The sequence below is a fragment of the Solanum lycopersicum genome, chromosome 11 (genome assembly GCF_036512215.1).
Source record: "Solanum lycopersicum chromosome 11, SLM_r2.1".
NCBI classification, from domain to species: domain Eukaryota; kingdom Viridiplantae; phylum Streptophyta; class Magnoliopsida; order Solanales; family Solanaceae; genus Solanum; species Solanum lycopersicum.
In genome coordinates, this window is record NC_090810.1 from 16,459,459 (window position 1) to 16,531,547 (window position 72,089).

Sequence of the window (72,089 nt, forward strand, 5' to 3'; positions counted from 1 at the left end):
CAAACTTTTACACACACACACACACATTATATATACAGCAGAGCACTTGGAGTCAGTAGTAAGCCTCCTTACATTTTGGAGGACACATATTTACTGCTTTTCAGCTTTCATTCATAGGATGTTTTGTGGTTTGTCCCAACATCCATCTAAGTATTATAGAGGCTTCATAGATAAATTGTCAGTCAGATATTTTAGTTTTTGAGTTTCTCTTTCTACGCAATCTCAGATATTCTATTGTGAGACTTTAGTGCCATTTTGGCCAAGATATCTATTTGAAGTTATTTTTATGAGAATGATTCTTATATTGAGTTAAGTCTTCTGTTGAGTTAAGTAAGTCAGGTCAAGGGTTCGCTCAAGGCCAGCATTGGTCATTTGGTGTCGGCCTCGTCCAAGGTGTAGGCTCGAGGCGTGAGATATAACCCCTTAAATAATTATTAGTCATAGTCATGATATTTTTTGTACTTCATATATTCATATTTAAAGTTTACTTGAATAATAAAATAAAGACTATTGAATGGTGACTTACTTGTGTCTATGGATGTTGACAAAAACCCAAAAAATTATGAAATGGTTTTGTATTTTTTCTTCAAATTTTCAATGCATAAGGTTGTAGAAAATTTCTCTTTCTTTGTAAACTTTGTAGAAATTATCACATCAGCCTTTTAATTTTTTATATTTTTCATATGTATTTATTATATTAATTAATTTGACTTGAATAATAAAATAAAATCTTTTGAATGGTTATCGGACTTGTGTGTATGAATGTTGATAGGAGCTCAAATTTTTGGCATTGATTTCATATTTTAATTTTAATATTTTGAATGATTAAGATTGTAGAAAATTTCTCTTTATTTTTTACTTTATATGAATCTTATTGTTAGTAAGTTTTTAATTTATTTTGGTTAAAAATAATAACTTATGACTTTGTTGAGAGTCATGAAACTACTAATTGAAGATTTTCCTCTCCTCTCTCTATATATACACACACACAAAAGGTGACGTGAGACCTCCCTATAGCCTAAAAGACTATTTATCCTTTTTCTCTCTTTTTTTTTTGAAATTTCTTTTTTTTTAATAACTATTTTCTTAATAATTTAAAATATATCATATTTATTATATTCAATTATAATTCATGGGTTATAAAAAAAACCTCCATCTTTTTGCATTCTCCATCTAAATAACATACCTTCTCAACTTTCTTCTATCTAATTCTTAGGACTCAGGCAATCCATAAATCACAATCTTATATGGAATTGTTTGATATTGATTTTCATGTTTTCCTTCTTCTTTTTATTCTTATATATTTTTTTTCATTTTTCTTCATTCTCTTCATCGATCATGTATATAATAAGTAAAAGAGAGAATACAGAAAAAGTGATGCAAAAATGTATATGGCCACCATGTTCATGAAGATCATAGTTGTGTTTTACATTTTCTTTTTGTGTCATAGTATCCATACACGAGGACAAGGTGACTACATTTTTTTATGACAGTGTAGATTAGATTTGTACAAATTTGACAAAATGAAAAAGAAAGTTAGTGGTGGTGGAAGTTTCATCAAGAGACATGATAAGATTAGTTTGATAGAATTGAAATTTGAAAGATTTAGAATATATAAACATACACTTATTGTTGATAATTTTTAAGAATTTGAATTAGTTATTGTATGTATTATCCAAGAACAATATTATTTATAAAGTTTGGAGTGTTACATATATAATTCTTTTTTATACCGGATAAATGATAACTTCTTCTAAAATAATAAAAATTGGTGATTCTTAAACGTCTATCTATCTATCTATATAATAATTGTTGGACTAAAATAGTGTGGTATTTTTCTCTTTACGCTGGTAATTATATTTTCTTTTTCTTCCTACTTATTATTAAACTTATTACAAAATAAATATCTCAATAACTTTATTTCGAATTGTCTTATCATATGCTATGTTAATAATCATTATTTTGTTACATTATGTACAAATGTCAAAATATAAAAGTCACATCTTTAATCCTCACAATTACAATGACTCTTCATTCTTAGGAATTTGTATATTAAATGTAGTATTTATTTGAGATATGAAATATACTCTTTAAAATTTTGTATATAAGCTAAGAAAACTAGAAGAATTAGGGGTTTGTGTATGGCATTTTTTTCAATTTTTTTTGCATTGCTAATTTCTTTTTTAGCTCCTTTTTTTTAACCTTATTTTGTTTTTTAAATTTAATTTTTTTAGTGATTTGATATGGTAATTCTTTAGGCTGTTGAACAGACAAATACAAGAAAGTAAGTTGTGATGAAGTTATAACAAAGAGGAGAATGAAATCCGAATTAACAAAAATATTGATGTAAAAATTAATAATTTCAATTAAAGAGTATGTACTTTATAGATGACCTGGAATAACAATTGTTACAAAATATAGACATATTTAATTGATTTTTTATAGCTTAACCTTTATGATTTAGTATAAATTTATTTTAATTCTTTACATAACCGCGCAAAGCGCAGCCAAGTACACTAGTACAATAAATAAACGTAGAAAATCAAGCAATTATTATATTTTTTACAAGAATTGCAATAGTTGTTGCAACAACTATGGTAATATTAATAACTATATGTGTTGCAATAACGATAGTAATATTAATTACGACAGTTGTTGCAATAACTATACCAATTGATATAACAACAAAATCACTTAATTCTATTGTTTTAGCAACTTTTACAATTGTTAAAATATTGTAGCAACTTCTGCATGGTTGCTGCAGCAACTTCATCAATTGTTTGAAATATTTGGCAGAAAATTAGTTGGAGAAGGAGCTGGCTAAGGAGATAGTGGTTGTGACATAGGAGAAGGTCGTTGGTGTTGATTGTGATGGTGGAAGAAGGGGTGATAATTGTTGTGGCAGTGATGAAGAATGAGGAGGTGGTTCTGTGGTGATAAATGATAAAAATATTGTGGTGGGTCAATTCTTCATGAGCCTATGACTTGATCATCAAGATGAATGTAATTGCGAAAAAACTACCAATAATATCGAAGTTGGAATAAATGGGCAATAAATCCTTTAGAAAACAAGAGTAGGCTCTATAAAATAGTATGTAAACCTGTTTTCAAAAATTGCTTCTTGTCATAAATGTTGCAAATTGAGATCCAGATAAGCCAAGTTGTTTTAATATCTTAATTTTGGATTTGAGGTTTTCATAAAAACGGAAAAATAACAACTGAGGAGAAGAAGAAACAAGGGTTTTGATCTTTGATTTGTTCATACCCATTACATCAAGGAGATGAAGTAACAAATGCGGGTCATAGTGTCTGTATCTAGAACGATTTAACTTGTCTGTTGTGGAAATGGCTAATTTTATTGAGAAGTTGAGTGAATTTACTAGGAACTCCATCAATACATCCACTGGTGACGCTGCCGCCACTGCAACTATGGATAAAGACAGGAAAAGAGATGATTTTGTGCGTCATTCCAACTATTTTGAACATCACTACAAGCAATTTTTGTATTTGTCGGCGGTATTCTTACAACTCCTCCGCTGCTTCTCATGCCTCACCAGGTAGAAATAGACGGTAGAATGACTGATTAGGGTCGGGCATTTTGGTAGGATAATTTTTTTAAAAGGTTTTTATGGTGAGTCAAAGTGTGTCGCTTGAGGAAAAACAACGAATTTGAGTTGAGGGTGGTGATGTACCATGGTTTCACGATATTTTCAATACTTTTTCCTTATGTTTAGTGTGTGTCGAAGGCCTCTTTGAATTAGTTTTAATGTATTTTTATTTGTGTTTGCAGGAAAAACTGTCCAGAATGAAAACGTTGAAGATCTGCTAAAAATTGCAGAAAAGAGGACCTACAAAGCCATCGACGGTTCGTAGGTGGCAACCGTCGCCATGAAGATGTTATATTGCCAAGGAAAGATGGGGGAATTCATACTAAGAGTGAGGATACTAAAGGGATGACGGTCCATCGTCTCATCGATGGGCCGTCCTGGTGATCTGTTAGTGTTAACGGAATGTAGCCTCAGTACCCGATTTGAAAAGATTATGAGTGTGGAGAAATGAAGGCCATCGGCGGATCCTCGTCATATCGACGGACTGTCGTCTTAGTCTGTCGACGGTAACAGAGAGTTGGAGAAGAAAGCAACTTAAATTAGAGTTGAAGTATGGACCGACTGAGGTGTTGACGATCCGTCGTTACCTTGACGGTCCGTCGGTCAGGTCGTCAACACGAGATGCGTTTTTGGATAAATTGTCCTTCTTTAGGTTTCCCTTTATGTTTTAGATTCTTTTATTATAAATAGGATCAAAAATCTCGTTTTTGGGGTTAGCCTCTTGGTTATTTCTTTGATTTGTAATATTGGTTGTTGAATATTAGGTTTTGGAAAATAATTCATTTTTCCGGAATCCTTTTTTGCATTATTTCTCGAATTCTAGTGATTTTTTGAATTTTGTTCAATCTCATCAAATTAATTACATGAATTCTTGTCCAATTAATATGAATTGTGTAATTATGAACATGTGTAACTAAATCCATAACTAGGGTTGTAGGAACCATGGGTAATTATCATAGTAAAACTAGCTAAAATAACAATTCTCGAATAGTTTCTTGTATGTATTGATAATTATTTCATTTAGAAGTCTTTTTAACGAGTGCACGCGTTAGAACTCGCCTTATTGATACTTGTCGCATCTACGAGGTAGATAATAAGAAAAGAATTATCAACGTAAATTTAGTATATACTATCTAATAGGCTAGTGTCAATTGGTGTGATGTAATAACTAAGTCATACATCGAGTATGATATTCAATATGAGGTAAAAGGTAAGGTTTAGTAAATTACACACACATAACCAGACCAAGGTGCGGAGTGAAATTCAGTAGTTGCCGGACCAAGAAATGAGAGGTACATAACTTACCATTTTGCATGCAAGATACTAGGACAAAGTTGTTATAGCTAGGGTTATTGCGTTACGAACCTATGGGGAACACTTACACCCTAGTTTCTCTCATCGTTTTATAAATGTCAAAAATTTGAACTAGCTACTTCATTACTTAGACTTAATTAATTACTTTTGTTACACAAAATCCCCTCTTTAATTGTTTATTTCCGAAAGGACTTGACTAAATAGATTTTATCATATATTAAAGTTAAGTCTAAACCATTTTCCTCGTGGGATTGACCCCAACCTAACATTTGGATTGTTTACTTGATATGACCGCTTATACTATTTTAGGGAAGTATAGTTTGAGGATATAAAATTTTGGTGTCGCTGCTTACGTAAATGGAAAGTGAGTGCTAGGTGAAGCCTGAATAGCCCAACTCACTATCCTCTCTTTGGGTTTTCTTGCCTGTGTTCCTTTTCACCAAGAGATTGTTTACTTTACTGTTGAACCGGCACGTTAGTATCTTGTACATTGTATTGATATTAAATCTGAAGCATGATGGCTAAATAAAATGATATCTTCATTTAAAGAAAATGCTTGCATGATTAGGCATAGTGAATGATGAATGTGTGGCTCTAAGCATGACATTGAGATACAACCCTGCATGAATCTCAATCTTAAGCTCGAACAATGTGTCCAATAATCGGGTAGGGTATTGAGGTGTTAAGTGAGTGTGAGAAAGTTGAATAGACCACCGTTGGTACTGAGCTAGAACTTGCCCGGTTAATCCTACTAAAAGTAAACTGTAATACACAATTAGGAAAGGATCATACGCCCTTGTTCAAGATAGTCAACCTTTATCCTAGAAAAATTAAAAACTAATGAAATTAATCCCTTCTAGATCAAAATGATTTGAGCTTAAAATGAACCTTTCTTTTCTACCCCAACTTATATTCTAGGAACAATGTGTTGGCCCTGGTCCCTCCTTGGACATATGCACCTCAACTTATGCCAAAAGCATAAGTTGAGGGTGTCTATTACCAAAAATAACCTTGTTGGGCCCTGACCCAACCTTGGGTAGTGTGTACCTTGACTCATGGCAAAGACATGAGTTGAAGGTGGCTATTATGTGGAATGCTCCGAAAAGTGGGGCTGAATGAATAAAGAAAGAGAAAGAAGAAAACAAAAGTGACTCAAGCAAAGTTGAAATCAAGTAAAAAATTGCAAAAATTTAAAGTAAAAGAAAATAAAAAAAGAAGAGTCACTTACACAAAAGGAGAAAGAAAGGAGAAAAGCAAGGCAAAAAAAATATAAGAAAATAAATAGTGCGAAATAAACGATGAAAAGGTAGGATGATTAATTGTTATGTAAAGGCGGACAATAAGTCACTATGATACATCAAAATGTACCCTACCTGACCCTGAGCCTACGTTACAAGCTAAGAAACTCCTATCGTGATCCTAAGAGTCTAATACGTTGAACTTAAAGAAGTTAAAATAAGGGAAAGCCTATGGTGATAAGTACCAATGAGGTGAGAATTTGTTCAGAGAGTGAGTGTTGAGAAAAATAATCCTTACACTCAAACTAAAATCACTGTGTGAAAAAATGAGGATATTATTTATAAAGAAATGACACTAGTTACGATATTGGAAAGTTGGCACCTTTGTGATAAGTAAAAGAGGAGAGGAGCCGGTGCGTAGTGAGTCTGTGCCATGGTCTGATCCACATGAGCGAACCTAATAGTGATATCATTCATGAACAAAATGAAAATAATCGGGATTGATAGCTAGATGATTGTTAAAGCTAAAATAAGGATACTTTTGAATAAAGGTTTTTGTGGTGAGTCATAGTGTGTCGCTTGAGGACAAACAACGAATTTAAGTTGATAGTGCTGATGTAGCCTGGTTTAACGATATTTTAAATGCTTTTTCCTTAACTTTAGAGTGTGCCGAAGGTCTCTCTGAAGTACTTTTAAAGTATTTTTCTTTATGTTTGCAGGAAAAACTGTACAAAATAAAAACGTTGAAGATGTATTGAAAATTGCAGAAAAGTTCACCTATGGAGCCATCGACAGTCCGTCTACCCATCTATGGTCCATAGGTGGAATCATCGCATGAAGATATTATGCTTCCAAGGAAAGATCGGGGAATTCTGACTAACTGTGAGTCTATGAAAGGGATGGCAGTCCGTCGTCTCATCGATGGACCATCCTCGTGATCCATTGGTGTTAATAGAATGTAGCCTCAGTGCCTGATTTGAAAAGATTCTGAGTGTGGAGAAACGAAGGCCATCGACGGACCTTCTTCTTAGTCCGTCGATGATAACAGAGGGTTGGAGAAGAAAGCAGATAAAAAAGAGATGAAGTATGGATCGATGGAGGTGTCAATGATCGTCATTACCTCGACGGTCCATCGGTCAGGTCATCGACGTGAGACACATTTCTGGACAGATTTCCTTATTTAGGTTTTCTTTTATGTTTAGGATTCTTTTGTTATAAATAGGATCAAAAACCTCGTTTTTGGAGTTAGGTTCTTGGTTTTTTTTAAATTTGTAATATTGGTTGTTGAATATTAGGTTTTGGAAAATACTTCATTTTTTTCGGAATCGTTTTTTGCATTATTTCTCGAATTCAAGTGTTTTTTTAAATTTTCTTCAATCTCATCAAATTAATTACATGAATTCTTGTCCAATTAATATAAATTGTGTAACTATGAACATGGATAACTAAATCCATAACTAGGGTTGTAGGAACCATGGGTAATAAACAAAGTAAAACTAGTTAAAATAACAATTCTCGAATAGTTTCTTGCATGTATTGATAATTATTTCATTTAGAAGTCATTTTAACGAGTGCACGCGTTCACACTCGCCTTATTAATACTTGTCGCATCTAGGAGGTAGATAATAAGAAAAGAATTATCAACATAAATTTAGTATATACTATCTAATAGGCAAGTGTCAATTGGTGCGAAGTAATAACTAAGTCATACAACGATTATGATATTCAATATGAGGTAAAAGGTAAGGTTTAGTAAAGTACACACACATAACTGGACCAAGGTGCGGAGTGAAATTCACTAGTTGCCGGACCAAGGAATTAGAGGTATATAACTTACCATTTTGAATGCAAGATACTAGGACCTAGAGTTATTGTGTTACGAACCTATGGGGAAGACTTACACCCTAGTTTCTCTCATCGTTTGATAAAATATCAAATATTTGAACTAGCTACTTCATTACTTAAGACTTAATTACTTTTGTTACACAAAATCCCCTCTTTAATTGTTTGTTTCCGGAAGGACTTGACTAAATAGAGTTAATCGTAGACTAAAGTTAAGTCTAAACCATTTTCCTCATGGGATTGACCCCAACCTAACATTTGGGTTCTTTACTTTATACGACCGCTTATACTTTTTTAGGGAATTATAGTTTGAGCATATCAGATTTTGGCGCCGCTGCTGAGGTAGAAGGAAAGTTAGTTCTAGGTGAAGTCTGAATAGCCCAACTCACTATCCTCTCTTTGGGTTTTCTTGTCTGTGTTCCTTTTCCCCAAGAGATTGGTTACTTTACTGTTGAACCAACACGTTAGTATCTTGTACATTGTATTGATCTTAAATCTGAAGCATGATGGCTAAACAAAATGATATCTTGATTTAAAGAAAATGCTTGCATGATTAGGCATAGTGAATGATGAATGTGTAGCTCTAAGCATTACATTGAGATACACCACTGCATCAATCTCAAACTTAAGCTCGAACTAAGTGTCTAATAATCGGGTAGGGTAATGAGGTGTTAAGTTAGTGTGACAAAATTGAATAGACCACCGTTGGTACTGAGCTAGAACTTGCCCGACTAGTCCTACTAAAAGTAATCTGTAATACACAATTGGGAAAGGATCATACGCCCTTGTTCGAGATAGTCAACCTTTATCCTAGAAAAAATAAAAACTGATGAAATTAATCCCTTCTAGATCCAAATGATTTGAGCTTAAAATGAACCTTTCTTTTCTACCTCAACTTATCTTCTAGGAACAATGTGGTGGCCCTGGTCCCTCCTTGGACATGTGCACCTCAGCTTATGCCAAAAGCATAAGTTGAGGGTGGATATTATCCAAAATACCCTTGTTGGGCCGTTACCCAACCTTGGGTAGTGTGTACCTTGACTCATGGCAAAGACATGAGTTGAAGGTGGGTATTATGTGAAATGCTTCTGAAAGTGGTGCTGAAAGAATAAAGAAAGAGAAAGAACAAAAGAAAAGTGACTCTAGCAAAGTTAAAATCAAGTAAAAAATTGCAAATATTGAAAGTAAAAGAAAATAAAAAAAGAAGAGTCACTTACACAAAAGGAGAAAGAAAGGAGAAAAGCAAGGCAAAAAAATATAAGAAAATTAAGAAATAGTGCAAAATAAACGTTGAAAAGGTAGGATTATTAGTTGTTATGTAGAGGCGGGCAACAAGTCACTAAAATACATCAAAATGTTCCCTACCTGACCCTGATCCTATGTTACAAGCTAAGAAACTCCTATCGTGATCCTTAGAGTCTAATACGTTGAACTTAAAGAAGTGAAAATAAGGGCAAGCCTATGGTGATAACTACCAATGAGGTGAGAATTTGTTCAGAGAGTGAGTGTTGAGAAAAATAATCCTTACACTCAAACTAAAATCACTGTGTAAAAAATGAGGATATTATTTTTAAAGAAAGGACACTAGTTACGATACTGGAAAGTTGGCACCTTGGTGATAAGTAAAAGAGGAGAGGTGCCAGTGCGTAGTGAGTCTGTGTCATTGTCTCATTCACATGAGCTAGCCTAATAGTGATATCATGCATGAACATAATGAAAATAATTTGGATTGATAGCCAGATAATTGTGTAAGCTAAAACAAGGATACTTTTGAACAAAGGTTTTTGTGGTGAGTCATAGTGTGTCGCTTTAGGGCAAACAACGAATTTAAGTTGATAGTGCTGATGTAACATGGTTTCACGCTATTTTCAATGTTTTATCCTTAAGTTTAGAGTGTGTCGAAGGTCTCTTTGAAGTAGTTTTAATGTATTTTTTTTGTGTTTGCACGAAAAACTATCCTGAATGAAAACGCTGAAAATGTGCTAGGACAAAGTTGTTACACCCTAGTTTCTCTCATCGTTTGTTAAACATCAAAATATTTGAACTAGCTAGTTGTTTACTTAGATTTAATGAATTACAATTGTTACACAAAATTCCCTCTTTAATTGTTTGTCTTCGGAAGGACTTGACTAAATAAAAGTAATCATAGATTAGAGTTAAGTCTAAGCCATTTTCCTCGTAGGATCGACCTCAACCTAACATTTGGGTTCTTTACTTTATACGCCCACTTATATTTCATTAGGGAAGTATAGTTTGAGCGTATCCAATTTTGGCGCTGCTGCCGGAGAAAATAACTTTTAGATTAACTTTAAGCACATTACCGAATTTTAGTCAACAATTTCATGATTTTACTTTTTCTTTTTTTTGTTTTTGTCTTTGTCTCTCGGTGGTCTAGCTTTAGTGTATGCCAAGTACACGGAGTCGATGAGAACCAATACTTCCACTTGCTCCAGAACTAAACCGCACACTTGGTAGAATGAATATTCAAAACAATCCTGCTTATATAGATGATGAGATCAACCCCTAATTTCCGTCGTCGGTTAATGCTCATAATCGAGTGGTTGTAACTAAACCTAGTGAAGGTAATCCGACGAGGCAACCTACCGCCCCACGCCCTCAAGAATACTATAGGGGAAATACTAACATCACTAACTCTGATGGGCCACTTGTCCTACCTCCTCTACACATGGTCATACTTTTGTGGTAACTAGTAGCTTGATGCAGATGCTCACCGCTAGAGGTTTGTTTTCGGGGCTACCATGTGAGGATCCAAATGCTCACATCTCCAAACTAAGGTCGGTCTGTAAGAGTTGTGTAGGGAGGCCAGACATAGACATGGATGTAATTGGATTAAGGGTGTTCCCTCTCTCACTGATGGGGGAGGTCGCAATTTGGTTTACAGAGTTTCCCTACAATTTAATCTATACTTGAGAGCATTTGAGGGATGTGTTCCTAGCAAGGTAGTACCCGGTTTCTAAAAAGCTAACCACAAAGATAGGGTGAACAACTTTGTGGCATTACAAGGGGAGTCAGTAAGCAGTTCTTGGGATATGTTAACTTAATTCTTAAGAAGTGTCCCTAACCACCACATTGATGATGAGTCACTGAAAGAGTAATTCTATCGGGGGCAAGATGATAATAATAAATTAGTGCTTGATACGATTATGGGTGTTTCTTATGCGGAGTGTACTTATGAAGAGATCGTTGAGAAGTAGAGAAAATCTCCCGAAATAATAAAGCTTGGAGCACTATAAAGTCGGATACAGGGATAAAACTTTTGCAATGCAAGCTTCACGTAAAGCAGATGCAGATTAGAGTCATGAAGAGATTGCTTAAATGAGAAATGAGCTTGGGTTGGTGTTAAAATATGTCACCGGGGGTAACTATGGTAACAGAAACAATTGGAAAGGGCCCTATGTTCCATCTCAAAATCGGGAAGTTGCTTTTAGGGATGGTAGAGGTAGTATGGCGCGAGTTGAGGATATATTGAAGAAGATAAGGAGGAGGTTTGATGCTACTGATGAGCACGCCAAAGTGTTTAGAGGTGATTTAGCAAATATTAGGCAAAAGTTGGATGCACATGCAATCTCAATCAAGCATCTTGAGTTGCAAATGGATCAATTGTCTTCTATTGTGAACCCACGCCAACCGAGTATTCTTCCTAAAAATATTGTCTAGAATCCAAAAGATGATGGACACTATATGGAAATCACTACTCGAGGGAGTAAGCAAACCATGGATCCACCTATGTCGCCTGTCGTCGAAGATTAGAAGAGATGAGATGATGAGGTAGAGGAAGTTAGTTGTGAGTTGGTAGATCAATTGGGAAAAGAAGCTGAGACACCCCAAAAAATGACCCCCATTCCTAAACCACCACCCACATTTCCGAAAAGATTGATGAAAAAGACCAAAGATGGTAAATACTGGGGTTTTATTAGTTTGTTGAAACAACGTTCCATCATGTCCCTTTGATAGAAGCTCTTGAACAAATACCCGATTACAGCAAGTTCATGAAAGATATGGTCACTAACAAGAGATCAGTTAGTTTTGAGGAGGATGATGGGATGCACATTGTAGTGCTATTGCTACAAGGTCTCTTTTACAAAAGAAAGAAGATCCGGGTGCTTTCACTATTCTATGTACAATGGGTTGTTACACTTTGCTAAAGCATTATGTGATCTTGGGGCAAGCATAAATCTCATTCCTCTCTCTATTTACAAAAAGTTGGGTTTGGGTGACCCAAATCCCAGTATTGGGATACTCCATGATGTGCTAGTAAAAGTGGAGATGTTTATTTTTCTGGCCGATTTTGTGATTCTTGATTGTGAGGTGGACTTTGAGGTGCCTATTATTCTTGGGAGGACATTACTTGCTACCGGTCGTGCCTTAGTTGATATGGAGAAAGGGAAGATGAAGTTTCGGTTAAACAATGAAGAACTGACTTTCTATATTTGTAGGTCCATGAGGCAGAATAGTGAGCTCGGATCAGTACCCGCGATATCCTACAAGGTTGAGAGTTCGTCCAAGGTACAAATAAAAGAGCGTCTTGGTTTTAAGGCACTAGCGCAGTGATCATGAAATTTGAGAGTGATTGTACTGAAGAGTATGGGTCATTGGTTGCGGCACTTGATCGAGGTGATGTTTGGTTCAAACAAAAGAAATTGTATTTAGATATAGAGCATCGCAAGTCTCCATGCGCGAAACCATTTATTGAGGAGGCTTCAAAATTGGAACTTAAGGCTCTACCACCTCATGTGAGGTATGTATTCTAGGGGAAAGGTGACACTTTGCCGGTAATTATTGCATCATATTTGAATATGCAACAAGTAGAATGTTTGGTTGAAGTGTTAAAGAGATTCAAGAGAGATATTGTGTGGAATATTGCGGATATTTGTTACATAAAATCAAACTTATGCCCGATCATAAGCCCAATATTGAGCACCAGAGATGTTTAAATCCACCTATGCAAAAGGTAGTGAATAAGGAAATTATTAAGTGGTTTGATGTCGGAGTGATATATATAATTGCTAATAGTAGTTAACTATGCCCTGTTTAGTGTGTGCCCAAGAAAGGAGGAATGATTAAGGTCCCTAATGAGAAAATGAGATTATTCTAATGCGGCCGGTGACCGAATGTAAAGTGTGTATGGATTATCGGAAATTGAATGCATGGACAAAGAAGGACCATTTTCCTATGTCCTTCATGGATCAGATGTTAGATAGGCTTGCAGGAAAGGGGTAATATTTTTTTCTTGATGGTAATTCGGGTTACAACCAAATCTCTATTGCACCAGAAGATCAAGAGAAAACCACTTTTACTTGTCCTTATGGAACTTTCGCATTCAAGAGGATGCCCTTCGGGTTGTTTAATGCACCGTCTACTTTTCAGATATGTATGGTGTTCATATTCTCCGACATAGTGGAGAACACCATTGAGGTATTTATGGATGATATTTCTGTTGTTGGTAACTCATTTGATCATTGTTTGATTCACTTGTCCGAAGTTCTCAAAAGATGTGAACATTGCAACCTTGTGCTAAATGTGGAAAAATGCCACTTTATGGTGAAAGAGGGTATTGTATTGGGCCATCGCATCTCAGAGAAAGGTATACAGGTTGATCAAGCTAAACTCGAGGTGAAAGAGATACTTCCCCCACCCATCTCTGTAAAAGGTGTGAGGAGTTTCCCTGGGCATGCGGGTTTCTACCAGAGGTTCATCAAGGATTTTTCAAAAGTTGCACATCCTCTGTGAAAGTTACTTGAGAAAGAGTGTAAATTTTATTTTGATTGAATCCTGTCTTAAGGCATTTGGTAAGTTTAAGGAGCAATTGGTGTCTGCGCCCATTATTATTTCCCCGGATTGGAGTAAGCCATTTGAGGTGATGTGTGATGCTAGTGGGGTTGCGCTTGGTATAGTTTTGGGTCAAAAAAGGGATAATATCATTCACCCCATTTACTATGCCAGTAAAGCCCTTAATGAAGCCCAAAATAACTACACTGTGACTAAACAAGAGCTCCTTGCAATGGTCTTTGCTTTCGACAAATTTCGCTCCTATTTTCTTAGCACAATATTTATAGTGCATACTGATCATTTTTTCTTGAGATATTTGATGGAAAAGAAGGATGTGAAACTGAGGTTTATTCGTTGGGTATTAGTGTTGCAAGAATTTGACTTTGAAGTGACAGATAGAAAAGGAACCGGAAATCAAGTTGCCAATCACTTGTTCAAACAAGAGGATGGAGCTATCAAAGAATTGGATGAAAAGGCTTAAATTGATGATACTTTCCCTAACGAGCATGTATTGGATGAATCTCAAGACTTGGATCCATGGTTCACTGATTTTGCGAATTACTTGGCTAGTGATATCGTCCCATTGAACTTTTCTTTTCATCAAAGGAAAAGATTCATTAATGATGTGAAAAAGTTCTTTTGGGATGATCCATATTAATATAGGAGTTGTGCCGATTGTCTTATTCGGCATTGTGTGCCAGAAGTTGAGATGTTGAGTATTTTGGAAGCATGCCACTCCTCTCCTGTGGGTGGGTATCATACTGGTATCCGCACAGCCCATAAAATCTTGCAATGTGGCTACTATTGGCCAACCATCCACCAATATGCTCATGAGTTCCCCAAGCCATGTGATAGGTGCCAAAGAGATGGAGGTGTTTCTAGATGGCAAGAACTCCCTTTAAATTTCATTCTTGTAATTGAGTTGTTTGACCTGTAGGGTATTGACTTTATGGGCCCCTTTGTGAGTTCTCATAGGATGAAGTATATTCTTGTGGTGGTTGATTTTGTGAAAAAATGGGTGGAAGCCATAGCACTTGCAAATAATGAAGCAATGAGTGTCATCGCGTTCTTGAAAAAGAACAATTTTCCAGATTTGGCACCCCAAGGGCCATTATTAGTGATGGGGAATCCCACTTTTGCAACAATCTATTTAAAGGATTGTTGAAGAAATATGGGGTTCGCCACAGTGTGGCCACGCCATACAACTAGTGGGCAGTTGAGGTGTCAAAGAGAGAAATCAAGCAGATTCTAGCAAAAATGGTGAATGTTAATAAAATGTATTGGTCAAGGAGGATTGATGATGCTCTTTGGGCCTACCGCACAGAATACAAGACTCTCATAGGTATGTCCCCATACCAAGTTGTAAATGGGAAAGCTTGTCACTTGCCGGTTGAATTAGAGCATAAGGCCATGTGGGCAATGAAGAAACTGAAAATGGATTCGAATGAGGCTGTAGAACAGAGGTTAAATGGGTTGAATGAGCCTAAAGAATTTCTCTTAAAGGAACATGACATTTCAGCCCTTTACAAAGAAAAGATGAAGAAGTACCATGACCAAAAGATTAAAAAGTGCAATTTGTTTTTGTGGTTGGGGATTTGGTTCTTTTATTCAATTCTAGGTTGCGCTTGTTTCTGGGCAAACTCAAATCCAAATGGACTGGTCCATTCTTGGTCACCCATGTTTTCCCTCATGGAGCGGTTGAGTTAAAGAATTAGGAGGGTGTAAGGTTTAAGGTGAACGGGCAACAAATCAAAATCTACCTTTGGCATGCTGAAAAGGTAAATGAAGTGATCGAGGCATACCATCTTGATAAAGTTTGAGTAATCAATAGTCATGCATCTTGCCGCGACGTTAAATCATGCGATGTTTGGGAGGCAACCTAATATGTATCCTATAGACAAAAACAGTTTTGTTTTTTTCATGATTTTATAGGGGTAGTTGCATTATTTATGTTTTTCTCACTTAATGTCACGTATTAATTTTCTTTTATTTTGTTTTAGAAGTGTTGGCTAGAGAGAAAACTAGGGTCCGTGTCTAAAAAGTTTCTACAAAATACAAAAAGATTAGCTTATTGGGTGTTCAATGTGCAGGGACCAAATCCCCAGAATTCTGCATAAAATTGGTCTGGTGCACTGATCGACAGATCGTCATCCTGTCAATGGACCGTCGGTAGGGTTAGTAGATCCCAGGTTTGTTTCTTTTATTGTTTTCTAAGTTAGGGAATATTCGAAGGAGCAGTCAATAGACCGTCGACTGACTTACGGTTCGTCGACAGGGAATCGCTGGCTCCTCCGACCCAATAACCCGACCTGACTCGACCGGCTATATATTAAATTTTTAAACTTTTTAGTTACCCACCCTTTCAAAACCTTCCCCAAAATTGTTTCCCTCCTCATTTACCTTCAACTTCCCCACTTCTTCACCCATTAACTCCCATTTTTATCAGTCAAATTCTCCTCTTCCCCAAATCTCCAACAGTTTTCCAAATCCCTTCTCTTCCCCAATTTTACATCTTTATCTGTCTTCTGCCCGGTCGGTGTTTGAGGTCGCTATTTGGTGTTTTGTACATGCAAGAATTCATATCCTCATTCCCTACAGAATTGACTGACGAACCATATCGACGGTCTGTAACAGAACCTTTATTTCTGCAATGTCTAAATAAATTTTCTATGTGTCCACCGACGGACCCACACTGACGAATCATCATTCCGTAGACAGACCGTCGATGTGGTTCGGTCTGAGGAAGCTTCATCTTCACAAGTAGACATTGTTCCAGCTACATCGGTCCACTCTTCCTCATCTGAAAAGGCTGACAGTGTGGATTCTACTCTAGCACCCCTAATTGATGTCCCTACACCGGTTGCTAATCAGCCCAACCGATGGTATGTCAAGGGCCAATATCAGTATACAGGAACGCAAAGCTGCTCAACGACATGGGGGTCATGACTCGGACTCTGACAGTGGAGCGGCGAGTTCTTGCTGGGAGTCTTCCCACGATGCCAGCTATACATGACCTTTTCACCAGCCATCGGCTAGAGTGGATGGCTAGGACTTTGGGACGTTACAGCGAGGAGATGGTGCGAGATTTCTACGCCGCTTATGTCGCGACTCTTGGGGCTAGTTTGGACAGGCGGACTTACCCCTCCAAACACGCACCACTTGAGCATGTTCGTGTCTGTGTCAAGCAGGTGGATATCTCTTTGCTCGCCATCCGCATATTTTTATATGGTGCTGACACTGATGCCACCAGACCCATTTCACTCCCGAGTTTGACTATCGGTGGAAGATGGTAAAGAACATCTGTTTCCAGTGTGATAGAGTGCTGAGAGAGACCACCAAGAGGTGGACTTCCCAGAACATCTCTGTGGATGGAGAGGGTGGTGATTGGGTGCTGGAGCCCAAAGGAGGTATAAAGAACGCCAACCTCACACTCACGGCGAAATTCTTATGGCTTTTGGTCCATCATTGCCTCTCCCCCACTGCTGTTGATAATATTGTTACTTGGGATAGAGCAATGCTGATAGCTGCCATGGTTGCTAGGTTCGAGGTGGATTTCGCATGACTGTTACAAGCGGTCATTCATGAGAGGGCCTTAAAGGCCACCACTACTTACCCCTTCCCTTGCATGATTTTTGAGTTGTGCAGTCTGTTGGAGTGCATGTAAGGAACATTGATGTGCTCAAGACACTGACTGACATAGTGGATACTCGTCTCATTCTAGACTAGGTCAATGAGTTGGCTCCAAATAGAGTGCTCCGAGCAGAGGTGCAACCGCTAGGTGAGAGCTTGGCATCTATGGTAGAGCAAGCCCAAGGAGTTGATCAGGATACATTAGGGACTACTGATGCCACCCTAACTGAGTCTATCCCGAATAGTAGCACAGCTTTGAGCTCCTCCCGCTCCACCCCATTTGCAGCACTGGTCCTGATCGCTAGGGTCCAGAGTTAGGCCACACTTCTGCATCATATCCAGCCTTGCATGCAGAAGTCCATTGTTGAGGCAGAAGAGTGAATCGAGAAGGAGATGACCCAGCGTACTGAGAGAGAGATTATGGAGGTCCACCTGAGCCTTGACGCATTTGAGCTGAGGGTTTTCGCCCGGCCAGCCTCTATTGTTGATTTGAAGACTCTCAAAGATGTTGTGGCGAGTCTGAGAGCATATATGGATGCCATACTGGAGGATCGGGTGCCCGAGTCTGAGGCTACATTTGCAAAGCCTGCTGAGGATACAGTGATAATTGCATTGTTTTCCACCACTACGCCATCACCTCAGCCACGTGAGCATACCAAGAGAAACTGATCTAGAGAAGATGATGAGACTCGATATAGGAAGAGAGATCATATTGAGTTGGAGTCTGCAAGGAGAGCCTCGCTCATTGATGAGGAGGCCCAGGAAATGAGGGCTCAGGAGGTGGCTTTTGGGGCGTCTAGATCCAGGATTGTTGATGTTGAGAGGAGCACTACTAAGGGTACTATTATTGCTGCATACACTACTGATGGTTTCCTTACTACAAAGGGAGCGGGTTTCGAGAAACTAGACCCGCCATCTTGTTGATCATCGGCGCTATGCGTCTCAGGTTTGCTTCACCTACCACTCGGTTTTATATTTTTTTATGCCTTGGGGAAAATTGCATGCCCTTTTGTTGGGGTGGGATAAATAGAAAGTGAGTGCTAGGGTGAAGTCTGAATAACCCAACTCACTATCCTCTCTTGGGGTTTTCTTGCCCGTATTTTTTCCCCAAGAGACTGTTTACTTTACTATTCAACCGGCACGTTAGTATCTTGTACATAGTATTGTTATGAAATATGAAGCATGATGGAAAAATAAAATGATATCTTGATTTAAAGAAAATGCTTGCATGATTAGGCATAGTGAATGATAAATGTGTGGCTCTAAGCATGACATAGAAATACACCCCTGCATGAACCTCAATCTTAAGCTCGAATTAAGTGTCTGATAATATCGTAGGGTAATGAGGTGTTAAGTGAGTGTGAGAAAGTTGAATATACAACAATTAGTACTGAGCTAGAACTTGCCCGGTTTGTCCTGCTAAAAGTAATATGTAATAGACAATTAGGAAAAGATCATAGGCCCTTGTTTAAGATAGTCAACCTTCATCCTAGATAAAATAGAACTGAATGAAACTAGTTCCTTCTTGATTTAAACAATTTGAGCTAAAAATGAACTTTTCTTTTCTACCCCAACATATCTTCTAGGAACAAAATGTTGGCCCTGGTCCCTCCTTGGACATGTGCACGTTGGCTTATGCCAAAAGCATAAGTTGAGGGTGACTAATGCAGAAAACAACCTTGTCGTGGACCTAACTCAACCTTGGGTATTGTGTACCTTGACTCATGGAAAAGTCATGAGTTGATAATGGCTATTATGAGGAATGCTCCGGAAAGTGGGGCTGAAAGAATAAAGAGAGAGAAAGATAAAAGGAAAGTGACTAAAGAAAAGTTGAAATCAAGTGAAAAATTGCAAAATTTTAAAGTAAAAAAAAAGAGTCACTTACATAAAAGGAGAAAGAAAGAAGAAAAGCAAAGCAAAAGAATATAAGAAAATTAAGAAATAGGGCGGAATTAACGATGAAAAGGTAGGATGCTTAGTTGTTTCGTCAAGGAAAAGTCACTAAAATACATCAAAATGTACCCTACCTAACCCTTATCCAACGTTACAAGCTAATACTGTCCTATCATGATCCTAAGAGTCTAATACGTTGAACTTAAAGCAGTGAAAATAAGGGCAAGCCTATGGCGATAAGTACGAATGAGGTGAGAAGTTAATCTGAGAGTGAGTTTTGAAAAAAATAATCCTTATACTCAAACTGAAATCACTGTGTGAAAAAGGAGGATATTGTTTTGAAAGAAAGGGCACTAGTTACAATACTGGAAAGTGGCACCTTGGTGAGAAGTAAAAGAGGAGAGGTGCTGGTGCGCGGTGAGTCTGTGTCATGATCTGATCCACATAAGCAAGCCTAATAGTGATATCATGCATGAAATTAATGAAAAAAATTAGAATTGATATCCAGATGATTGCGAAAGATAAAAAAAGGATACTTTTGTACAAAGGTTTTTGTAGTGAGTCATAGTGCGTCGCTTGAGGACAAACAACGAATTTAAGTTGAGGATGTCGATGTACAGTGGTTTCACGGTACTTTCAATGCTTTTTTCTTAATTTTAGTGTGTGTTTAAGGCCTCTTTGAAGTAGTTTGAATTTATTTTTCTTTGTGTTTGTAGGAAAAACTATCCAGAATGAAAATGCTGAAGATGTGTTGAAAATTGCAGAAAAGATGACCTACAGAGCCATGACGGTCTGTCTACCTATCGAGGTCCTTAAGTGGCAATCGTCGCCATGAAGATGTTATGCTGTCAAGGAAAGATCGGGGAATTCTTACTAAGTGTGAGGATACGTAAGGGATGACGGTCCATCATCGACGGACGGTCCTAGTGATCCGTTGGTGTTAACAGAATGTAGCCTCAATACTCGCTTCGAAAAGATTCTAAGTGTGGAGCAACAAAGGACATCGACGGACCGTCGTCCTGTCAACGGTTCGTCGTCTTGGTCAGTCGATGGTAACAAAGAGTTGGAGGAGAAATCAGCTGAAAATAGAGTTGAAGTATAGACCGACGGAGGTGTCGATGATCCGTCCGTACCTCGAGGGTCCGTCGGTCAGGTCGTCGACGTGAGACGTGTTATTGGACAGATTTTCCTTATTTAGGTTTCCTTTTATGTTTAGGATTATTTTAATATAAATAGGACCATAAATCTCATTTTGGGTGTTAAACTCTTGATTATTTTTCTTATTTGTAATATAGGTTGTTTAATATTGGGATCTCTAAAATACTTCATTTTTTTAAATCGTTTATTGCATTATTTTCTCGAATTCAAATGATTTTTTGGATTTTCTTCTATATCTTCAAAGTAAGTAATTCTTGTCTAATTAATAGGAATTGTGTAATTATGAACATGGGTATCCAAATTCATAACTAGGGTTGTGGGAACCACGGGTAATTAACAAAGTAACACTAGCTAAAATAACAATTCTCAAACAGTTTCTTGCATGTATTGATAATTCTTTCGTTTAGAAGTCTTTTTAATGAGTGCACGCGTTAGAACTCGCCTTGTTGCTACTTGCCGGACCTAGGAGGTAGATAATAAGAAAATAATTATCAACGTAAATTTAGTATATACTATCTAATAGGCTAGTGTGGATTGGTGCAAAGTAATAACTAAGTCATTCATCGAATATGATGCTTTATATGAGGTAAAAGGTAAGGTTTTATAAAGTACTCACACGTAGTCGGACCAAGGTGCGGAGTGAAACACACTAGTTGTCGGACCAAGGAATTAGGGATACATAACTTACCACTTTGCATGCAAGATACTAGGACAGAGTTGTTATAGCTAGGGTTATTGCGTTACAAACATATGGTGAACACATACACCCTAGTTTCTCTCATCATTTGATAAACATCAAATATTTGAACTAGGGACTTGTTTACTTAGACCTAATTAATAACTTTTGTTACACAATATCACCCCTTCAATTGTTTGTTTCCGAAAAGGACTTAACTAAATAGAAGTAATCATAGATTAAAGTTAAGTCTAAACCATTTTCCTCGTGGGATCGACCCCAACCTAACGTTTGGGTTCTTTACTTGATACGACCGCTTATACTTCTTAAGGGAAGTATAATTTGAGTGCATCATAAATACACAACATTTATTATATTTTATAAATTTAACAATTATTTTTTAAAAAGAATTTCTATTTTCTTCAATTTTCCTCCTATTCACGAATACATTCATCAAACTCTATACACATACAGCTTATCTTTACAAACTCACGCTAAATTCATCAACTTCAAATTCTAAAAAAATGTATAAGAATTATGTCATAATTGTTTTCCATAACCCCCCCCCCCACGAACTAGACACGAAAACTTACTTTAGTACTTAAACTATACGGGTGTTTATATACCTCTTAACATATTTGATGTGAATTATTTACAACCCTTCGAACACCCACCTTGCTCACGTGTTGTTACAGCTTAGTATGGCGTGTTATTTATTTTTTAACTTTTTTTTAAATATTAAATTTTCCCCTTCAACAGTAATATCCAACCCATTACCCATTTGAAGAACAATCTTCACTTTTTAAGAAGCTTAATTACCTCTTCTCCTCACAAACCCAATTATTAAAAATTGTGAGCTAGTTTATTATATTTTTCTTGATTTATCTCTAGTCTTAGTTCTTCAAACCTAGAAGTTAAATCTTTGAAAGAATTGTTGTTCTTTAAAATGTAAGTTCAAACTTATTCTTCTTCATACATTATTTTTATTTTTGGTTTCCTCTCTTCTTATTTTTTCCAGATTGTTTATTGGTTTTTCAAGATTGTTGTTACTTCTTGAACAAAAGATTTCTCAAATCCTTTGTTTCTTCACGAAAATTCTAAACTCATCAAATCTTTCACGCTAACGAACGAAAAATATTCAAATTAGGTCTTGTAGATTTGAGAGAATGAGAATTGGGCTTAGAGACTTAGGGATATTTTTTGAGAAATGGGTCGGGTTGTATTTTTCTAACGGGTGGGTTATATAAAACGGGTAAGATACTTTTTAGCCTTTGCAAAGTGGACCAATGAAACCGCGTGTGTGTAACAATGTCCAACCTTCAATTGGACTGGTGTTCGGAGGGTTGAAAATAATTCACATAAAGGATATTAAAAGGGGTATATAAACACCCTTGTAGTTTAAATACTAAAGTATGTTTTGTCGCCAAGTTCAAGAGGATTCTCATGTATTTTGTCTATTCAGTATATATGTACATGTTTAACTTCATCAATTTAAAATTCTAAAAAATAATAGAAAATTTTCTTTATAATTTTTTTTGTTATCAATATATAGGAACAGTAATCTTCACCTCAATATAACGATACATATGAATTCACTATCATCGTTTAGCATTCCATCTTACTCAATTAAATTCTCAAACTGAAGATCTTATTCCTCGTGAGTCTTATTTGGATACACTGACATAATTGTGGAAGGATGATAGCTTAAGTGAAAAATCACAGTCGCAAAAGCTTCAAAAAAATGTGGGGGGAGGGGGGGAGGGTCGATAATTTTACTATATAATTCTCTGTACACAAGGTTTAAATTTATAATGTATTTGGTTGATATTCGTGTCTTTACTTATGCATAGTGTTTGTGTTTCAACTATCAATTACATTACAACTTTTTTTTGTGAATAAAGTATATGATACAAATGTTATTGTTGATATATAATGTCATGCCCCGAGCCTACACCCTGGATGTGCCCGGCACTCGTAGAAATTTGTTGCCCTCAAGTGAACCCTTGGTCTGGCTTACTCACTCAGCGGAAGACTTAAAGCATTAACAAAAGATTTCGAATGGTAACTAACTCAACTTTCTGGAAGGGAAATCAAAATGTATCTAAAACAAACATTTAACTTAGCCAAAATGGCACCACAAATATGAAAGTAAGTCAATAACGAAATGATAATGAATGAACTAACATCTGACTGACTGTCGATGAAGCTTCTAATAACTAATATGGATGTTGGGACAGACCACACAACATCCTAATGAATAACATTAAAGCAATGAACATGGATCCGCCGGAAACCAAGGTGGCTCACCAACTAAATCTGAACTACTCACTAAATCAACAGTACGCTGGAATGTCGATCCTAGTAACTTGTGTTGCATCATAATACGATGTAGGACAACTGGCATTAGTGCATTGTATGTAGGAGTATGCGAGTTTGAGTGCTAAACAACATAGGCTTGAAGGATAATTTGAAAGAAACACGTACCTTGACTCTTCTCAATCATGAATACTTAACTAAACTCATTACAATATTAAGCAATTTAAAAGCAAGTGCATAATAAAGAAAAGATGTTTAAATGTGGTTTTCAACTCTGTGTGTATGCAAAGATGCAAATAACTCTCTAATGTATATAAAAATACAAAATAAATTGATGTCAATTCATAATCATAATAAAAGACATACCATGCTTCCTCTCAAAGTGTACTTGTGCAATGCATGAATGAAGTTTCATATTCCTATCATACTAAGCAAAACCCTTTAAGGAATCATGTAAGTACTATTGTGGGAGTTTCTTTAACCGGCAAAGCTCCCATGATCATCCTATACTTAGCCAGAGATATAGGAAGATCAACTGACTAAATGGATCCACTATCTTAACTTAAGTAATCATCTATAATGTATGACCCTTTGATACTCATGACGGCTACATGGTTTACGGAGACTTGAGTTAATATGAACTCGCATTCCCATATCGGTGCTCAATACTACTCCCAAAAGTATACTTAAGTTATATGTTTTAAAAACATCTTCTTCTGTGATTTGAGATTATTGCTCAAAACCTTAGCTTAAAAGCTCTCTTTGAATAAATGTTCCCTTTTCTTGCTTAAATGTGAAAACATTTCTAAACTCTTAGGGTCGTTTGGTTGCTGATTAGAGTTATGCAGGTATTAGTTATGTAGGGTGTAATTATGCAGGTATTAATTATGTAGGATTCAGTTATGCAAGGTTTAGTTATTCAGGTATTAGTTGTGCAGGGTTTAGTTCTGCAGGGTTTAGTTCTGCAGATATCAATTATGTAAATATTAATTATGCAAATTTTAGCTCTCTAGATATTATTTATGTAGGATTTAGTAATGTAGAAATTATATTATAGAAATATTAGTTATTTATTATTTCATTTATTATAAATTAACATACTTTTTTTTTGGGTGGGGTGGGGGGGATACAATTAACGTTACTGGAAGTTACAGAAATAGACTAAATGGCTTTTTTAAAAAAGAAGAAATATACACAACTCCTTAATTTAGAAATAAAATAAGTAAGAAAACAAATGAAGGGTAAATATGTAATTTATTATTTTTCATGTATAATTAATACCCTCATAACTTATTCCACCTTCTACCCTGCACAAAATTATATACATAGATTTCTTCATAAGTTATGTAAATACTAGATATGTAGCATTACAAAAATACAACCAAACACCATATAAAATCAGTACATGTATAACTTTATACAACATTCGAGACACACCAACCAAACATTGTATAATTTATACATTGATTCTATTTACAAACCAAACATGGTAAAAAATTAATATATGAATAACAAAGTTATTCATGTATTAACTTTATCTTTATCCTGTAACCAAACGGCTCCTTAGGGAATACTTAGTTCTCTTATAACTTTTGAGAACGAACTCAACTCTTCACTTTTAACATAACTTGAAACTTGAGCCTTTCAAAACGAAGTTAATACGTTTGTTAAGACTTATGAAACGTTAAATGCACTTCTTCTCATTATCTTTTCTCTTTACTCAACTTTATCCTTAAATCTTAAAACAAAGTTAAAAGAATTTGCAAAAGACTCCTTGAAAGGACTCTAAGAACTTTCTAGACTTGGCTCTAAACTTTTCTTGAATTTGAAGTTATGGATTCAAGGTTGTAATTCATATTTTTGGATAATTTTTATATGTTTAGAAGTCATTTAACAGATGGAATAACAAATATTTGGTGGAAAACAATATTTTGGGTGCACTCGGGACGCGCGCACCAACCTCACTTGACTGAGGCACCATTCTGACGCACTGCTGGTGTGCCGCCCCAGTGCTCCTGGCTCTATGGGGGCGGTTCATGCCAACCTGTTCCTTATGAAAAAAATTGCCGAACTTTTCCTCTCGTTTTCTGATCCTATAGCCAAGCCTTTTAATTCAATTCTTTTTCCAAATTCTCTTTACATTCATGTACCCACATCATATATACAAGGATCTAACCCAATGAACTCAAGAAACAACACTTTCTACCTCAAGGAATTCATAAACCTCAACTCATGTTCTAGAACGAAAGCAATTCAAGAACAACCAACAAGAACATTCAAAATCCAAACGTTTTAGAACTAGATTAAACTAAATTAAACATGTTTGGTACGTGGGTGAACAAACCTAAAATTTTGAGAGACATACATACCTTTTTTTAGGGATCATCCCCGACGAAATCCACAAGTTAAACTTCGACAATCTTGATGAAACTTGAACGCCCTTCTCCTTTCTCCTTTTTTCTCCTCTTCATTTCTCTTCTCTCAAAACTATAAAACTTTTGGTAAAAGTGTAAACTGATATAATTCAACTTATACCACTAATTAATTACCAAAAATGAGATAAATTAATAGGGTAAGGAAAAGACCAAACTACCCTTTGAAAATCCGAATTAGACTTCCCTTAATCCAGTAGCCCAACTTTCGAAAGGCATATCTCACTCATACGAGATCGGAATCGCACAAACTTGGCGGCGTTGGAAAGATCATCCAAGGTTCTCCAACCATATCTAGAACTACACCTAACTTCTCCTAAACTAGGAGTTATGGACATTTGACGTTGACCAAGAACTCACTTTTAACTTCTTTAAAAAAAATCTAGATTTCATTTCTTTCCAAAACTGACTTTTTCAACGTCTAAGCTTCTTCCTATCTATTTCGATGTGCGAGATGTTACACATAGCCCCAATTTTTTCAAACCTTAATCAATATGAATCTTGTTTATGGGCATGTGTACATAACTATGCCAAATTTCATTATATTTTAGTACCTGATACACATAGTACCTACTCTTATGTATCAAACACATAAGTAAAAACACCTTCTCCCTCCGTTTCAAAAAGAATGTCCCTGTTTCCTTTTTAGTCTGTTTCAAAAATAATGATTTCTTTCATTTTTTGGCACATTTTAACTTAAACTTTTCACGTCGCATATTTAAGACTACAAGATTAAAGGGCATTTTGGTACATTTGATATAACTTTAATATAAGAACCACAAGAATTAAAATTCTTCTTTCTTTTCTTTAACTCCGTTTCAAGTCAAACTAGAATATCCTTTTTGAAATGGAAGGAGTAATACAAAGCTAACAGAATACATATGGTTATGTATCAGATTAGTATTAGGTGTGTTTAGTCATGTATCAAAATTATCTTTTACAATGTACTAGATGTCTATTTTTTTCATCAATTCATCAATTTTTACATGATACATATAGTACCCATTGTTATGTAATGAATACATAACTAAACACACGTAATACAAAGCTGACACAATATATATAGTCATAATTCATGTATCTAATTTGTATTAGGTGTGTTTAGTCATGTATCATAATTAACTTTTACAACATACTTGATGTAAAGTTTTTTTTCTCAATTCACCAATTTCTAATTTAGTTGCAATTGTTGATTTTAGATTCACAAACATAGTGTTTTCTTTAATAATAATTTCATCACATTTGTATCATTCATACCTTACTTCAGCTTCTCAATTTTCTGAATGTCTCAGCAAAATCGATATATTTATTATATATCTTCTCCAAATTTACAAAAAAAAAATTGAATCAAAGTTGAAAGATGTTGGATCTGCTTGAACAATTTTGAATGTTGAAGTTGTTACACAGTGTGAGATATTGATTAACAGTAATTAAAATGTGATTGTGTGTTTTATGGGATTGTAAATTGATTATCCAGTCTTTTTTTTCCTTAATAGCGTAACATACAGAAAGATAATGTATCATGAGATATGTATCACATTGTTGACTGATGTACCCAAGAGCCTCTAATTTCAAAGGATTTTTATAATTTGAAAAAGGATAGAGATAAATGTAATTAGCTTATAACAATAAGTTAATTAGGTAATTTTTACTTTATTTATTCATTTTATAATTTTAGTTGGGTTTGATTTATTTAGTTTTGATTTTTTCGATTTGGATATGATTATGTACATTTTTATTTCATTAATTGTTGGAAGCAAATACTCGGGTCATGAGAGTATCTTGACATGCCCAACTCTCTTTTGTAAGGTTACAAGTATTATGTAAGGTATTATATAGTACTCTGTTTGATAGAAATTTTGGTCTATGTATAACTAATCCATAAATTAGTTATACTTCTTATATGGTCCTATGCGATGTATTACTAATACCTTTCATTTGGTGGAATTGGTAATACATTGATATAATAACAATTGAATAAGTATATGCAAAGATACAAATATTTCTCAAATCATTTTAATTATTTTATTTATTTTCTTGATCTTATGATTTATATTTGTATTAGTAAATTTATTTAAATAAATTAGCTTACAAATTATTTAGAGAGAGTTGTTTGTTACTAAATAAATTCAATACTAATTTAAAATATTAGTTATTTATTTGTATATAACGTTTGTGACCTTAACTAAATATGTATGCGATATATATATATTTATATATATAAAATAAAAAAATTACATACATATTAAAACTACAAATTGCAATTTTTATGTGTAAATGTAGATGGTTTATTCAAATTTACCATTGTTGACCATGTTTTCAATTTTAAAAGTAGATTATTTATCTTTTCCAAAATCTAAAAATGGCAATTTGTGAGTGGTCAATTTATTAAGATGAAAATTTATTCTCAAATAATTCAAGTAAAAAATAGCATACATGACAACAAAATTTGTTCTTCTCATAGCTAGTTTGAAGGTTGTAAGAAATAATATTGTCCGACAATTATCTACCTTGATCCAATTATCCAACAATTCAAGGGTATAATTGAAAAAAAAATAAAGAGCTTTAATCCAAACACAAGATATTGTGAGAAATAATGAACCAAATACTTAATAAAAGTAAACCCCGTATTATTAATCTCTGCATTACTAATCCCTACATTACTAATTATTTTATTACTAATTCATGTGTTATTAATCTTTGTACCAAACGAGCATAGTGTAAGCAAAAAATGATGGGAGAAAGCCCAAGGGGAAGAAACGCCCCGGCTATATATAAAGGAAGTTCCTCGAAAAAAATATGAGCAAGCATATATATGGTGTGGATACACATCCAGGCAGATTGAAGCCTATATGCAAGCATTTTTCATGACTTTGTTGATTTGGAATATTTATTTTATGTTATTTCCCTATTATTTATTGTTAATGTTTTTTGTGTCATCACTCATCTCATATTGTGTTATTTTTTATAAAAAAAAATATCTTAAATAGTTATAGTTTGATAAGACTAAATATATATTTTAAATATAAGTTAATTATATTTCTGTAATTAATATATTATCGGAAAAACTCGAGGATGAAAAATTTAAATTCTATTAATTTGATTTGATGTATAAATTTTAAAATACGATAAAATAGTTCAATTTGATATTTGAAAAACTCAACCCAATTAATCATGTATACCCCTAGTGTCTACTTATGTGCAATATACTTTTAAGATTCGAAATCATTTCCTAAAAGGAAGCAATCAAAACACCCTACACAAAAAGTATTTCCTTTAGTTGATAAAATTACAACTAGTCAATCACTACCCTTCTTCGAAAATAATTCATTAATACCTTATAAGTTTCAGTGCCTCAAATAGTAATACATCAATGTAACTTAACTAGAAGTTTGAAAAAGGGACCTTGTGAAATAAAAAGGTAAATAACAGGTCATTTGAAACTTTTCATTATGAAGAAATTGATGATAGCTACTGTTCAAACTTAGCCTGCTTTTGTACCTGCATACTGAAGAGGAAGGAGAAGCAAAAGAAGGGAAGACATAGCATCTTTTTTTCTGAGGTGTCAAACACAGCCAGACCCATAATAAGCAGGGAAACCACTGTCCGGCCCATAACAAGTCTTAATAGTTGTGAAGAATGTGTATTTTTTGGCAAGTGCAAAGAGTTTCCGCATAGGAAAAAATACATCTTTATACCAAGAAAAAACTATATCTTTCTTATAGATCATTAACAAAATAGCAACAATCTTCCCCATATTTTCATGTTCAGAAATATAAAGATCCAATATGAGATGGAAAGTCTTTGCCATATATATAGGCTACAAGTACAAAGGGATTTTTTATCTTAAGGATGTAATTTCTGATGCAACTAAGCTAACTCCACAAGGAACTGAGCTTTGATGCAAGTTTTGCATTCTTGTAATCATCGCGGAGTTGAATAAACCTGGGTTTGCAGATAAAAGAAAGAATTCAGAAAACTATCCGCCTTAAACTTGTACAGCAGACAACCTTAAACAATATACAAGTCATTCAACCTTTTGTTACATTACTATTCAGAAAGAAAAAAATTAGTTATTAACAAAACCGAAGTGTGTTGGGAAAAACACGGATAAACACAAAAATATATATGGTAAAAGTAATATAAATAAAATGGAAAAATAATGACACCATGAATTTTACGTGGAAAACCCTTCTAAATAAGGGGAAAAAACCCCGCGTCAAGAGGAGCAACTGATATTACTATAGTAAGAAATTTTATATTGTGTAGTCACGAATACAATACTCAAAGTCACTACCATACACTCAAAAGGAAAAACACTCTTTTCGTTTCCACCTTACTAAAATATCGCTCACACTCTATTTTTCTTCATAAACTATTATTCTTCTATAATCAATGGAATACCTCACCTTGCTCTCAAAATGGTTTTTCTCTCTAACTTGGTGTGTTCTAGAAATGAGCAAGAATTCTCTATTTATAGAAGGATAAAACCACGCGTATGTCACTACTGACATAGGCAAATATAGCAAAGTCAAAAATGGTTACAAATCTTACCAATTTGTCAACCGCCAAATCTTTTATTTTCAACTCCAATGACTTTTCTTTTTTAACAATTGCTTGTAGCAATGAATAGCTAAAGTTGACCAAAAATGGTATGTATTCAAGAAATCTTCCCCTCCAGTCCTATTTACTGGAAGAAGGTATCTTAATCTTCTTTAGAGAGAGCTCATACCCACAAGTTCTTTGAATAACTCGAACTTGTCTTTCGATATCGTCTTGTTCAGCATATCTGAAGGATTTTCACTTGTGTGGATCTTTTTAATGTGAAATGATTCACTCTCCACTTCCTTACGAATCCAATGATATCTGACGTCGATGTGTTTTGTTCTTTCATGGTACATGGAGTTCTTACTCAAGTCTATTGCACTCTGGATGTCACAATAGACAATATACTCCATCCGATTCAAACCAAGCTTTTGAAGAAATCGCTTTAGCCATATCATCTCATTGCCGGCTTCAGTAGCCGCAATATACTTAGTTTCAATTGTATATAGTGCAACACACTTCTGCAACTTCGACTTCCATGATATAGCTCCCATGAAAAAGTAAACAAATATCCAGTGGTGGATTTTCTGTTATCAAGGTCACCTGCCATATCAGCATCGGTATAGCCTTTCAAAATTGGATTTGATGCTCCAAAACACAAGAATTCATCTGAGCTTCCTCTAAGATACCTGAATATTCACTTCACAGCTTCCCAATGCTCCTTTCCTGGATTGTCGAGAAATCTGCTGACAATACCAACTGCGTGAGCAATATCAGGTCTAGTGCATATACCATTGCATACATTAGACTTCTGACGACAGAGGAATATGGAACTTTGGCCATGTTCTCTTTTTCCTCCCTAGCTGTAGGACACATCTTCTTGCTCAACTTCATATTACCAGCAAGAGATGTACAAACAGGCTTAGTATTCTTCATATTGAAGCGCTCTAGTACACGTTCAATGTACTTCTTCTCGCACAAATAAATTTTCCCTTTTATCTCTGAGACGAGTAATTCTCATGCCCAAAATTTGCTTGACATGGCCCAAGTCTTTCATAGAAAAGACTTACACAACTCTTTCTTCAGCTCGTCAATCTTGAAAGTATTATTGCCCACAATCAACATATCATCCACATACAGCAAAAGGATGATAAATCATTCTCAAATTTTTTTTGTACAAATACACAATGATCTGAACAAGTCTTATTATAGTCTTGCTCCTCCATAACAGATTCAAACTTCATGTACCACTGTCTAGGAGCTTGGTTTAGGACATATAGACTCTTTCTGAGTTTGCACACAAAATTTTCTTTACCATCTACTTTGAAGCCCTCAGGTTGTTCCATATAAATCTCTTCTTCTAGATTACCATGAAGGAAAGTCGTCTTCACATCCATTTGCTCAATCTCTAAATTAAGACTAGCAGCCAAACCTAGAACTGTGCGAATCAAGGACATTTTCACAACAAGAGAAAAATTTTAGTCAAAGCCAATACCCTTCATTTGACCAGATCCCTAACAACCAATCTAGCTTTGTATCTGGGCTTCAAGTCTTCAACTTTAGCTTTGAACACCCATTTGTTCTTCAAAGCTCTCATGCCCTTAAGATATTTTACCAACTTATAAGTGTGGTTCTCATGCAGAGACTTCATCTCATCTTGCATGGCTTCAGTGCATTGATCATTGTGCTCATCTTCCATGGCCACCTCATAACATTCAGGTTCTCCCCCGTCAGTGAGTAACACATACTCATTGGGTGAATAAAGGGAGGAAGGAAACCATTTTCTTGTGGACCTCCAAAGCGGAATATTTGATTCGTCCACAACTTCATGAGCAACATGATCATCAATAACAATATCATTGTTATTATCAACACTAACATGTTGATGAGATACATGATTATGGGCGTCATAATGATTATCAAGCCCAACAACATCATGCACACTTGTGTGACGAACGTCATCATTATGAACTATACCATCAAAACTTCAAAATTCTACCTTCTCCGCTTTGTCAATATCTTCAATTATTTGATTCTCCATTAAAATAATATCACGGTTTCTCACAAATTCATATAGCCTGTAACAAAATTCATGAAGGTCATATCCAGTGAAGATGCACTGCCTTGTCTTGGCATCTAACTTTGACCTCTTATCTTTTTGCACATGTACAAAGGCTTGCAACCAAATACTCTCAAATGGTCATAGTAAACATCCTTTCCATACAAACACTATTTGGTACATCACTTTGCAAAGAAACAACAGGAGATAGATTAATAACATGTGTAGCGGTCAATAAAGCCTCACCCCAAAATGAGTTCGGCAACTTTGCTTCAGAAAACATCTAACTCTTTCCATCAAGGTCCTGTTCATCCTTTCAGTCAAACCATTAAGTTGAGGAGTCTTCTGGTGTCTAATACCTTGATGCTTGCAGTATTCGTCAAATGGTCCACAATATTCACCACCATTATCAGTACGAATACATTTCAGTTTCTCTTTCAACCGAAGCCTGAAGCTGCTTGAAGACACCTAACACTTGGTCTTTAGTCTTCAAGACATAGACCCAAAGTTTTCTCGAGCAATCATCAAATAAAGTGACAAAGAAGAGAGCGCTCAATGTTCTTTGTCTTCATTGGACCACATAAATCAAAGTGCACCAACTCAAGCAACTTTTTCTTTCTCGAAGGAGGATAATCCTTAAAGAAAACTCTATTTTGTTTACCGGTCAAGCAGTGCTCACAATTTTCTAATTTAGCACTTTTGAAATTTGACAAAAAATTCTTCTTGGCTAGAACATTAAGTCCTTTCTCACTGATGTGGCTACGTCTCTTGCGTCATAACGTTGAGGGTTATAGCTCTCAACCGCATTCACCATATCATCACAAGCATATGTCGTAGTCTAGTATAGACCACGACTTTGTTACCACGAGCCACAACTAAGGAAGCCTTAATGAACTTCATTTTCCATCACTGTTGGTACTAACATATCCTTCATCATCTAAAACACCACAGAAATTAGGTGCAAATGAACATCAGGAGCATGTTTCACATTGTTCAAAACTAGTTTAGTTCCAACACTAGTTCCCAAACAAATTGTGCCAATACCAACCACCCTAGAAACAGTCTCATTACCCATACTCAAGGTTGCAAAATCAGCAGGAGTATCGGAAGAGAAAAAACCTTCCTTTGTGTCACATGAGATGCGGCAGCAGTGTCCACAATCCAGCTTGACTCATCACAAGCAATATTTATCATATCCTTCATCAAAGACAGTAACAAGATCTTCGATGGTAACAGTGGCTTGGTAATTTTCATTGCCAGCTTCTTTAGTTTTCTCTTTTATTTTGTTTTTCCTGTTCAACTTCCTGCAGAACTTCTCTGTGTGCCCTTTCATGCCACAATGATAGCACTTAATATCCTTAAGTCTTCATCTGAATTTGCTCTTATTTTGTTCTCTGTACTGAGAACCACGAATTTTGTTTCTCCCCATGGGGCCAGTTATCAGGACATCCGACGAAGAAGACCCTTGACTTTTCTTCTCATCTCTTCGTTCAAGACACTAATCTTGGCAGAATCTATAGAGATCTCACCATTTGGAGCAGAATTTGACAATGAAGTTCTAAATGTTTCCCAAGAGTCTGGTAGGCAATCAAGTAGTTGGTTCATGATCCCCTGAAAATTGTTCAGATGGTCTCGGAGAACCATCATGATACTTTAAATTCAACATCTTCTTTATTAAGAACATTTTGTTATTTTTAGTCTTCCGAGCATACAAACTTACAAGATACTCCCATAGGGTTTGACCATGTGTCTCCCCAAAAATATGGTTCAACACATATCGTCGACCCATTGCCTAATGAATCCACAAACATGTATGTGCAACAGATTTCACACTTCATCTGTTTTATTATCAGGTTTAAAGTGGTAAATACTGGTTTGTAAAAATTCTTGACATAAAGAAGATATTCTATTTTTCCCTTCTGAATGGCATAATTAACACCATTCAAAGTAACCATTCTACTTGTGTTGACTTCCATTGTTTTTCCCCAAAAAATATTGTTATCGCAAATCAAAGTAAATCTTTTCTAATATGGAAGTTCAGACTGTGATGCAACCACAGAGCATACTCAGACTCTGATATCAGTTTGTCGGGAAAAACATGGATAAACACAAAAATATATATGGTAAAATTAATGTAAATAAAATGAGAAAATAATGAAACCAAGAATTTTACATGGAAAACCCTTCTAAATAAGGGGGATAAATATGGGTCAAAAGGAGAAACTGATATTACTATAATAAGGAATTTTACACTATGTAGTCATGAATACATTACTCAAAGTTACTACTATACACTCAAGAAGAACAATACATTTGGTTTCCACCTTACTAAAATATCGCTCATACTCTATTTTTTCTTCACATATTATTTTTCTTCTGTAGTCTATGGAATACCTCACTTTGCTCTCAAAATGGTTTTTCTCTCTAACTTGGTGTGTTTTACAAATGAGCAAGAACGCTCTATTTATAGAAGGATAAAATCATGCATGTGTTACTAATGACATAGGTAAATATAGCAAAGTCAAAAATGATTGCATATCTAACCAATTTGTCAGTCACCAAATCTTTTATTTTCAACTCCAATTATTATTTCTTTTTAACAAATGCGTAATGAATAGCTAAAGTTGACCAAAAATGGGATGGATTCAACAAAGTAGACCTTTCACTTGAACACATTCATAACACAAAAAAAGAACATGAAAATGTAAACATCTTAGTCACCTTTGAGCATCTTTCTTAATGCTTGGAGTTCCCTCAAACAAGGGGCCTAGACTTTCAGGAGCAACAATAAACACATTCGCTATGCTGAAGCAAGAGTCAAAACAGGAAACATTAGAGGAAATTATATTTTGTATGAGGCTTAAAATTTCGAAAAACCTTGCAACTTACATTCCAAGTTGTTCAAATTTCTCGTCAACCTGAGGGGCATTGAAACTACGAACAAACTCTCCATATTCTGTTATGTCACGCTTCAAACGCAAGCCTCCACTGCAAAAGGCAGAGAGAATTTCGGTAGATGAAGCAACTTTCAACAGATGTACATTACAAATAGGGGAATTTACCTAAATGTCAAACCAAATACCAAGCTCAAAATTTTACGTTTTATGTTTCTCTAACCATTGATAGATTTTGGTTTTAATCCATAGTGCTTTCTGGATTATGTATATTCTCTTCTTCGAGACATCTAATTCCTTTCTTTCTTCTTCTTTTCAGGACATGACGATGTGCCTCGAGTTATAAAAACTTATTCCAAGAGACCAAAATAAATAAGTAAGAAACTTAGTAACTGTCATGAGACAGTTACACATTTAATGGGTGGTTTTTCCTGTAGAAATAGGGGCACGGCAGTGAAAAAGAAGGACACTAAGAAAATAAAGGAATTTTGGGAGAGTTTCTAGTCTCTCGAATGTCTAGAAAGGTTGTGATCTTTATGATTATATAACTAAGTTCATTATTGTCTTAGGATGTGATTTATCATATTAGTAGTGTACTCGTGATTGTTGTAATATCAGTGAATCTAGTGTGAGACACCAGTATTTGTTCCTTCAGTAAGGTCTATCAAATATGTATTAGAGCTGTAACGTTCAGAGATGGTAAGTAGAATGGAGGGACGAGTTGAACAAGAGGAGACAAATTTGACAGGGATAAGAGAATATATCAAAAAACTGGAAGAATGGTTTCAAGAAATGACAGAGACTCCTGCTAGAATCGAAGCACAAGGGAGAACTATGATGGCAGAAGCATCCCCTTCTCAAACCAGATCTGTCGGAAATCAAGAAGAGGTAAGCAATGTCAACAGGGTTGGAGAAAAAGATGGGAAGAAGTTCCAGAAATTATAACTACCAGTTTTGAAAGGAGAGGATCCTTTGGATGGATTTTAAAAGTTGAGCGATATTTTACCATGAATAAAATTCGCAGGTGTTTGTTTGGAAGGAAAAGCCTTAAATTGGTATTATTGGATGGAATCTTGAAAATAAATGCTAACTTGGGAGGACTTCAAAAGAGAGTCGTTGAACCGATTTCATCATTCTCAAAAATCAATCAATATGTTGTCTTAATTGGGTTGAAGCAGGTTAGTAAGTTATCATGTTTCGTGAAGAATTTGAAAAGGTCTCAGCATCTATGAAGGAAGCATCTGATGGAATGTTATCTGGAGTATTTTTAGATGGGCTGAAAGAGGAAATTTGAGAAAAAGTGATGTTGTTTAAGGCTCAAACCTTGAGGGAGATAACGGAGATGGCTCAAAAGATGGAGGATCAAAATTATGTTTTGCAGGAAGTACAAGGCTTTAAATTTGATCAGGCAGAGGAAGTGCAAGTAATAAAACAGTTGGGTTTAGACCCAATTATCACCGAGTTGCAAACATTCTTGAATCTCGTGACTCAAGAGCCGGTGTAGCAAGTCGTAACACTGATTCACCAGTGCATACTACCACAAAGTCGACTAGCTTCAACGCGACTGCAGTAGCAAAGTCTAAAGGACAATTCAAAAGGTTGTCTGATTCAGAATTTGCCCGAAAAAAAGAGTTAGGGTTATGTTTCAGATGTGATCAAAAATTTGGCCCTAATCATCGTTGTAAAAATAGGAAGCTTAACCTATTGATTATCTTAGAGGCACCCAACACTGATGAAGACAAAACAGAGGAATTCTTTGAGTCTACAGGAGAAGATGTAGTTGAAGGGGAAATGAAAGGTACTATGATGGTGTTGATATGAATTCAGTTGTAGGCCTTACAGGAGGTAGAACAATGAAACTTGTGGGGAAGATTCATGGACACGATGCGATAATTTTGGTCGATAGTAGAGCTACCCATAATTTTATATCATCCATCCTCGCTCATCATCTGTAATTACCTATTAACAAGACCAAAGGATTTGAAGTAAAAATTGTTAATGGTCAGCAGGTTTGTGGGAGTGAAGTATGCAAAAAGGTAAGGATAGACGTGCAAGGAGTCCAAATCAACCAACAATATTTTCTATTTGAATTGAGGGGAATTGATGTGGTATTAGGGATGGAATGGTTAGCCACATTAGGAAAGATGAGGGTGAATTGGAAACTTTTTACCATGAAATTCAAAGATGTAGGAAGATTGGTGTCGCATTGAGAGGGTCGGTCCGGAGATGGTTCAAACAGTAGTGTCACTGAAACCCATGACTTATTTCTTAACGAAAGGAAACCAAGGATTTCTGGTTGAGATGAATCAGGTAGCAATAACAAAAGATGTAGCAGCTGTATTCATTAAGGAAGTGGTTAAATTGCATGGATTTCCTAAGTTTATTGTGTCTGATCGTGACCGGGTGTTCATAAACCACTTTTTGAGGGAACTATTCAAGCTAGCAGGCACTACCTTAAGGTATAGCTCTTCTGATCATCCAGAAACTGATGGGCAAACAGAAGTTGTGAATAGGATTTTAGAAACATATCTCCATTGTATGGCAGGAGAAAATCCTAAAGAATGGTCCCACTGGTTATCTTGGGCTGAGTATCGTTTTAACACATCCTTTAATATATCTGCAGGTATGACACCCTTTAAAGCATTATACGGAAGGGATACATCATCAATTTTTCACATGAATGACACTACTTCAGCGGTTGAATAAGTAAATGAGTTGGTGTGTACTAGAAATTTGATTTTAACCGAACTCAAAGAACATTTGTTACAAGCACAACAAAGAATGAAGAATCAAGTTGATCAACATAGTAGAGAACTGACTTTTGAGATTGGTGAAGTAGTATATCTCAAACTTCGGCCCTACAAACTACGTTCTTTGGCTAAGAAGATAAATGAAAAACTCAGTCCCCGTTTTTATGGTCCTTACAAGATTCTAGAAAAGATTGGTTCCGTATCTTATCAGTAGGAGTTACCAGTTGGAACATGCATTCATTAAACGTTTCATGTTTCACAGTTGATATAATGCTTGCTTCGAACTTCTTCTGCTCAAAACCTACCTCCATTTCTTACCCAAGAATTGGAGCTTCAAGTTGAGCCTGAGGCAGTGAGACAGATCAGGAAGCTAATCAATGGAAAATTGAAAGTTCTATCCAAGTGGAAGAACCTATCAGACTTTGAGAATACTTGGGAGGAATATGCAATCATCGATCAATAATTTCCGGACTTTCACCTTGAGGACAAGGTGATTCTTATAGGGAAAGGTAATGATGTGCCTCAAGTTATAAAAACTTATTCTAGGAGACCAAAATAAACAAGTAAGAAACTTTGTAACTATCATGAGAAAGTTACACATTTAATGGGTGATTTTTCCTTTAGAAATAGGAGCAGGGCAGTGAAAAAGAAGGATACTCAGAAAATAACGGAAAGGAATTCTGGGAGAGTTTCTAGTCTCTCGAATGTCCAGAAAGGTTGTGATCTTTATTATTATATAACTAAGTTCATTATTGTCTTAGGATGTGATTTATTATGTTAGTAGCATACTCGTGATTGTTGTAATATCAGTGAATGTGAAATAGCAGTTCTTGTTCCTTTAATTTGTATTTCAGCAGTAAGGTCTATCACATTACTGATCTGTTCATATTATAAAACATTGCCTTGCTTTATTATCTCCTCAGTTGAAGACTTTTACTTCTTGAAACTACAAGGACTTTATGCTTGTGCTATCCCTTCAGATGAAAAAATTGATGCCCCAATTATCAGAGTGTATATAACTCAAAGTACATTTGATTTTATGCTCTAGAGCTAAAATCAAGCCTTTTATGTTCTCCATACATATGCACTGCTCATATGAATCCATATTTCATGTAATCTAACACAAATAAGTCTTGTCATAACTTTCTCACGAATATGCTAACATTTAACTAAAAATAACTTTAGTTTTATGATCTAGTGCAAAAACAACATTCTTATGTTTGTTTATACTTGCAATACTATCTTTCCTGCAATTTGACCACAAAGAAAATGATTTTTCAGTTTTGGATGTGAAGGGCAGGATTAGGCTTATTAAGGTCAAAGGCTTCATTTGTGAGGAAGTGAGAGGATGTGTGATCGATTTGTTTTTCCCTTCTAACTGATCTGTTGTGTGTCACATTGCGCTATTCATAGAGGAAGAAGGCCAAGTCCTTGCTTGTTCGACAAAGTTAGGTCTTTTCTTGCTTATATGCCTACCATCATATACCACAAGTATCTTAGAATTAGACATAAATGATGTGGCAATAGCTGCAATACCTGTACCAGTCATCCTTGATATATCAAGAAACTACTATAATTTCTTCTGCTGCTGCTACTACTAAATCGAATGAACTAGAGAAAGGAATTACCTAGGATTAAAAGTGAACTTTTGCCAATGGTTAAGCAACCCCTTGTGCAAGCGATTTCCCTATAAGAACATTTTTAAAATGGACAAACATAGTATCAATATAAGAAATTCTGGCAAAGAAAACTAAATACAGAATCAATAAGTTGCAGATAATTTAGACACCGCTGAATAACCCGACACGACAAAAATACATAGCACTAAAATGGATGCAGAGACAAGTTCCAATTTCTTCCTACCATTTGCACAACAAATGTGTGTATGCACAAACTAACCATGTGTATATTCTTAGCAAATCAATATCATGGGTGGTTTTGTTAATTGGAGAATTTTGAGAGTTACAGGCTAGGACATGTGTAAAGGTAAATTCAGTTGATTATACAATTTCGAACAAGCTACCAAACAATTTCCAGAAACAGAACTCTCTGAAACTATAAAAATGACCGATTGGGTCAAGGATCAGTTATCGTGCGTCTAGAAACAGCATAAACCTGGGAAATTACAAGAAGATATTTTACCTAACAGATAAAAAAGAGAAGTGATAGATCTGATAGAATGCCTTTAAGAATACGAAGCGATGGGTTTCTTTGTCTCGATTGTAAATACTTTTGATAGAACTTTCTTGGTGCTATCTATAACACACTCAACCTTTCTTGGCAAAAAAGATACTTGAGAGAAGATTTCCGGCATCATGGTTTTGGACGAAAAATAATAGTCACAGCAATAAGAACAGTAACATACCAATTCAGTAAGGAACGCTTGTTTGTTAAGCCCTTCCAGTCCAGTGAAAGCCGACTCAAGCACACGGGAAAGGTATGCAACAGCACTGGTTGTAGATATAATATTAGTATACCAGTAAAATGAAACTAAATGATTGCCAAAAAAGACGTAAATTCCAAAGATCTTAAAATATACTACGCCAGATATAAAGAGGAAAGCAATCATAAGATCAACTGAAATTTCATACTTGAATATGTTCTAGATGTTTCAAGAATACATTTTCTATAAAAAAAAAAGACTAACATATGTGCATCTTTTAATTAATATAGCGATTCACCATGCACAAGCACTTGTTGGCCGATGGTCAGGGATAATGCCATCATCAGGTGATCGATAATCTGTTGCCTTTTGTTCAGTTGACAGTAGCCTTTCTACCTGAAAGAAGGGGAACATGATGTCAAACAAAATGTTTGGTTTTAGAGGACAGATGAAAGAGTTGGAAAACATTAAGTGGCTGGTAAAAGTGACCAATGAGTTACTTTGCCTAGGGAGGACAAGTGTCCCACATATAGCACTTATCAAGCCTATACAGAAGAATAAATATTCTAAATCACAAACCTCTGCTATGACAGTTTCAATGCACTGTTGAAGCCCCTTACAAGCAATACTCTCTGCACGTGACATAGTTGTTGCCATTTCTTCACTAGAAGCAGCATGAGCACCATCCACAGGAAGTAAACGCCGCGATATGGAGTTCACAAAATACTAAAGAAAACCATGAGTTAAGTGCAATTGAGTTAAAGCTACATCTACATAAATTTAAAATTGACTCCACTGGCATCAAAACAACCCACTTGCTGCAAAATAGCCACACTGCTTCCACAACGTTGCACAGATGCCATGAAAGATTTGAAACTGCTTTCACCAGCAGCAGCTGCATTTTCTGCCTATATAAAACCAATCATACAACAAGACAGCTGGTCGCTTAATATTTAGATGTATACAAAGTACAAAACTCTAGATCAAAAGAAAAGACTGGTATAATTACGGCAGAAGCAGCTGCTGCAGCAACTCTTCGGCTAACACTAGTTCCCAGCAAGTGTTTTTCCCTCAAGGCAGCAGCCTCAGTAAGGCCTTCTCTGGCTCTTTCAAGACCTCCTATTATGTATTGACTGACCTGCAAAAGTCTAGAGTGAGAAAAACAATTGTACCATAACTACTGTTACGCCTCTTTCGAAATTAGTAGGGTCTGGTAAGATGGAACCTTAGTAACCACTCAGCTCTATTTGTCCTGTTTCATTACCCAATAATTTGTCCTAAAGGGGTTCTCAAACGACTAGTGATCCTCTAAACCATGTACTTATTTGTGCATCAAAATATAATTTCTACCCGAACTAAAAGGATTCTTGTCAAACACTAGACCTATTGTTAGTGAACCCAGGAAAAGGACAACAATGTAAGTGTTCCACTAACAGACATCAGACCTATTGTTAGTAAACCCAGGATGAGGACCCAATGTAAGTGTTCCACTAACAAACACCAGACCTGTTGTTAGTGAACCCAGGATGAGGACCCAATGTAAGTGTTCCACTAACAATTTTATTCATTTTGTGGACATGTTGAGGCTTAGAGGCTAAACATTGCGTCCATTTATAATTACAGATTTCATTAACATTCTAGAGAACTTACCTTTTAATTTGGTAAGTATCCTCTGAACGCATAGCACAGCCTTAGCATTTCTCTATTCCAGTGAACCTATTTTAATTCTGTCGTGCAACTTCATCTAGATGAATTGACTGCATATAGTCATCTCACTCCTTTCTTCTTGTGTTGGCTAACTTAGAGTCTATATGATTTTTGGTTACTTCTACTTTTCCTAAGACCATTACTCTTGAGTGCTTCTCCATGGTTCAAACTTTTGGTTTGACTACGCTTGTTAGGGTTTTCGGCGATTAAAACAATAACTTGTGCAAATAACATACTCCATTGAATCCCATTTTGTATATTATTGATACACTCATTCATGACTAGGGTAAAAAAGTAATGTGCAACCAAAGATTTTGGAGATTTGCTCGTCTCCTCCCTCTCTTATAACACCTGTCAAAGCTCTTTTATCCCACAATAAAACAAAATGATATTACCAAAGTTTAATGTAATTTAGCTTTCATCATCGGAGATGTTTCTATACAAATGCTAGATATTTCCACAGGCAAAACCAAACAGTGAAAATAGAACTCCTTATTCTGCATTAGAGATATTGCTTACATGAATTCTAAACATGCAGAAGACTACAGATATATATATAGAGGCACACACATAAACACATATTTTAGATATATGTCACATAAGATATATATTGTACCTTCTATGAATTTTCCTACTTGATTAATGCATGCTCCCAGTGACATGATGAAAGAACTAAAAGACGGCAACAATTGAAACAAACTATAAATGTAAAAGGAGGTGATGAACTTACTTGGTCTAGAAGGCATGTGAAAATAGGTTTAATACTAGCAGCAAGTGCAGCAGGCTGTATATAAGAGGTATAATCAATTAGCTAATCCCTGTAGGTTTTTATCTACTAAAGTATAACAGTCAACAAATAGATCATCAAGTTAGGAGAATGGCCTAAAGACGTGTACCAGCGGCAGAAGACACTAAAAAAAGATAACTATAACATACTTGATTACTACAGGCCACATTGTAACTTAACTTGGAAAATCTGGTATACATTATTGAACTTATATTGAATCTAGTGGCAGCCTTCAGTTTAAAACAAACAGTAATAAGTTGTCAAGGAGAAAAGATAAGGATCAGATTTAGGCATGGAGAAGAATTCCATGATGTATATTTTGGACCGTTTGGCTAGAAAGAGATCACATGTGTTTCAAGAGAAATCAGACTCCTGTTTTGCCAAAAGTTGGAAGTCTTTTTACAAATAAAAATTTTTTCTGTAGGATTACAGGTTTATGTGAAGGAATGGTTGTAAATGACATTGATACAGTACTGGATTTTGTCGATTGCCTACATTCTTAAGAGACAAATCTAGCTGTTTTGCATAAAATCAGAAGATTCTTGTTGCTGAGGTCTTCTGTATAAAATTTATATTACTTACTAAATAAAGTATGGAGAAGATTCTCACTCCCTCTGTATGTATGTCAACTATAGCTCTTCAACTATTCAACTAACCTGTCTATGCAATAAATAATTTACTACTGTGCCAAGGGGAATCTCCACATACATGATATCCAAAGTAGAGGAACTTACGCAATCACTACCAACAGTCATATGGATAAACATCTTTTCAATCTAATTTCTAATCTGACTAGCCTAAAACATCTTTTTAATAGAATAGGTCAAAAATTCTACTGGACTTGAAAACGAACATGATGTGAATGAATCTACTCCTGCACAAGCCTTGATACAATAACTAGTTCCTTTTGATTTTCCAGCCAAAGGAAAAAAACTAAGAGATGATGAAGGTACAGCTTCAGCAACATCTTGAAACATGTCATATATACCTGTAAGTAAAACAAACTACATCTGGATATTGCTTCTTCGTTCCAACGAACAAACTCTGTTACCACAGTGACAGAAATTTCCGGGTTAGAAAGTACTATTGAAGCACCTTTTGAGCGTCCAATTGTCCCAGACGACTCAGAGCTGGATAGCTGACTTTCACTACGCAGTTCATCCATCTGCAAATTAAAACAAGAGGTCTGTTCAAAATTGTTCAACAGAAGCCACCAGAATGATATGTTACAGGTGAAACACTTTCATAAACATCTATAAGTTCAGAAAGTTGTTAGGCATCTATTGTTACAATAACATTGTGGACCTTCAATGTTGTTTAATGCTCTCCAGAAACAGGTAGCCTTGTCAGCTAGTATACCAAATTTCATGCAAGCTAAGTTTGATTTGGTAAGAGCCTATGTGGAGCAAAGATATTGCAATTTACATGGCACCTACTAGGTGCTTTGGAACAGAAATATTTCAAGGTTCCCTAGAACCAGAAAATTGATAACCAATAATTTCTTTACTTCATTTAGGAGTTCTGATTGTTTTCATTGTGGAAATAGCTTCTTCCAAAACTTCCTTGTCTTACCTAAGCAATAGAGAAAAAGGAGTGCCTTAAACAGAAACTATAATGATGAGACTGTTCAGAAGGATAAATTGTCACAAACCTTAGCTTTGTAAAGTTGTTTAAGAGAGGCTTGCTCGCACTCTATGTATATATCTTTGTGTGGTAGAAACAATGATTCAGTCAAACCTGAACCAAAAGAAAATGGAGATCACAAATATAATTGACATAAACAAAGCCAGTCCAACAAATTATAAATGGAAATAGCCTATGATCAAGACGATCTAGATTGACCTCGTGGTAAAAACAAAAGTGAGTATCTTCAAGAAACTGATTCTAGTACCCAAATGAACCATAGTAGTAAACCACAGTAAGTAACCTAACAGGACTAGAACGTTTTCTATAATATTTGGAACTGAAGTTAGATGTAGAAACAATCTTAGCAAATTACAAGAAACATAACACTTCAAGATTTGATATAGACTCGCATATATTTGATGTTTCTCTTAAACGGGTAAAGGAGAAAAACGAGTCTACAATATGAATTGATCATTAATATCGGAAGCAGTACATGCTTCAACGACAGAAAAGAACAAAACTTGGGTGTCAAGACTTCTCTTTTATTAAGAACCTCACCTTCTAGCAATACCTAATACTCAAATTTATTCAAGAATCTATATTTCCCTCCCACTTTTGCTGAACACCCTGTTCTCCTTTATCTCTTCTTTTTAATTTCCTCTCTCCGTGAAGTGCATAATATGCCCATAATAGACAACTCTTTATTTCTTCAGAACCTTGTCATTAACTGTCCTAGTTGACAGAGAAATCAGAATGAAGACTCATGAGACTTATATCATGCATTTACATGTCTCAGTAAGGTAAATCCTTAAAATACCAGCATGTTCGCCAAATTAAGCAGTCATATGCAGATCTTGGCACATTCCACCTCTGTTTTATAGCACATTTATTACATTTCAAACAGCTATATTAAGGTAATAATGAGATGGCACAAAGGTTCATTTCATTTCTACCTTCAACATCCAAGTCACCACATCCGACACTTCTCAACTCCTTATCAAACTCTTGTGTCTTCTCATATGCGACAGCCAGCAATCTGAGATACTGAACATTCAAAGGCAACAAAAGAGTCAGCCAAAGGCCATATTTTCCTCTTCTGATAGAAATGAATAATCTCTGCACATCACTTACTAATACAAGTCCGCCTTCTGCCATGGGAGGTGGGTTAACAAGAGATGGTTTCAGTAGGAGCTTCTCTAGAAGTTTTGGAACACGATCTTCCAAGACACGCTGTTCATAACCTCAATCTATTAGTTACCAGTTCCATAATTGCATTTTTTTGTGGAAACACTCACTCAGTAAGCACTTTACTAGAATGGAAAATATCAGGCAGACAAATTGTAGGAAACTCAAGGAGATAGAAATTGTTTTGGTCTAAATTAACTGGTGCACGTCCACAGATATGTTATTCTTTATATGCATATATTGTTAAAGCTCTGCGACGACAAGCCTGAACTAGCTTTCTTTTGCTGCTGCAGCACCATCATACAAAAACAAGATAGACAATAATTGCCTCAAGAACACAATAAGTAGTTATCAACCATACCTGAACTAATATCGACATTACATCTTTAGGGGAAGGGAAAACTGCTGCTATAGTGGCTGCTTCTTTTCGCACCGTGTCTGGAGGAAACATAATGTGTTAAAATTCAAAAGGCATGCATTTAGAAGAGAAATGCTGTTTTATAAACTTCAACTAAAATAACCTGCAATTTCTTTAAACATTGAAGAAAGGCCATGAGCAACATTGCTAGGGCTGGGTTGGGCACCCTCATCACCAAGGACCAATTTAGCATCTGCATTCATCACCGCAACATCAAACATGGGACGTAATCCCACGTAGTGTTGCATGGCACTGGTACCCCTGTTAAACTGCTTGGAGAACGAATATGCCAAATTATGAAGTGTTCTTTTCAATAGAAAACACCAAGAATCAGGTTCAAATTCCAGAGAAAGGATAAAAACCTTTTACGTTATCCCCTGTTTACAGGAAGTTTAATAGAGATTTAACATGAAGTACTTCTGACAGGTCTACTGAAACAGCTTAATTTACCTGTGACAAAATTTTACCATATTCACCCATTGTAGACAAATCACGCTTCTGTGTAGCCGTATCAAATCGAGCTAATAATCTGTTTTCCAAGGCTAGCAGGTCACCAAATAAGAAGACTACTTAGAATGTCCTTTAAAATGAAAAAATGAATATGACATCACAGGAAATACATAAAATAAATGTCAACCAAGAGCACAGTAGCTAGCTAAAACCATCAGAAGAAAACAAAAGCTAGGCGTCCAAACAGCTAATGTAAAAATTGAGGACTATGTTTAGTACGTCTTTAGATCTTAAAATGCAGTACTATGTGCCCATATCAAAAAATCCATTTGAGACTACAGAGAAATTACACAAGTAATGTTTACTATGTTCAATTTTTACAAGTTAAAACAGAACTAGCTACTTTTCCCCGAAAAACTTTATGAAAATTAAAACGACAAACCTGAGAATGAACTAAAGGTATTTGCAACTCTATGCCCTTTTAAGGTATAGTCTTCTAATATGATATGCCGTATTTACATCATTGTGCAAAATTTTAGGAGTCAGAGTAATATGGTCATTGAAGGAGCTACATCATAGCCTTTTAGCATGCATTATTGCTCTTACTTAAACAGCAGATGTTTAATTGGCCTCTTTCCTTGTTCTAATTGTTCTTATTCAGATGCACCAAATGAACATCCGTTTATCCCTATATTAAGTTGTCCATACATTTTCCTAGATGAAAAAACAGTAAAGAGACATGAAAAAGAGTAAGAGATCGATGTTACAAGTTTCAGAGATACTGTGCCTGTTCATTGGTCTGAGATGTGCTTCATGCTGGACTACACACAGCATAAGGATCTCATGGCTCATAATTGAAAATCCTGTTGGTTTAGGTCTTGGGAACTTCTATTGATGTCAAACATGTTTTTCATACCAGACCAGAACATCATTGATGTCAAATAAAGATATAAATTGAAAAGATTCCTCCCCCGTCCCAATTATATGACACTATTTCCTTTTTAGTTTAATCCCAAAAGGGACCCCTTCTATATTTAGTAACAATTTGACTTGAAACGTATACCCTTAATGAGATGAGTCACACAAATATCTATGGCTTATTCTAGACAACACGTTTCAAAAGTCTTCGTTTCATTCTTAAGCTCCGGGTCCTATCAAACACCTTCCCATAAATTGGGACGGGGGGTTAATTAGATAAAAATTATTGTTTAGTGGTTCCATCTTCAAGATAGATCTCATGGGTAATAAAAAAGTAGGTCTTATTGCTTGGTACCTGAACAGAAGAACTACATAAGCAAGCAAAGCACTCAACCTGTTTTGCACCTAGAAATTTCTTAAGAAGTTTGTTGTAGAGTCGCCAGAAGGTTCTTAATGCTTCAGATCTTTCTACCAACAAATAACCTACTTCTGCTCTACTTTTTTTTATCAACACAAGTTCAATCATATATTATGCTCCTCTAAAACTTCAGATTCTCCATTTCTCGGGGTGGTAGTTTGTGAAAAACTAGCTAGTCAAGAAGAACAGAAGTTTCAAACACAGCTTTAGAATAAATCCATGAGGAGCAGTAAAACATCAGTAGTTAAAGAAATTAGTAGTTCGCTGTTGTACCATTGCAGTACTCCTGGAGGTTTGTGATAGCAACTTCCAATCCTATATGTGAAGTTGCATTTCCAACAGCAGAGGAGACAGTTGTTTTTTGTCTTCCAATATCTTCATCAGCAAATGATCCTGCAAATTACTTAAATGTGATTATATCTTGGGAAAAATCATATTGTTACACAATTGAGGATGAAAACAGATTCTCTAAGGTGAAAGATATACAATTAATCACTGAAAGGCTTCTTTTTAAATGACAAAAAAAGAAAATGTAACTGCAGCAACAAAAATTCTCTGTTTCTCCAATCCTCTACACCAAGTACAGGAACCAGGATTAGATTATAGTTTTTAATGGTATAAACAGGAGAAGCTAAATTAGTGGACGATTAAATGTCTTTGAATATCGTCGTTCATCGAAGGACTTGGTGAGAAGTTAATATTTTAGTGTACTTATTGACAATTAGAACCAAAACCTTATGCAGTATCACCAATGGGAGATCAGACAGTTAATAAGAGAATAACTCAATAACCTGAAGCAACCCAGCGGTCAAGTTTCTCCGTCTGGTGTAACTCTCAAGAAATCCCACCACCCGTTCAGAAAAAGTAAAAAGATAGGAATGACCCAACCTTGTATCAAGTATTCCCATTATGATAATTCTCCACAGGAAACTAGTAAAACATTTCAAAGTTATCAGAAGAAGAAAAATGAACCTAAAATTTTAAGTTCTCTTAATTATTTTTGGTGATGACATGATAGTAGTTAGATGTTACTGAAGAATTTGAGAAGAACAGGCTTATTTTGTATGTAGGTATGCCTTTACATCCCATGAGTAGGTTTATTAGTTCAATAAATACTATAACTAATTCAGGGACGTCAATCAAAGGAAATATTATATTCATATAACTACTAATGGAAAAATAGTCGCCTAAAATCATGCTAATTGATTAACAGCATCAACACCTCGAAAGAAGCCAGAGGTACTGCTTAATCAGCTACTCTGAGGCTAGGTGAAACTGAAGAGCGTTAACCAACAAGGGAAAATACGAGAAGGAGAGAAAGAGAGAAATTCAAAAGTGGTAAAATGAAAATGATATGCCTTAAATCCGTAGGTAATAAATAGTATAGGTAAATAACGGGAAAATATGATAATGGAGTAAACGCTTAAAATGATTGTGTCATGACAGCATATCCTAATTTGCACCATCTTGAGATAGATAAGTTGTCAGAGTCAGAAACACAGAGCTTTCTCAGGTAATAAATAGCTAAATGAGGAAGAATATTAATCAGTGTTTTGGGAGGCGAGAAGCGGAAAAAAGCGACGTGGGCTTGCTTCACAGAAGCGAGAAGCGTGAAGCGAAGCGCACGCTTTTTTTTTAAAAAGCGACATTTAGTATAAAAATAAAAAAATACTAAATAACTAAATAGAGGTAATATAGTCTTAGATTAAAAGAAAATAGATAGTCAATAATACTCATAAGTAATAACATATAAAGCAAAAAAATCAAAAACATAATTAAATCACAAATACTCAAACTCCTATTCTTCAATAAGATCCTCAAACTCTTCAAGTGACATAACAAAGGGTTATAATTGGTCATCATCTTCTTCATCATCAGAAGTGTCAAAAAATAAAAAAAAGGGCTGCTAGCATACACATTGATCACAAAATAAAAACGAAAAAAAGAAGAAGCAAAAGAATTGAAAAAAACAGAGGAGGCAGTCAGCAGAGATGAAGAGAAGAAGAGAAGAAGAAGAAAAAACTACAGCAGTCGCATCGTGAAGAGAAAAGAAACTCACAGAGATGAAGCAAAGGCGAAGATTGTATATTTCAGGAGAAAAGGAACTCACAGATATGAACTAATAAACATCGGTTAAAACTTACCTGCAGTCGCGGTCGAGGTTTGAAGAGAGACACAGTCTCAGTCGCGGTTGTGAAGAGAGAAGAAGCGAAAGAAGAGTCGTGAAAGAAAAATTAAGTTATATTGTATATTTCAAGTTTTTTTTAAAGAAAAGACTATTTTTTTTATAAAAAAAACCCTAATTGTCGCTTTTTTATAAAAAGCGCGCTTTATTGTGCTTTTGCCTTAGTGTCGCTTCTCGCTTCTTTATCTGAAGCGAGCGCTTTTTTCAGATCGCATCGCCTCAAGAGAAAAAAGCGCACTGGTGTCGCCTCGCTTTGAAGCGCGCTTTAAGCGCGCTTTTTTGCGCTTTTCACAACACTAATATTAATAATTGATAATTTTTTGAATGAAGGCATCTGATTCTTGGTGCAAGTGTAAAACGAAAATATTACACCGTTAATAATAACAATGGACAAAATATCCCCCTGATTTTTTGATGGCAAAGAAATATCAGACGGAAACTGGAAAGCAGAAGTAAAGGAAAAAAGTCAAGAGTGATAAGCAGGGTTATTACCTTTTGACCTGGTTGCAAGTTATCTAGTTTGACCTTAGAATAGTCAGCTCAACCAAAGATAATAAAACAAAATTTGGCAAAGAATTTTCACATTTACAGTTCTGAGAATATCCAAGGAATGGTAATGAGCATTACTTAATTTCTGGGCAATAGAAGCAGCTTCAGCGACACGGTTATCATCAATGAATAAAGGAGAAAGTTGTGTCAGGTCTCCTGCACTTCTATTGAACTCCATCAAGTACTGTTTGAGGGAAGTCAATTTATTCCATCAATTTTTTCATAAAGAACACAGACGCAAAAAAAAAAGATCCATGCGTGAAATGACTTTTAGATGGTTACAAGTTTACCTTTATGAGCTCTATCGTCTGACTAGCAGATTCTCTCTGAGTATCTGCACTCTGACAGGAAACAAAGGTTATTAATGTACAAACTCAGTCTAAAATAACTTGAAAAACAGATTTATCTGGAGAAATTGAATTTTTTAGAAGAAATGTCTTTCTATTGTCTGCTCATTCTTTCAATGGACGAAGCACACTTAAGTCTTGAGTACCAAACTTCAATTGAAGATCAAGATACAAATGTTACTTTCTTACTTATGTTACAAAAGAAACAATCAGATAAAACTAAACTAATTTCTTGTAATTACACTAGCAAAGACCTAAACAGTCTAAGTAATTAAAAAAAAAATAGCATTTACCTGCAAGTGATCTCCTATTTTGGCAGCAGTATGACCGACACTTGATATACGTGAATCCAGACGTGCAAAACTGCCAAACAAACCATCTACACCTTTTTCCAGCTGCACATTTTCTAATACTCATAAAAGCTATGCTCAAGGCTTTCAGAAGATCAATGTGAATAAAGAAGCTCCATTTAACACCAAAGATGCTAAAGACGATTACAAGTATAACATAAGCAAAAGATGGCAAATGAAAAACCAAATGTCTATCCTGCTTTACCGAGACAAATGTATTAAACATATCAAGTGCATTTTCACATCATAGAATGTCATTTAAACCAGGTCATCATTTCATTCTTCGATTATTCAATATTCAATTCTAGTTCCAAGACCCCATGATCATCATCTCAAATAAAAAGAAAGTTTCGCATTAAACTAATGATATATCTTATTATACAAAAACTACTTACTGACCTCAGCAAGTGTCTTACGGTGCTTCAAGTCTTGAACAGAAACTTCTTTTGTGAGATTGCTTAATTTTGCATCAACCTTAATAGCAAATCAGAGACAAAGGGGTTTTAGTTAAAAACTCTCGAGAATGAACAGTAGATATGACATAACGATATACCTGTCTTTTTTGTTCCACCAATTGTGAACTAGAATTCTTAAACAGAGATAACAAGGCATCAACTTCAGGAAACAATGGGCTTGAAAGTAACTTTCCTGCATTTGACATTGATGGTGCCCTCATATGCCCATTCGATATTCCATCAATGTTGCCATGACCTTCTAATGAATCTACTTCTTTTTCGAGACATGAAGGCAATACCTCAGTTACCAAATTACCAAACGTATCATCAAATGAAAAATCGCCCTGCATTAGACACACACATTCAACATGGCTATTTTAACAAATTACTACTATAATTATGTTGCATTGTAAATAGATCATCACCTTGAAATCATCTACATCAAGAGCAAGTGGAGTACGGTTGGACTGTGTTCCGTCTCTAATCTCTTTCATGACTAGTATAAATATGGATTAAGAAAAATGTCAAAACCCCATTTCCAATTTAAAAAATAACTAACCTATAATTAGCCTATAAATACATATACACTACTATGTAAAAATCATTAAAATAACTTCATTTTTTATTCTTACCTTGATGAGTATAATGTAATTCTTCTTCTTCAATAACAACAATTGCTGCAGAGTAAAACAATGTGTAGAAATGAATTGAATCTATAAAAAAGTTACGAATCTTGCGGTATTTCTAATACTATTTCAAAAAACCATTGAAAACCTCCCACGTGTTTATCTAAATTTAAGGTGTTTTGCTTATCAAGGAGCAAGTTTGGATCTCCAAATATGGGGCAAATCTTGAATTATATTTTAATAAAATAACATAATCAATATTTATATTTTTTTGGGAGACATCTATATTTATATTACTTTAAAAGGGAAGGCATGAAATTCCTTTAAAAGGGAAGGCATGAAATTCCTTTTAAAATGTTTATTAAACTTCTTGTCCTTTGATAAAATATATGGTAAGAGATTCGGGAGTATATATAGTAAGAAAATATATGGCAAGTGATACTAGAAGAATTAATAATTAAAGAAATTTTAAAATATATGGCAAGAGAAAAAGAATATGATCCGATAAATAGACGATAGTGAAATAATAATATATTATTTTGTATTCTATCATTTTTATTTTTCAATTGATCAGAAAAGATATTATTGTTCATTAGAATTTTTTATTTTGCACTATTATTTAAGAAAGTCAAGTTGGATGAAGAGTTAAAATGTCAAAACCCCATTTTCAATTTTAACAATAATTAACCTATAATTTGCCTATTAATACATATACACTACTACTGTGTAAATTAAAATACCTTACTTAGTGTAATATAATTATTCTTCTTCAACAATAATTATTACAGAGTGAACGAATGTGTAGAGATAGATTAATTGAATCTACAAAAGGTTACTAGTTTTGTGGTATTTCTAATACTATTTCAAATTTGCTTATCAAGGAGAAAGTTTGGATGTCTCCAAATATGGGGCAAATCTTTAATTATATATTAATGAGAAAATAGATAAATATCTCCTTAATCTATTATTGAATTCTCGACTACATACTTATACTTTGTGGGAGTTCTATTATCTCCATGAGTTTTTTAAAAATAAAATATATTCCACTTTTAACTAGACAACCACATTTTTAATATGTAGTCAGGGGCAGCTCAACGTAATTGGGGACCTAAAGCGAAATTTTAATTCGCGGCCTAATATATAAATACACTTCATATACGTGTTTATTCAAAAAATATTTTTTACACTATTCAAATGGAAATTATTAGTACTTAATATTGTTTTCTCAGTTATTACTTTTAGGTAAGATTTTATCAACTCAACATTGAAAAAAAATCCTTTAAGTGAGGCAATTATTATATGTATTGTTAACATAATGCTTTAAGTAATAAGCTGATAGATATTAAATAAAGATAAGAGTAAGAACCATAGAATTTGACTCAAGAAGTTGATGACTTGGTATACCTCATTTTAATATGCTTATATTCTAGTAATACTTGAAACTAAGATTTAAAAAGAAATAAAAAAGAATTTGTAATTAACTTTTTCCAACAATGTTCACTATTAATTTTTATTTTTAACAAAGTACAAAAGATGTTAAAGTGGATAAAATATTTATTTTTTATTAAAATATACTTTTTATCAAAAATATTTAATTTTTCTATAAAAAATTAACATTTTTTAATTAATTACAAAAACATGTATACTTTTTTTTCCTCCTCCTCCTTATTTTTCTTTACTTTTTTTGTTTCCAATTCCCTTCTAATTTTAAATCACTCACACATGAAAAAAATCAAAGTTATTTTTATTATCATTTTTTCATCATTTCACAGCATCCTTCAGGCACCTTGACAAGCTTGACAAAATAGTTTAATAAAGACCTAACAAAATAAATGTTAACGGTAGATTAAATAGTTTAAGAAAAACCTAACAAAATAAATATTTACTAACGGTAGTGTCAATGCCTAACAATTATGTTATTTAATCCTTTTAACCAAAAAAAAAATTAGTAAGCCCACGTGATAATAATTTTCAATAAAACCGAAGTAACGGAATTACCCATGTAATGCTAATTAGTAGACATACTTTTGGCTTTTCAATTTCTCTAGTTTTAATGTGCATTGCCATGTCAAAATTAGAATATAAAAGGAGAAAAGACATAAAGTCACCAATAAAGTTTGTTTCGTGTTTTCATAAATATATCTTAACTTTGCAATTGTTCTATTACCCCACTGAACAGATATTATTATACCATTTTTCGATCAGCCCCAAATTTTAAGAAGCAAATGAGTTCACACCAATCATTACATCACACGTGTTAATTTAATTTAAAATATAATTTTTTTCATTTTAAATTTTTCTTTTATCTTTTCCTTTCTCTATTTCTCTCTCTCTTATTTTTGAATTTTAATATATTTTAAATTTCATTTCATCTCCACTTCCCACTTTCAAGTGATTTATCCCTTCATTTTCTTTTTTTTTTCTTCACCTCCCACCCCCCATGTCAAATTGAAACTTATTTTCACTCTTTTTCTTTTTCTTTTCTTCTTCTTCTCCGGTCAAATTATTTATAAAATTCATACTATTATTTAGAATTTATTGAATTATTGATAACAAAATTAATTATTTTTTTAAAATTTTTTTTTGAAGGTATCATCAACTACTCATTTTCATATAAATTAAAAATTATCAATAATAATTTTAAAAGAATTAATAAATTTTTCAAAACCTGAAAGAACTTAATTGAAATAGAAAAAAAACTATATGATACTTTCTGATTATCTTAAAATCTAATGAGTTTATCCAAACGTAAGAAAATATTTAGACACAATTTAAAAATTTAAGAGAGTAAAACTAATAGTAATAAAAAAAAAGGAGGTGAAGTTGTGATAAATATGGTGACATTGAAAGTAAGTAGATTCAATGATTGGAGATGACAATGAATTTTTTAAAAGAAAGAAGAAAGAAAAGAGAAAAAATAAAAAGAAAAATAAAGTTAAAATATTAAGAAAAATAAGAAAATATAAGTGACGACCCTCTTAGTTATTTTAAGAATTTTAACCATTATTTTTATATTAACCTTTTTAGCAGATTTTATAAATAACTTATAACTTATAAGAGTTAGTGACATGATTTTTCAACTTTAAGAAAGGATTATTTTGAACTTATAAGAGTTAGTGACATGATTTTCAACTTTAATAAAGGATTATTTTGTAGCTAATAATAATTAAAAAAAAAGAAGAAAAAAAAATTAGAATATTAAATTAAATAAATAAGTAAAATAATGATAATAATAATTTTTTTTAAAAAAAAAGCAAAGTGCCCTGAATGTTAAAAGTGTTAGGCGGCTAGATTATTAAAAATAAGAACGAACAGAAACAAAAAAATATGCAGAAGAAGAAAACAAAAAAGGAAGGGAGAAAAAGAAAAAGAAAAAGGAGGAGAAAAATTGATACGTTCATCGCGTCAAGGTAATTATTCTTATCCTTTATATAAATTCCTTTAAGTAATCATGAGTAGATTTTAGGTCAAACCATGTATAATTTATGTTAATATATGAACTTGTGATTATTCATAGATGTCATTATATACTAAATTATTATTATTATTACGTATTTGGTGTTGAAAGAATTGAATTTGAGATTTGGTGTCAACTTACTAGATTAAGGACAAGTTATTGCTTCTATTGGTAATGGTTATGGGGATTATATGTAAGTGTTGTAGGACTGAATTGATAAGAATGAAAATAAGAATATATCATACAAATACATATTTTAATATGTTGGCAGATAGGAAATTAAAAACGTTGTTGTAAGGATTATACTATTATTGTTTAACTACCAAATGAGGCGTATTACATAATCACGTAGTCAAAGAAATGACCAAGGTGACATTGTGGGTGACGGAAAATGGTTTAAGTTATATGCATTTAAATTATTATAATCAGTATGATCACATAATAGTTGCATTGAAATGCGGTTCATGTTTTATTTTTGTCATTGGTTCTTAACTAGTGGCTTCTAATTCTTAATATTATTATCTTATTCTCCTATTATAAATTAAGTTTTTCTATATTGAGATAGGTAATTAAATATTTGGAGTAATTTTTATATGAAAACTATGATGATTGTAGTTTTTGGAGCAATTATATGAGAATTGACCTATTGGTTGGAATCAAGAATTAGAAACTTTATTATAAATTTGGGTGAGTTTTAGATCTAAGTTAGACATGTAGCAATATGAATGTTGTTAGTTAAATTTTATTGCGGTCATTTATTTGAATAGATTGCTTTAAGTTGGAAATTCAACGAAAAGGGAAGGCTCAAGTCACGGAGTGAATTCTTAATTGATTGAGGCAAGTGGATTTCTAAACTCTTGTTAAGTATATGGAATGTGTGTATTTCGTTGTTGTAACGACCTGTTTAGTCGTTTCGAGCAGTAGAATCATTTGTGATAAAAACTGACTGGGTCAACGGATCACGCGACGGACCGTCATGGACTCTGTCGTCCCGTACTTGAGAAATTTCTCCTGTGTCTCCATTCATTACCCTCAACGACAGGTAGGACGAACCGCCATAAGCACAACGGTCCGTCGAGGATCTCCGTTCCAAAACACTTAAACTCGAAAATGTGGGTGCTGGGATCAACTCCCTGAACTTCACGACGGAACTGCAGCACGGACCGTCGTAGATACGACGGACCGTCACAAAACTCTTTACTGAATTGACTCTCTGAACTTTGTGACGGACCTGGAGGACGGACCGTCGCAGGTACGACGGGCCATCACGAGCTGCGTAACCCCGACTAGGTCGGATTTCTGCTAAAGTTTTAAAGGGGAGTTTTGGACTATTCATGATTATAATTATGAAATTAGTGGGGTAAGTTTAATAACTTATTGACTTGGGGGTTAAAGGAGATATCCTTGAAATAAATAGTGGGTTACTTCTATCATCTTTTATACTTGATTATATGATAATTAGGGTAAAAGAAAAAGAATCAGTAGAAGAAGAAAAAAAGAACAGGAAGAGGGGAATGAACGAGCGAGAGAGGGAGAAGCGAAGAGGAAAGCAAAGGCATTGAGAAGTAGCTTGTTTGATCACAATTCTATGGTGGAGGTAGGTTATGGATTATGCTAGTTCATAGTAAACTCTTAATAGCGATTGATATGTATTGGGTGGTATTGTTAGGTCTTCTACATGCTTAATTGTGTGGTTGTATGTTGTGATTATGTATTTATGATGGATTAGAATGATGAGACTGTTGAATCTTAAACCTTAAATCCTCTCTATTAATGATGATGCCTTGACATAAAAGAAGGCTTGATGAACTAAAATAATGAGATTAATGGATCGGGTGTCACGTTCCGACACGTAGTATTAGGGGATCGGGTGTCACGTACCGACACGTAGTATTAGGAGATCGGGTGTCACGTACCGACACGTAGTATTAGGGGATCGGGTGTCACGTACCGACACGTAATATTAGGGGATCGGGTGTCACGTACCAACATGTAGTAGTAGGGGATCGGAGTGTCACGTTCCGACACAAGAAGAATAAAGAGAATGAATCTTGAATTATATTAATTTACTCAATTTAATGAACCTATTTTCCCAAATGAGAATGGTGTGGAGGCTTGAGTCCTCATAGATGTACTTGGTGTTGTTGTCAATGGTCCTTGTACTTGTTGTTGTCACCTGTTGAGTACTATAGTTGATTTTATATTATTATTCAATATATATTGCTTTCTATTTTGAGTTGGCCGATGATACCTACTCAGTACGTGTTCCTTGTACTGACCCCTACTTGTAGTTTTCTTTTTGTTATTTGTGGAGTGCAACAACCGTGCCATCGACTTCGACTCGTCCGCAACTCTAACCAGTCTCCAGCATATCAGATTTCAGGGTGAGCTATTATTCCTATCTCGGACTGGATTCTCTCCTACACGTCTTGATGTCTTGAAGTTCGGACATGGACCTTCTCTTTTACTTTTCAGCTTCTTAAATATTCTTAGATTTAGAAATTTGAGGATAGATGTTCTTGGTGTTATGACTTCCAGATTTTGGGGATAATAGTTGATAAACTTTTAGAAGCTTATTTGTTCGTTATATTAATAAGATTTTGAGTCTTCCGCTTTATATTTTGTTCATTATGGTTGAAATATTGGTAAATGTTGGGGTTTAGAATTGTTGGTTTGCTCACATAGTAGATAAGTGTGGGTGCCACTCGCGGCTCGTTTTGGGTCGTGATAAACTTGATATCAGAGCATTAGGTTCATTGGTCTCATCACACAAGAACGAGTCTAGTAGAGTCTTGAGGAACGGTAGGGGGACGCCTTTACTTTTCCTTGAGAAGCTATAGGATATTAGGAAAGTTCCATTCTTTCTTTCTTCCGTGCTATTACTTGGATCCAATTGGTATCTAGGTGATACAAATTGGTATCTGACATCCTCACTCTATTTCGCAGATGGTTAGAACTAGAGCAACAACTGCGCCAACACCAACACCGGCAAGACAGGATGCGTCTGAGCCAGCCACTGGGCTGTAGCTCGAAGAGGAGCAGTGGCAAGAGGCCGTGGTAGAGGTCGCGGGAGGACGTCCTCTAGAGGTAGAGGACAAACACCTGGTCCAGCTAGTAATAGGGCGGTTACTCCTCCACCGACTGATGATGTAGTAAGAGGGGGTGAGGAAGGGGAAAATGAGCAAGTGCAAGATGAGGATTTACCACCCCTCCCTACCCCAGAGATGATTAACCAGGTTCTTACCTATCTTATCGGGTTATCTGATCAGGGCTAGACACCTCCAGTGTTTTCTGCACCAGCACCTCAGGTTCCGGGAGTACAATATGCAGCTGCTGTGGCTCCCCGCATGGATGCCTCATTGGAAGTAGGCACGTTTCCTCGATTGACTACAGGGCCTATAATGACGAGTGATCAGCATGAACTTTTCACTAAATTCTTGAAGTTGAAACCTCCAGTCTTCAAGGGTGCTGAATCTGAGGATGCCTATGATTTTCTGGTTGATTGTCATGAGCTAATACATAAGATGGGCATAGTAGAACGAGTTGGCGTTGAGTTTGTGACCTATCAATTTCAGGGGAACGCCAAAATGTGGTGGCGGTCATATGTTGAGTGTCAACCAGCACAGGCACCACCTATGACTTGGGCATCATTCTCTAGCTTATTTATGGAGAAGTATATACCCGGACTTTGAGGGATAGGAGGAGAGATGAGTTCCTGAGCCTAGAGCAAGGCAGGATGTCAGTTATTGCTTATGAGGCTAACTTTCTTACACTATCCAGGTATGCCACCCAGCTTTGCTTCAGTCCACAAGAGCGGATTCGCCGTTTTGTGAAAGGATTGAGGTCAGATTTGCAGATCCCAGCCTTACAGGTAGCTGCTGCAGCAAAATCCTTTCAGGAAGTGGTAGATTTTGTGACAGAGGTGGAGGGGGTGAAGCCAGACGACTTCACCATGTCATCGACATCTATGAAGTTTCGTAAGGGAGGTGAGTTTAGTGGTTCTTACTCCAGAGGGCAGAGTTCAGGAGGTTACCCAGCCCGACTATTCAGTCTTCTATGCAGGCTGTAACTGGGGGTCCATCGCAGACCAGTCAGCATTTCTCTGAGTTTGGAGGTTATCCCCAGACTTCGTCGTTCTCACAGAGACCTATGCTTGACCCTAGAGAGTGTTATGGATGTGGGGATACTGGACATATTAGGAGATATTGTCCAAAACAGAGTTACAGACCCCCAATAGTCAGAGGTAGAGGTGGTCACGGGAGAGGCTGCCATTTTGGAGGACGTGGTGGTCAAGGTAATGGTGGTCACCAAATCAGCCGGGGTGGCGGGCAAGCTGGAGCTACTGTAGCACAACATGGTAGGGGCAACGGGCAGACAGGTGATAGGGCCCATTGTTATGCTTTTCCCGGGAGGTCTGAAGCAGAGACATCTGATGCTGTTATCACAGGTAATCTTTTGGTTTGTGATTTCATGGCTTATGTATTATTTGATCCTGGATCCACATTTTCATATGTATCTTCCTTATTTTCTACTGGTCTTGATTTACATTGTGATTTGCTTGATATGCCTATTCGTGTCTCTACTCCGGTGGGTGAGTCGGTAATAGTTGAAAAGGTGTATAGGTCTTGTCTTGTGACTTTTGTGGGGATCAATACTCATGTAGACTTGATTATTCTAGAGATGGTTGATTTCGATGTAATTCTGGGTATGAATTGGCTTTCTCCAAATTTTGCAATCTTAGATTATAATGTTAAAACTGTAACATTGGCCAAGCCTGGGACAGATCCGCTAGTGTGGGAGGGTGACTATACTTCCACCCCAGTTCGTATAAATCTCCTTTCTTCGCGCTAAGAGACTGGTTAGTAAGGGTTGTTTAGCTTTCTTATCACATCTCAGGGATGATACTTCCCAAGTACCTTCGATTGAGTCTGTCTCGATAGTACGTGATTTTATGGATGTGTTTCCCGCAGACCTTCCTGGTATGCCACCGGATAGGGATATTTTTTTTGCATTGATCTGGAATCGGGTACTCGCCCCATTTCCATACCCCCTTATAGAATGGCTCCGGCTGAGTTAAGGGAGTTAAAGGCCCAACTTCAAGAGTTGTTAGGTAAAGGCTTCATTAGACCAAGTGCATCCCCTTGGGGTGCTCCCGTTTTATTTGTGAAGAAGAAGGATGGAAGTCTTCGGATGTGCATAGACTACAGGCAACTGAATAAGGTAACGGTTAAGAACAAGTATCCTCTTCCTCGCATTGACGATTTGTTCAATCATTTACAAGGTGCTTGTACCTTCTCAAAAATCGATTTGAGATCTGGTTATCATCAATTGAAAATACGGGCAGCGGATGTGCCAAAGACTGCTTTTCGGACCAGGTATGGGCATTATGAATTCTTAGTAATGTCTTTTGGGCTTACGAATGCCCCTGCTGCTTTCATGAGCTTGATGAACGGGATTTTTAAGCCATATCTGGATCTCTTTATCATTGTATTCATTGATGATATACTGATATACTCAAAGAGCTGGAAAGAACATGAGGAGCATTTGAGAATTGTGTTGGAAGTGTTGAGGGAGAAAAAACTTTATGCCAAATTCTACAAGTGTGAGTTTTGGCTAGAGTCAGTGTCCTTCTTGGGGCACGTAGTTTCTAAGGATGGAGTGATGGTGGATCCATCTAAGATTGAAGCAGTGAAGAGTTGGGTAAGACCTACAAATGTTACAAAGGTGAGGAGCTTTGTTGGTTTAGCTAGCTACTACCGTCGATTTGTCAAGGGATTTTCTTCGGTTGCCTCCCAACTGACGAATTTGACTAAGCAGAGTGTTCCATTTGTATGGTCGGACGAATGTGAAGAAAGCTTTCAGAAATTGAAGACCTTGTTGACTACTGCACCAATTCTTACCTTGCCAGTGGAAGGTAAGAATTTCATTGTTTATTGTGATGCATCTTATTCTGGGTTGGGTGCAGTGCTAATGCAAGAGAGGGTAATAATTGCTTATGCTTCGAGGAAATTAAAAGTGCATGAACGTAACTATCCGACCCATGATTTGGAGTTGGCTGCAGTCGTGTTTGCATTAAAGCAATGGAGACATTATCTATACGGAGTCAAGTGTGAAGTCTATACAGATCATCGTAGTTTACAGTATGTTTTCACTCAGAAAGATTTGAATTTGAGACAGAGGAGGTGGATGGAACTACTGAAGGACTATGATATTACTATCTTGTATCACCCAGGAAAATCTAATGTTGTGGCAGATGCTTTAAGTAGAAAAGCAGGGAGCATGGGAAGTCTAGCTCACTTACAGGTTTCTAGACGCCCATTGGCTAGAGAGGTTCAGACTCTGGCTAATGACTTTATGAGGCTGGAAGTAGTAGAGAAGGGAGGATTTTTGGCCTGTGTGGAGGCAAGATCTTCCTTTCTTGACAAGATTAAGGGAAAACAGTTTACTAATGAGAAACTGATCCGGATTTGAGAAATGGTATTGCGAGGGGAGGCTAAAGAAGCAAAAATTGATGAGGAAGGCTTTTTGAGAATTAAGGGAAGGGTATCTGTGCCCCGCGTCAATGATTTGATTCACACTATTCTTACAGAGGCTCATAGTTCAAGGTATTCTATACATTCTGGTGCAACCAAGATGTATCGTGACCTAAAGCAACATTTTTGGTAGAGTAGGATGAAACGTGACATTGTTGATTTTGTTGCCTAATGCCCGAACTGTCAGCAGGTAAAGTATGAAAACCAGAGGACTGGGGGAACACTTCAGAGAATGCCCATTCCTGAATGGAAATGGGAAAGAATTGCAATGGATTTTGTAGTTGGTCTTCCAAAGACATTGGGTAAGTTTGATTCTATTTGGGTAATTGTTGACAGATTAACTAAGTCTGCTCACTTCGTTCCGGTTAAGGTGACTTACAATGCAGAGAAGTTAGCCAGACTCTATATCTCAGAAATTGTTTGATTGCATGGAGTTCCACTTTCCATCATATCAGATAGAGGTACGCAATTTACTTCTAAGTTTTGGAGAACATTGCATGCTGAATTAGGTACTAGGTTGGACGTTAGTACTGCATTTCATCCTCTGACCGATGGTCAGTCTGAGCGAACTATTCAGGTTTTGGAGGATATGCTTCGTGCATGTGTGATAGAATTTGGTGGTCATTGGGATAACTTCTTATCCTTAGCAGAGTTTTCATACAATAATAGCTATCACTCAAGTATTGATATGGCCCCATTTGAGGCACTGTATGGGAGGCGATGTAGGTCTCACATTGGTTGGTTTGATGCATTTGAGGTGAGACCATGGGGTACCGATCTATTGAGGGAATCGTTAGATAAGTAAAATTTATTCAAGAGAAGCTTCTAGCAGCTCAGAACAGGCAGAAAGAGTATGCAGATCGGAAGGTTAGGGACTTGGATTTTATGGAAGGTGAACAAATTTTGCTGAAGGTTTCACCCATGAAAGAGGTGATGCTTTGGTAAGCGAGGTAAGCTTAGTCTGAGGTATATTGGTCCATTTAAAGTACTTAAGCGCGTGGGGGAGGTGGCCTATGAATTAGCCTTGCCTCCAGGACTCTCAGGAGTGCACCCAGTATTTCATGTGTCTATGCTGAAAAGGTACCATGGGGATGGAAACTACATTATTCGTTGAGATTCAGTTCTTCTTGATGAGAATTTGTCTTACGAGGAGGAGCCTGTTGCTATTCTAGATATAGAAATCCGCAAGATGGGATCAAGGGAGATTGCATCTATCAAGGTTCAATGGAAGAATCGGCCAGTTGAAGAGTCCACTTGGGAGAAGGAGGCTGATATACAAGAAAGATACCCACACCTTGTTATAGATTTAGGTACTCCTTCTCGCTCTTGTTTTTCTTCTTGTGATCGTTCGAGGATGAACGATGGGTAAATTGGTATCTATTGTAATGACCTGTTTAGTCGTTTCGAGCAGTAGAATCATTTGTGATAAAAACTGACTGGGTCGACGGATCACGCGACGGACCGTCATGGTCCTGACGGACCGTCATGGTCCTGATGGACCGTCATGGACTCCGTCGTCCCGTACTTGAGAAATTTCTCCTGTGGCTCCCTTCATTACCCTCAATGACACGTAGGACGAACCATCATAAGCACAACGGTCCGTCGAGGATCTTTGTTCCAAAACACTTAAACTCGAAAATCTGGGTGCTGGGATCAACTCTCTGAACTTCATGATAGAACTGCAGCACGAACCGTCGTAGATACGACGGACCTTCACAAAACTCTTTACTGAATTGACTCTCTGAACTTTGTGAGGGACCTGCAGGACGGACCATCGCAGGTACGACGGGCCGTCACGAGCTGCGTAACCCCGACTGGGTGAGATTTCTGCTAAAGTTTTAAAGGGGCGTTTTGGACTATTCATGATTATAATTATGAAATTAGTGGGGTAAGTTTAAGAACTTATTTACTTGGGGGTTAAAGGATATAACCTTGAAATAAATAGTGGGTTACTTCTATCATCTTTTATACTTGACTATATGATAATTAGGGTAAAAGAAAAAGAATCAGTAGAAGAAAAAAAAAAGAACAGGAAGAGGGGAATGAATGAGCGAGAGAGGGAGAAGCGAAGAGGAAAGCAAAGGCATTGAGAAGTAGCTTGCTTGATCACAATTCTTCGGTGGAGGTAGGTTATGGTTTATGCTAGTTCATAATAAACTCTTAATAGTGATTGATATGTATTGGGTGGTATTGTAAGGTCTTCTATATGCTTAATTGTGTGGTTGTATGTTGTGATTATGTATTTATGATGGATTAGAATGATGAGACTGTTAAATCTTAAACCTTAAATCCTCTCTATTAATGATGATGCCTTGACATAAAAGAAGACTTGATGAACTAAAATAATGAGATTAATGGATCGGGTGTCATGTTCCGACACGTAGTATTAGGGGATCGGGTGTCACGTATCGACACGTAGTATAAGGGGATCGGGTGTCACGTACCGACACGTAGTATTAGGGGATCAGGTGTCACGTACCAACATGTAGTATTAGGGGATCGGGTGTCACGTATTGACACGTAATTGTAGGGGATCAGAGTGTCACTTCCGACACAAGAAAAATTAAGAGAATAAATCTTGAATTATGTTAATTTACTCAATTTAATGAACCTATTTTCCCAAATGAGAATGGTGTGGAGGCTTGAGTCCTCATAGATGTACTTGGTGTTGTTGTCTATGGTCCTTGTACTTGTTGTTGTCACCTGTTGAGTATTGTAGTTGATTTTATATTATTATTCGATATATATTGCTTTCTATTTTGAGTTGGCCGAAGATACCTACTCAGTACGTGTTCCTTGTACTGACCCCTACTTGTATTTTTCTTTTTGTTATTTGTGGAGTGCAGCAAACGTGCCATCGACTTCGACTCGTCCACAACTCTAGCTAGTCTCCAGCATATCAGATTTCAGGGTGAGCTATTATTCCTAGCTCGGACTAGATTCTCTCTTATACGTCTTGATGTCTTGAAGTTCGGACATGGACCTTCTCTTTTACATTTTAGCTTCTTAAATATTCTTAGATTTAGAAATTTGAGGATAGATGTTCTTGGTGTGATGACTTCCAGATTTTGGGGATAATAGTTGATAAACTTTTAGAAGCTTATTTGTTGGTTATATTAATAAGATTTTGAGTCTTCCGCTTTATATTTTGTTCATTATGGTTGAAATATTGGTAAATGTTGGGGTTTAGAATTGTTGGTTCGCTCACATAGTAGATAAGTGTGGGTTCCACTCGCGGCTCATTTTGGGTCGTGACAGTTGTGGTATATGTTTGGGAGTAATGGGTCTTGGTAAGGATTGACTTGTCCACGTTGAATAGTTCTAATGATGAAAAGGGGTAATAAATAGCAATGTGAATAATGATTTATGTGTGATGGGTTGAGAAAGGTTTGAAAGCTTGTTGAATCATTATTAGTTTGATATCATAATTGTGTTGTTGTGAATTGTGCAATGTTATCAAAATGGTTATGTCTTGTTTATTTGTGTGAACATGTCATTTGCATTATTATGAGACATGATTGTGGAAAGTTTTATGTGCATTGAGAAAGAATGATAACTTAAGGAGGATGTACCACTTCGAGAGACGTATCGCGCGCCGCGATGGATACTATATTTCGAGGGACGTATTGCGTGCCGCAATGATTACTATTATCAAGGGTCGTGTTATGCATCGTGACAGATGCATGGACAGATATGTCCCCCATGGATCCCGGACTGAGAGACAGCGGGTGTGTATCACTAGGTCAGACATGCATTATTATACTTGACATTGCATTCCACATGCTTATCATTAGTGAACTTGATATTGTATTTTGCTGATCTTGTGAATGCCTTTCTGTGGAACTTGAGATTGATGAATACTGAGCTTGTTGATGAGGATATAAAATTTGTTAAAGTGCTTTGTTGAGGATATGTAATTTGAAAATTATTGTCGTTCAGGATATGTAATTTGCAAAAGTGTTGTTGAGGATATGTTTGTCCAAGTATTGTTGTTGAGGATATGTAACCTGTCTAGGTATTTTTGTTGAGTTATGTTCTATGTAAATTGTGAGTTGTTACGTTGGACTGATTTTTATGCAGGTTGTAATTTTGGATGTTCGGTTGAGGTTGTAGGAGTACCCGTACCCTTAGCTTGTGTTTAGAGGTTTACTTGTTGATTACCGTGTGGTTTGGTACTCAAACCTTGCTTCTACAATTTTTTGTAGGTCACTAGCCTGGACCTTTATGATATATTCTCTTCTTTTTCAAGGCTTCCTAGAGATTTATGATGTAGTTGTTGGTCATCTCAGCATCCCTCCTTACTCATGTTTATGATTTTGTTCTACACTAGAGACAATATCATATAAGACTTATATTTTCTTTTGATTCGATTGTAATACTTTAAAGAATTTTACACGTGAGAATCAGGTTTTGGGGTATAATGTAAGTTGACAGTGAATTTTTCTCATTTTATTGTAATAGTTGAGTTTTAGGCTGACTTGTCATGGTGGGATAAGACGAGTGTCATCACATCAATTTTTTTGGATCGTGACAAAATGGTATTGGTTCCCCAAGTTCATAGGTCTCATTGTGTACAAGTCGAGTCTAAGTAGAGTCTCGAGGATCGTTATGAAAATGTCTATATTTATATTCGAGAGGCTATAGTGACTTTCAAGAAAAATCTTCACTTCTTGAATCTCTATCGTGCATCATTTGTCCATTTTGATTCTTATTGATTCATTTCATTCTCTCTCATTTATGTGATGCCTTGTGTGTAGTTCCTCATGTGTGTAGTTGGTGTGTTGTTAATGGTTTGAATGTTAGATCTGATATTAATATAGAAGTAATATAGTTGTGAAAAAGATGTGTGATTAGATTTACAATGTTCAACAATTTGAAGGGGTTGTGTAAGCTTAGTTACCCTAGTAAATGAATTGTACTCGTATGGTATATACGATAATTAGAGTGGTTAAACAATTGAAAGTAAAATGATTAAAAGGACAATTAGTTAATGGGCATGTAACTTTGTAAACTACAATTAGTAAAGTTATCATAACTTGAATGGATTGCTTAGGAAATGATAAGAATCATGATGCACCAATTAAGGTTAGAATTTCTTCTACAATAGTATTAATGCTTACTTGGTAAGAGTTATGGAGTTGTTACTTTTGGTGTTGACCTGACCTACAGAAGAATACATATAGCTTAGCTAGATACAAAACTAATCTGGTAATATTTTACAACTATTTGATGGATAAAAATGTGTGACCTATTTGGATATGATCTTCTCGTTAGGTATGATGTGTGCTAGTGGTGGATTTAATAAAAATTTTACAACGTGATACTAGTGGTATATGGAAATGAATACGGTGATGTCATGTGCGATTACTGAATACATAAAGAGTTATCATTTGTTTCACATGCTCGTATAATGAGATTCAATATTGTATTCACATTTGAGAAACCGACTAGCTTTTTATACACATGAATGAGTTAAGCATTATTTACAAGGAAGCTTTTAGTGGTGGATCTTTGGTATGATATTGATGTGTTTAGATTGTGAAGTGTATGTCGATGATTTTAAATGAGTCATGATTTTATCGTAAGCTCCATGAAAGTGGATCAATATTAAGATGACAAGCTTATAGGTTGAAGAAGTCTCAACGAGTATAATTGTTTGAAGGTAATTAAGAATATTACTAAGGAAGTGCATATAAGACAGAGTGACTCTTTTGGATTTGATTTGTATAACTGGGTTTGAGGTGTCATGTTGTTGAAAATGTTGACTTCGTCGTGATGACAAAGGCTAAGTGAGAATAATAGTAATAAGAGTTCGTGATGGATTGTGACTGAGACATAGCTATATGATACGGATCTTTGTTTTAAAAAAAAAATTGGTATCATAATATTTACTTGTGAGTATCTAAGTTTGACATTTACTATTATTTGTTGAGTAGCGAAAACTTGTAGGAGCTGCTACGCCACCACTCAAATAGAATTGAAAGGAACTAAAGTCATAAATGAAAAGAATTAGTGGGATGAAGTGTATCATTTGGAAGGAGGTGAGAATAATGATTTTTACCTTGATTGCAAAGGCTAAATATTTATCTTTAGAAAGAGTGTATAATGTAATATAGAAACATGTGGTTCCATCTATTCTGCCTAGATTATTGTGATAGTGTTATACGACATCCATATCCGCTAAATTGCTGGATAAGATTTGATAATAAGTCTACATACGTGTGACTCGAGTATGGTGATAAGTTATTTTATAGTTTCGAATTTGGTAACTAGTACAATTGATTTTTTAATGAAGCATATGGTAAAATTGACTAACAGGCGACCAATGATAAGCTAAAATATATGAAATTATAAAGATCTTTAATGTATGAGCTCCTGATGATAGATAATAGAATTGGTCTACACAGTTGGAATCATAATTCAAGTTCTCATCGCAACTCTATATTCGTGATAGTAGATACAGTCAAGGTATGAAATACGTAAGGTAAGAAATAATCAGTGGTATGACATATTTAGAAATTGGAATGACATGTGCATAGTTTGGATCGTAGTATTTGCTACTTTATACTATTAAAGGGCCTAAAAGTAAATACTTATCTTTAAATTTTTATTTAAATTATTAGGCAAAATATCATGGGTTATTAGTCAAAGAATAAGATTGGTAAGCGAGTAAAAAAGAAAAAGGAGCAAGAAGTTTGGTATGTTGAAGATTTCAAGATAATTAGAATTTTGTAGCATGGTTGAAATTTAAGAGATGTGAAAAATAAGACTTCTCATATAGAGTCTTGGTTAGAAGTTGAAGGATGTATAAATTTTTCATTTACAAGTTCAAATATGACTAAGGATGTGAATTATTCGGTGTAGAATCATTGAGAATTTATCAACAATTTTTATGAAGATTGGATTTTGATTTGTGTGATTAACAATGAGGTGTGTAAGATTATGTGTTCTTATGTGGAGCTAAATTGTTCAAATTATGATAGATAACCTATTTATGTTCAATGGTGTGGATCTACAATTTTACATAATTAATGAGGATTTGAGGAGATCAAAACTACTTTGTTGATGAGACGATACAGAATGTTACGATGTGTTACATAGACATTTAATAGTGAGTAGAGGTTATGCACTTTTGGTATTCAAATTATTGGAGTGAGCAAGAATTTCTTATGTGATGGTATGAGGCATATGATGGTGTGAATGATAGTTAAAATTGGTATCTGAAAAATTATGTAGAGTTGAATTGAGTGCGATTTAATTGTTGTATTTTGATGGTAATGTACTTTTAAATTTAAAATTGCATTATAAGTTTTAAGGTGACCTGAATTTGTCATGAAATGCTGAAACGAAAAGAAAGAGAGTCATAGTTCAAAAAATTTGGAGGCGACAATGTGCTTGCTAAGAAGACTTTGGTACTAGTGATTATTTGAGAGTAAGATAAATGGTTGGTGTGTCTATGATGTTATGTTAGTACTAAGAGTGTTGACCCTAGTGATGTATTGTGAAGAGCATATGTGGTTCGATAAAACAAGTATGTGAAAAATTATGATTGAGACTAGATTGGTGATTGTGGGTAACTAGAAAATTAAAGAGAGAAAGACCTATGAATGAAAATATTTGATATGGGCACTATGGAAGAAATTTGTAGTGTTATTCAATTTTAGTTCTGTATATTCTTATATGACAACCTTCTTCGTTCTAGACATGATTTAGAGTATTACTCACTACCTATGCCCAAACATATTTTTACTTGGGTGGAGAATTCCTTGTGGTGGATCGGATATACCGATCCCGTGATATCCTTTTGATAGTGTAGAGTGCTTGAGTAGATTTGGTGATTTTAGATGTGATAGATTTGGTGTTGCATTGAGGCAGTTGAAGTTTTTGAGTAGCTTTACACGTACTAACTTGTTTATGAGAACTTATAAGAGCTAAGATGTTTTGCATTTTAAGTGTATCACTTGTTGGTGTTTACTTAATCATTTTATTCGTTGGGTTAGATAAGTTTTATCCTCTCTAGGTGAGTTTCCGATGTCTAGAGATCATATTTTTATAACTTAAGTTCGTGGAAAGATTATGTTGTGAAAATGAAATCTTGATAAGATATGTGATGGTTGTGCATTCTGAATGTGGTGGTTGGTTAAAGTTCACTTCTGATTTTAGCCGGTATCTATTCACAGTGTTATCTTGGTTATGCGAGAAAAGACTCGTCATGATGGTAATGTTACGGTCTAATGGGTTTCACTTTAGGTTGAATTCATGGGTTAGTCTGTGACTTGATAATCACTTCTCATTTTTAAATCTATCATATTTTGATTCTAAAGTTCAAACATTGGTAGTTGATCTTGAGGAATGCTCCTAAAGATGAGGTTATCACTCAGAGAGATGAACAAAATTTTGAAAAATCATACCTCAGGATTTTGAGCGTGTTGGTTATTCTTCTTTCTTCTTCCGTATGTTCGAGGACGAACATGATTCTTAGTGGTGAATAACGTGACGACCCTCTTAATCGTTTTAAGAATTTTAACCATTATTTTTATATTAACCTTTTTAGTAGATTTTATAAATGACTTATAACTTATAAGAGTTAGTGACATGATTTTCAGCTTTAATAAAGGATTATTTTGTTGCTAATAATAATGAAAAAAAGGAAGAAAAAAATTAGAAAAGTAGATTATATAAATAAGTGAAATAATAATCATAATAATAATTTTTAAAAAAGGGCAAAGTGCCCTGAATGTTAAAAGTGTTAGGCGGCTAGGTTTAGAAAAATAAGAATGAACAGAAACAGAAAAAAAATATGCAGAAGAAGAAACAAAAAGGAAGGGAGAAAAAGGAGCAGAAAAATTGATTCATTCATCTTAAGGCGTCAAGGTAATTATTCTTATTTTTTATATAAATTTCTTTATGTAATCAGGAGTAGATTTTACGTCAAAATCATGTATAATTTATGTTAATACATGAACTTTTGATTATGCATAGAGGTCATTATATACAAAATTATTATTATCATTACGTATTTGGTGTGGAAAGAATTGAATTTGACACTTGGTGTCAACTTACTAGATTGAGGACAAATTATTGCTTCTATCGATAATGGTTATGGGGATTAGTTGTAAGTGTTGTAGGACTGAACTGATAAGAATGGAAATAAGAATATATCATACAAATACACATTTTTAATATGTTGGCAGATAGGAAATTGAAAACGGTGCTGTAAGGATTATACTATTATTATTCAACTACCAAATGAGGCGTATTACATAGTCATGTTGTCAGAGAAATGACCAAGGTGACATTGGGGGGTGAAGGGAAATGGTTAAACTTATATGCATTTAAATTATTATAATCATTATGGTCATATAAGAGTTGAACTTAAATGAGTTTCATGTTTTTATTTTTGTCGTTGGTTCTTAACTAGTGGCTTCTAATTCTTAATATTATTATTTTATTCTCCTATTATAAATTAATTTTTTCTATATTGAGATAGGTAATTAAATATTGGAATTAATTTTTATATGAAAACTATGATGATTGTTGTTTTTGGAGC

General features: G+C 35.3%; 1 protein-coding gene across 1 annotated transcript; it reads right to left on the reverse strand.

Moving 5' to 3' along the window:
• Positions 1-29,413: 29,413 nt before the first annotated feature.
• On the reverse strand, positions 29,414-52,900 carry LOC101253655 (exocyst complex component SEC10b-like). The gene is made up of 25 exons (XM_069291481.1): positions 52,556-52,900; positions 52,349-52,419; positions 52,022-52,267; positions 51,868-51,942; positions 51,412-51,513; positions 51,062-51,112; positions 50,850-50,955; positions 48,311-48,430; positions 46,702-46,793; positions 46,355-46,520; positions 46,195-46,271; positions 45,780-45,878; positions 45,602-45,692; positions 44,674-44,759; positions 44,011-44,187; positions 42,966-43,019; positions 41,538-41,666; positions 41,344-41,436; positions 41,108-41,254; positions 40,827-40,924; positions 40,511-40,595; positions 39,774-39,832; positions 35,391-35,489; positions 35,223-35,306; positions 29,414-29,842 (listed from the first exon to the last, which is right to left on the reverse strand). Exons 2-25 carry the CDS (start codon positions 52,415-52,417, stop codon positions 29,773-29,775), a joined length of 2,475 nt encoding a protein of 824 aa, XP_069147582.1. The 5' UTR covers positions 52,418-52,419; positions 52,556-52,900; the 3' UTR covers positions 29,414-29,772.
• Between the last annotated feature and the right edge of the window lie 19,189 nt (positions 52,901-72,089).

Excerpts from the sequence above, each read along its gene's own strand:
- LOC101253655 (XM_069291481.1), bottom strand. The coding sequence starts at position 52,417 with ATGAAAGAGATTAGAGACGGAACACAGTCCAACCGTACTCCACTTGCT. Across the intron at positions 45,879-46,194 it reads TAATGTCGATATTAGTTCAG|CGTGTCTTGGAAGATCGTGT; the intron begins GTATGGTTGATA and ends GGTTATGAACAG. Across the intron at positions 44,760-45,601 it reads TGGTGACTTGGATGTTGAAG|GTTTGACTGAATCATTGTTT; the intron begins GTAGAAATGAAA and ends CTTTTGGTTCAG.